Genomic DNA, 72,089 nt, shown 5'->3' on the forward strand with positions numbered 1-72,089 from the left:
AGGATCTCGGCCGGAGCGCATTCGATGTGTATACGCTCCGGCCGGTATCTTATAGAACAATAGGCATCATTCACCTGTACAAAGTACGGCCGTTGTTGCCGATGGCAACAACTGCCGTACATTTACGTAGTGTGAACATAGCCTAAATGAGGGCAGCATAAACTAGTGACAGAAATGCTGAACAGATTGGTGTATAACTAACATCATTCTGTTCAGCCGTTCTCCTAATATGCAGGAGAATAGGATTCGTGCAGCACCCCTCCCCTGCCCTTCAGCTGCTAATTAACAGTTTACTGCCAATACACAGCATGGATAAATGACTGCCAATCAGCAGCTAGTAGGCGGAGTTTGCTGGAACTCATGAATATTCAGGACTATCGAGCACACCGACATCCATGTTATTCAGGAGGATATCTCTAAATCAGCTGCACAGGACAATGTAAGTGATACATAATTCTGTTCCATCTCTCTGTCACTAGTATATACTACCCTTACATAGATCAGCTAGTATATACTACCCTTACATAGATCAGCTAGTATATACTACCCTTACATAGATCAGCTAGTATATACTACACTTACATAGATCAGCTAGTATATACTACCCTTACATAGGTCAGCTAGTATATACTACCCTTAAATAGGTCAACATAAAACAACTGACAGTCTCTCTTTAAATGTACTGCTATTGGCCGCGCATCCCCTGTTCACACAGGAAGATGAGCAAGCCGATACCTATTTTTTTAAATCCAGCACAAAATATGCCATCAACCAAGGATCGGGCGGTTGACCGTTCCTCTGCTGATCACTGACACTTTTACACGGGCTGTTTATTGGCTGAAGGAGCGTTTCTAGCAACACCCCCTGACGATAATCCGTCTGTGTAAAAGGGCCTTTAGTGATGGAGCCTCAACTGTAGTTTTCCAGTAAGTGAGACACCTAGTGGCTGATGTTAGCATTGCATTTCATATAGAAAACAGACAAAAGTAAATGAAGGACAAAGACATTATATATCCCCTCCCCCGCTGATTTAACATTGTTTATTGGGAATGACAATGTCCATTTAAACTTCAGCGTTTCTGGTTTCAGTCCTATAATAAGTGACTTTTCTCTACATTACTGTGTTTGATACCAGCTTAAATCAACATAAAAAAACGACACCCGATGCGTGATGGATACAGAATGGTTTTATTGCTGGAGATGTTTAAATTCTAGAGTGTCAAAGAACAGGATTACCAAAGCGAAGCATTCTTCTGTAAAACCCAAGGTATTAATCATCTCCTACTTCTGAGACATTGCCAGCTTCATAATATCCATGGACGCAATTTAACTTTTTTTTCCATACCGCCATTTGTCAGTTGCAATAATTATAGTAATTGATTTACGACACGTTCATCCCCCCCCCCCCCCATCCCCCCCGCCCCGTTCTCTCAGATGTGTGAGTCTAAGTATTTGGAAGTCAGGAAAATCACAGCCTGGAGCTATGGAAATGGCAGATATATATCAAAGTCCTATCGGCGTGAGGAACCGAGCCTGGACGTGATGAAATGTTACATGACAGGATCTGTACAGCCTGTGTGGTATGGGAGAGATATGTATGTTATTGTGATCATACCTGAAGAACATCAAAGTACCCTTAAACAGGCGTCTTTATAGGGTAAATGTGTATTTAGAGATGTCTGTCTCACTGGTGATTACTTTACTTTTGGAATATACCAGATACGATGACATTTATTAAAAGGTATTCCTGAAGTTGCTGGTATCCCTCTAGAACAAGGAGGGGGAACCTTTGGCCCTCTAGCTGTTGTAAAACTACATTTCCCATCATGCCTGGTCTGGACAGCCTTTGCTGTCAAACTACTAAAGGAAGCATTTTCAAAATTGCTTACTTTTACATTCACTATCAGCTAACAAAAATTTTGGTGATGGGAATACCCCTTTAAGTACCATATTTTACTGTAATGAGTAGTTTACATAGTCCCTGTCATTTCATCAAACTGAATAAACCAACAGCACAAGCGATTATATATATATATATATATATATATATATATATATATATATATAATATATAATATATCATACCACTTATCAGGCTAATTTCCTCTTCCCACTTTACTTTACTCATCATTCACTTTTTCACTTAGCAATTATTTTAATTATTTATAAATTAATTATAATTATTCTTCACAGCTGCCCATATGGAGAGGGGAGGCAGATGAAGGAGAGGAGGGAGAGAAGCAAATAAAAAGGCACAAAGAAAATGCAGGAGTTGCTAGTAATTATAAGATCTTACCCCATTGCTGAACTTACATGTAACACTGCTCAGTGCTGCTCTATAATGTTCTCCATGCTGCTGCTGCTTCTTGGGGTGTGCATTACAGATATAGGGGGCAGGATCTCCTCCTCTGTGCGTATACAATATATAGGAGGCATCATAGAGGATAGTTTCAACCCATTGCCTCTGAGAGAGCTCAAAATTGGAGCCTGCAAATGGGGGAAAATGCTGAACAAGACCATTTATAAGCTACATATTGGCTACAGGTAGTGCTACTCCTCAAGCCCATACATGCTAGTTTATCCAGAAAATTCATCAGAAATGACAGCTATATTTTCGGACTGGCTTCTGAAACCTCAGTCTTAATAAATCTTCTCTCTCTGTATATGGGGGCACTTTATGCACACTTTAGGGGACATTTATGAAGTCCGGCATTTTTTACGTGGGGCTTACAAATGTCCCCGCAGCTCCGGAGCTCTGGGGATTTATGTAGAAGCGCATTGCCTCAACACAAATCCCGAGCGCACGGAGCCCATCCGTGCGCAAAATTTTGAAACCTTTTAGTATAATTTATCCGTGCGATAATTTTGAAACCAGCTTTCAGTATAATTTTTCCACTGGAAAAATTATAAATGTTGCGCACGCAGAGGCCGCGCCCGCTCTGCTTGCTCCCGCATCCCCCGTAACGCCCCCTCTCCGCCCCACCGGCGAAGGTGGGGCAGATGCGAAAAAAATATTCGCAAAAATACCATTTGCAAATATTTTTACGCAGATCTGCCCCATCTGGGCCTAAAAAGGCATTTACACTATTTCATACATCTCCCCCTATGCGTATACAGCTGCATTGTAAGGTATGAAAGGCAATAAAATTGTGGAAGGTGGGAATAATTTATGTTTTTATAATATAACGTCATGCTTCAAACCCTCATGCGCCAAAAGAATGGAACCTAATGTGCCGCCAGTACTGAAGGGTTAATGAAAGACTACTGGATTATGAGCCTTTCCCTTTGTATCAGCCTCCACCAGTGTAACCTGGGAACGTTCCGCTCCTGACTTGATTAATCACTGCAGACATATTCATTTGCAGAAGAACAGACACATTCAGGCTTCTACAGGAAATGTAGGAATCACCGCTGCACCTACATTCTCAGATGTGAAGTCATTACAAGACAAACTTCAGATTCCACTATGTATAATAGCGAGGAGCGGCACGGGAAATGGACCATAAAATATAGAGAGATAAGGGGAAGATGTGGGCACAGAATGACTGATGGAGAACACAAGTGTCACTGCCACACTGGATGAACCAGCCTCATGCACCCTCCAAACAATATCATTTAGCTATTGATCCCAGATGTATGATGATCCCGGAGATCCTCACTACATTTAGGGTAGTCTGAGATAAGTGTAATACAACCAATACAGCAAATAACACTTTGCAGAAATGATGGGTAGAACAGACTTTACCAAGGTCCAAGGTCCTGTGTGTTACTGAATTAAAAAAAAAAAATAAATACTAGAGCCACCCCTAGCACATGATCACTCATATCCGCCACAACTAGTATGCAGAAAGCAACACTCCCATGTGCAACGTATATAGGATAGCCTGTGGTCAGAAATGATGGGGGAAGATTTACTAATGTCTAATTTAATGCTATTACACGAAATGATTATCGTCCCTATTCGGACGATATCGGCCATTGCGGCCGATTATTGTCTTCTGTAACAGACGGCGACGATCAGCAGACAAGAACAATGTTGGCTGATTGTTGCTGTCGTTTGTCTTTCAACATGGTGAAAGACAAACGACTATGATAGCAACAATCTGCTGACGTCGCGATCACCTGGGCAGCCCCCCCACAGCTTTAGAGTCTAATTTGTGTGACTCTTCTAATGAGGATTGGTGTATATTTTGTTTCCATATCTTGTGACTGACTTAGTAAATTGTAGCCATAGTGAATGTATCGAAGTAAAAAGTTGCAAAAATTGCAAAATCGCAAATTATAAATTGGGCGCTAATCCCGGAACTTTTGGGTACTAAGTACTAAAAAAAGTTATCAAAACAGGCAGATAAAAAAAGTTGCATCTAAAAAATATTCACCCATGAAATACTGGTTAATAAATAGAACTTAGACCAAAAGTGGGTAAAAAAATCCATTTATTCACCTAAAAATAGGCACAAAACCCTTGATAAATTCCCCCCCGATGTATAGGATCAGTCTTAACTTTTAGCAGCCATCTTGCCAATAGAGGATAGTCACATGACCCAGGACTTCTGTTTTTTCTGATTTTGATTGTGGGCAATACATGATTTTGCAAATTGGATGCCACAGCTTTCTCTAGCACATGAAGAATAGATAGATAGATAGATAGATAGATAGATAGATAGATAGATAGATAGATAGATAGATAGGAGATAGAGATATAGAGAGATAGAGAGATAGAGAGATAGATAGGAGATAGATAGATAGATAGATAGATAGATAGATAGGAGATAGATAAATAGATAGATAGGAGATAGATAGATAGATAGATAGATAGAGAGATAGAGAGATAGATAGATAGATAGATAGATAGATAGGAGATAGAGAGATAGATAGATAGATAGGAGATAGAGAGATAGAGAGATAGATAGGAGATAGATAGATAGATAGTACAGAGAAAAGCCACACTTCCAAAAAGGAAGGAGTGGGTGCCTGCGAAGAAAGTCCCTTGGCCGGGGATCCCAAACACAGTCCAAAAAAATCCGCAGCACTCCAACATAAAGTGAGGTGGTTTTATTCCATCAACACAGGTACAAAAAAATCAGCAACGTTTCAACTCTCTCACAGAGGCTTGAGAACGACTCTGTGAGAGAGTTGAAACGTTGCTGATATTTTTGTACCTGTGTTGATGGAATAAAACCACCTCACTTTATGTTGGAGTGCTGCGGATTTTTTTGGACTAGATAGATAGATAGGAGATAGAGAGATAGATAGATAGATAGATAGATAGATAGATAGATAGATAGATGGATAGATAGATAGGAGATAGATAGATAGATAGATAGATAGATAGGAGATATATAGATAGACAGATAGATAGTAGATAGATAGATAATAGATAGATATATAGATAGATAGATAGATATATAGATAGATAGGAGATAGATAGATAGATAGATAGATAGATAGATAGATAGATAGATAGACAGACAGATAGATAGATAGGAGATAGATAGAAAGTAGATAGATAATAGATAGATAGATAGATAGATAGATAGATAGATAGATAGGAGATAGATAGATAGGAGATAGATAAATAGGAGATAGATAGGAGATAGATAGATAGATAGATAGATAGATAGGAGATAGATAGATAGATAGATAGGAGATAGATAGATAGGAGATAGATAGATAGATAGATAGATAGATAGATAGATAGGAGATAGATAGATAGATAGATAGATATGAGATAGATAGAGAGATAGATAGATAGATAGATTCTACCTTTTTGTATATACGTTTTGTTGATTCTCTTATTAATAATTAGTTATGTATCAGTTAGTATCATCTCTTTCCAGTTCTCTGCAAATATCCGCCCCAAGGGTTAAAGTGCATGTAAATATCACATTGTACAATAGCTGCCATGTACTGCACATACTCAAATGGAGGAATAACAAGGTAATGTATAATGTTTCTATAGGACTATACAATGTGAGATGTTCATATAAAACCATTACATTCTGTAGTTGCACTAGCTTAAACTCACATGCACGGCTAATAGCAATGCTGGAAGCCTTGAAAGCCTCTTCACTATATAAGAGGTAATTCAGACAGATCATATTGCTTTGTTCCCCTCAGTCTAAAAAGGTATCACATGGACACTAGTGATGAGCGAGTACTTAAATGCTTGGGTGCTCGTTACTCGAGCTGAGTATTTCCCGATACTTGAGTGCTCGTTTCGAGTAATGAACCCCATTGAAGTCAATGGGAGACTCAAGCCTTTTTGCAGGAGACTCAAGTTCGGTAGAGAGAAGGTCGTGTGAAAACCTGTCAACCTCAGAAATTGATGAAAACACAACGGAAATGGACAGGAAACAGCAGGGGCAGCATGTATGCATGCCTCTGAGGATGCCTAATGGCACCATTATGCCTAATTCTGTGCAACAGCCTGGTTAAAACAGAGGTAGGCATAGGGACCACCCAAAAACTCAGCCTGACACAGCATGGCAGTGAGAACACAGGGAACCATTAAAACAGAGGTAGCATATGATGAAACACCCCAAAATTTAGCCTGACACAGCATAGCGGTGAGGACAGAGTGAACAAGGTAGAAGCGGTAGCCAGTGAGCCGTCCAAAAATTATACCAGACACAGCATGGCAGTGAGCACACAGAGAACCATTAAAAGTGAGTGAGGAAGCAAGTGAGCCTCCCAAAAATTATACCAGACACAGCATGGCATTGAGCACACAGAGAACCATTAAAAGTGAGTGAGGAAGCAAGTGAGCCTCCCCAAAATTAGGCCAGACACTGCATGGCATTGAGCACACAGAGAACTCCTGGGAGCAGCAGTAGTCAACATGGATGCCAGTTAAGGCCCAGCAGTTGCCAACATGGAGGCAAGGGCAGGCACAGCAGTAGTCGGTGAAGTGCTATGCAGGCTGTACTACAAATCCCAGCAATACAGTGTAGTCCCTTTGAGTTTAGGGGGGGCTGTGCGGTACAATCTGGTATTGGCCGGAAGTTACTATACACACACTCTCTGACACCCCCTTACAATGAGCAGTGAAGTTCTATGCAGGATGTACTACAAATCCCAGCAATACAGTGTAGTCCCCACGAGTTTAGGGGGGCTGTACGGTACAATCTGGTACTGGCTGGACCTAGATACACGCTGTGATACCCCCTTACAATAAGCAGTGAAGTTCTATGCAGGTGTACTACAAATCCCAGCAATACAATGTAGTACAGCAGGACCAACCAACAAAAAGGAGTACACTGAGCACTTCTTAGGGGTCTGTATGCAACACCTAATGCCCCCTTTCTGCCAGCAGCCGATCACCACAGTGTGCTGGTGAGATCGTGGTAGCAGCACTAGAAGTCCCAGCCAGCAGTCTGTAGTAATACTATTAATAAAAGCTTTTAATCCCTTGTTTGTATTGCTAGTATTTACCCTGTCTACTGGAACGCTAAATCCTACACTGACGCTCTACCTGACCAGCAGCAGCTCTGTCCCTGATCTCTCACAGCATGCGTCTGAAGCGAGCACTGCCGGCGCGGAGTTTTATATGGCAGGGTCATCTGATCTGGCCAACCAATCGCTGCTATCGACATGTATGGGTCCCACGTCATCGCAGGATGTACCAAAGAGTCTCATGCATGTTTATTGGCTGCGAAATAGCGCCCAAACTTACAGGAAACGGATGATGAGATTTTCTCGAGTATTGCGAGATGCTCGTCCGAGTAACGAGTACGATGGAGTACCCTAATACTCGATCGAGTACCAAGCTCGGACGAGCATGCTTGCTCATTACTAATGGACACTTTATATACTGTAGCAAGAATATCAGAGTGTACTGTGAGTATACAGAACCTATTCAGTGCAGATATTTCAATGATGCTAGTGTCTATAGACCATTGATGGCATTATGAAAGGCGAAAGCAAATAGAATTAACCCCTAGACGACCCAGGACGTACAGTTACGTCATGGAAGTCTGTCACCAGACAACCCTGGACGTAACTGTACGTCCTTGGTGTTTCTCCCGGTATGAGCAGGTGGGGGCTAACTGCAATCAGCAGCCGGCACCTCACCGTTCATGACACGCTGCAGCACGATTGCGGCGTTTAAGTGTAAGTGACAGGGGGAGTTGAAACGGACCACCGGAGGTCTCTCACCTGCCTCCGTGCGGTCCAATCGGCGCTCTGGTCACTAAGCCTTCACAGGCAGGCTCAATGAGCAGATCGCCGATAACACTGATCAATGCTATGCCTATGGCATAGAAATGATCAGTATATGAAATCACACTAGTGTATGTATGAATGTCCCCCAAAGGGACTTCAAATGTGTAAAAAAAAAAGTTAAAAACACTATTACACTACCCCAAAGTCCCGCCCCCAATAAAAGCTTAAATCACCCCCCCATCCCATTATACAAATAAAACATATAAAACTAAATAAACATATAATATGCCGTAGCATGCGTAATTGTCCGATCTATTAAAATATAACAAGCGTCATTGTGATCGGAGAATGGCGTACACGAAAAGAGGGAAAAAAGTGCGCGGATTACCGATTTTATGTTACATTATATATTAACAAAAAATTTATAAAAAGTGATCAAAACATCCAATCTTCACAAATATGGTATTATTAAAAACTAGAGATCATGGCGGAAAAAATAACACCCCATACAGCCCCGTAGGTGAAAAAATAAAACCGTTATAAGTGTCACAATAGGCCCATTTTAGTAATAATTAATTGCCAAAAAAAAAGGATTTCATTAAAAAAATATATATAACATTAGAGAATCTGTGTAACCTGCATATGGTTGTGTTCGGACTGACCTATAGAATAATAGTATCATGTCACTTTTACCATATTGTGCATTACGTAGACACAGGAAGCCCCCAAACGTTACCATATTGCATTCTTTTTTACGATTTCACCAATTTATATCTTCATAAATAATATATTTGGGATTCCATCATACATGTTATGGTAAAATGAAAGACTCCATTACAAAGTACAACTATACCTGTAAGGGTATGTGCACACTGTGGAAAAGGCGAGGAATTAGGTGAGGAATTGAAGAGGAATTTCAGCTTGAAATTCCTCCCGTAAAATATGTACAGAGCAAAGTCCCATTGTGTTCAATGGGGTTTCTGCTCTGTTGTTCACACTGCAGACTTTCCGAGCAGAATTTTCTGCTGTAGATCTGCTAGAGGAATCCTTTAGAAGTCCATGGGGGGGGCTTAAATTCTGCTTGAATTCTGCTTGAAAACTTTCTGCTTCAATTCCTCGAGAATTGCTCAGTGTGCATATACCCTACAAGCACTTACATGGCCTGTAGATAGAAAACTGAGAGTGCTAGAGCTCTTAGAAGGGGAGGAGGGAAAAACGAAAGCGCAAAGATCAAAATTTGCGTGGTCCACTGGGTCATTTTGGGCCTGGTCCTCAAAGGGTTAAAGTAGGTTAAAGGGTTAAAACAAATTTTTTTTTGCAGAAATCAATAGTCCAGGCGATTTTAAGAAACTTTGTAATTGGGTTTATTAGCAGAAAAATGCATTTTTATCATGATAAAGCAGTTTGAAGCTCTCCCCCCTGTCTTCATGGTTTTCTGTGGAGAGGGGAGGCACCAAAACATGAGAAGTCAGCACTGACCTCTCTGACTTCTGAATACAGGCTTTCATACAGGTCCCACTGTGTAACCCTTTGTGTTCTGCTCTCTGCTGGTGACTAATCTTCCTCCTTCCCCCTCCCCTTTCCATAGATTACACAGGGCTCGACTGATGTAAACTAGTCTAGATTTCCTGATAATGAGCAGAGAATGAGAGGGGGGGGGGGGGGGGGGGGCTGGGGAAAGTCTTTTTGAATGCAGATAATGGCATATTTACCTAATGAACCCATTTACGATCAAAAAGTCGTATATGCGCAATCAAGGTACCGATAGAAAGAACACATCATGGCGCAAAAAATGACACCTCACACAGCCCCATAGACCAAAGGATAAAAGCGCTATAAGCCTGGGAATGGAGCGATTTTAAGGAACGTATATTTGTTAACATTGGTTTGAATTTTTTACAGGCCATCAGATACAATAAAAGTTATACATGTTATATATTGTTTTAATCGTAACGACTTGAGGAACATGCATAACAAGTCAGTTTTACCCCAGGGCGAATGGCGTAAAAACACAAACCCCCCAAATAAAAGAAATGCGTTTTTTTTTTTTCAATTTCACCACACTTTGAATTTTTTTCTGGTTTCGCAGTGTACTTTATGCAAAAATTCAGCCTGTCATTGCAAAGTACAATTAGTGGCGCAAAAAATAAGGGCTCATGTGGGTTTCTAGGTGGAAAAATGCAAGTGCTATGGCCTTTTAAACACAGGGAGGAAAAAAGGAAAATGCAAAAATTAAAATTGGCCGGGTCCTCTAAGGTTTAAAGTTTTTTTTAAAAAAAAGAAGATGTTTTTATGCTGAAGAGAAAACCAAAACTTTCTGTTTTTATCTCTAGTGATGACAGGACCTGTACATACAGAACTGATTATGAATAGTGATGAGCGGACATCCCGATGTTTGGTTTGGATCCTGAACACGAACAGAAAAAAAATTATAATCGTGATCGGTTTGTATTCGCTGAACATTTACAAACAAATAACAAACGTACAGCAGAAAAGTATGTTTCGGTCTAGAGTTACGGACATGCATACAGAATATTAGGTGCAAACATAAAATACATAATAGTGGAGCAATTACGAGGTGTGTATCTTTTATTCGCCCATGCGTATATACTGGCAATCACTGGCACATAGCAGAGCCAGACAGAAAGATAAATGAAAAAACTATATATATATATATATAAATTATCCCTAAAAAGGACTGTTGGGTTCTTAAGTTTTTTTTCACAGAGGATGCCTGGTCACTACAGGGTTAAGAAATGAATCCTCATTGGTCATCCTCTTGGTGCTTTTGCCATTGGTAGTGAGATCCTTGGCCTCATTCTCCTTCAGTTGCTCATGTTATAGCATGTTTACATCATGCCTGGGGAAAAAGTGAACCATAACTGGGGAGAGGTGCGAATTGCCCCCCCCCCCCCCCCCCCCCCCCCGCGCCGCGGCCACCGCCATCAAAAACCCCCCATCTTTGCAACCCCGCCCCTAGCCAGTACAATTACTTACAATAAAAAATACAAATTATTGTTAACATAAACTTTAATTTACAACACAGTCTCTCAGCAGCACAAAAACAAAAATAACAGTGCGTGCATCACCAGGTTGGCTGTATAATACAGGGAGTCTGTGTATACTGTGTTATACAGTATACAGGGAATCAACACGGCTTATATATAGAGAAGGGCAAAACAACATCTCTCATATATACAGAGGGGCAACAACATGACTATTATATATGAGAACTATGTTGTTTCCCTGTATACTGTATACAGGGAAACAACATGGTTCATATATAATATAATAGTCATGTTGTTGCCCCTCTGTCTATATGAGACATGTTGTTTTGCCCTTCTCTATATATAAGCCATGTTGTTTCCCTGTATATTGTATTATACAGTATACATACAGGGAAACAACATAGTTCTCATATATAATAGTCATGTTGTTGCCCCTCTGTATATATGAGACATGTTGTTTTGCCCTTCTCTCTCTATATATAAGCCATGTTGTTTCCCTGTATATTGTATTATACAGTATACAGGGAGACAACAGGGCTTATATGCAGAGGGACAGCAACATGTCTAATATATTGTATATGGGGCATGTAATATATTCACCACGTTTCCCTGGTCACTGCCCAGTACTCCGGCGGCCATCCTCATGGGCTGAGACCTGACGTCTAATACGTGAAGGAGGAGGAGTCTCAGCTGCTGCGTACAGCGTTCACAGACTCCTCTCCCTTCTGCTGGCCTGAGCCTGAGGACCCCGTACGGTGGGGGGGGGGAGGAGGGGGGGGGGGCGGGGTGCAGCTGACGACAGCACATGCATAATACCTACAAGGGAGCTTGCCTGAGGACCTGGGACAGGGAATATGTCACAGGGGCCCCCTAGGACGCAGCCGCCTACCATGCCCAATGGGTAAGACGGCCCTAACTGGGGTCCTTGTCTTTTAGAGCTCCTTAATCACTTCCCTTCTGGTACACCCTTAATTGAACATGTATTTGGACTAAATTAATTGTGTTCAGTCCTAATGCCAGCCAAACCCAACGATTTCAGGAATGGTCAAACAACCAATGAACACGGAGGCTTCCTATCTTACCCAACTGCAAATGTTGAGGGAGAAGGACTGGGTACTTAGATGTCCACATGCCACATAAAGAGGATAAACACAATATATACATTTAGGCAGGGCCGCTTTAACCAGAGGGCACATGGTGCACGTGTATCGGGCCCACTGGTTAAAGGGGCCCCCCCAAGCAGGCCGGCCGTTGCTATGTGCGACCAGTGCGGTCGCACAGGGCTCCGGCCATCAGCCTGTCAGGGGGGAGCGCCATGGATGGGTAATCTACTTACCCCTCCATGGCGACCCCTGCAGGGCCCCCCCGTCCGCCGCTGCCGCCCGCCCGCCATTGGCTCCCTCCCTGTCAGTCACTCTTGTGGCCGCACTTCCTGCGGTCACAAGAGGCTGCACTCTCCCTCTAGCGCCCGACGTCACTGGAGCGTCGGCGCGAGGGTAAGGGGAGTGCAGCCCCTTGTGACCACAGGAAGTGCGGCCACAAGAGGGAAGAGAAGAGGAACACGTGGAGCGCATATACTATGGGGGAGCACAGGGGGCTATATACTATGGGGGAGCACAGGGGAGCTGTATACTATGGGGGAGCACAGGGGAGCTATATACTATGGGGGAGCACAGGGCGCTATATACTACGGGGGAGCACAGAGGGACTATATACTATGGAGGAGCACAGGGAAGCTATATACTATGGGGGAGCACAGGGGGCTATATACTATGGGGGAGCACAGGGGGCTATATACTATGGTGGAGCACAGGGGGCTATATACTATGGGGGAGCACAGGGGAGCTATATACTATTGGGGAGCACAGGGGGCTTTATACTATTGGGGAGCACAGGGGGCTATATACTATAGGGGAGCACAGGGGGCTATATACTATGGGGGAGCACAGGGGGCTATATACTATGGGGGAGCACAGGGGAGCTATATACTACTGGGGAGCACAGGGGGCTATATACTATTGGGGAGCACAGGGGGCTATATACTATGGGGGAGCACAGGGGAGCTATATACTACTGGGGAGCACAGGGGCTATATACTATTGGGGAGCACAGGGGAGCTATATACTATTGGGGAGCACAGGGGAGCTATATACTATTGGGAAACACAGGGGAGCTATATACTAGGGGGGAGCACAGGGGAGCTATATACTATTGGGGAGCACAGGGGTCTATATACTATTGGGGAGCACAGGAAAGCTATATACTATTGGGGAGCACAGGGGTCTATATACTATTGGGGAGCACAGGGGGCTATATACTATTGGGGAGCACAGGGGTCTATATACTATGGGGGAGAGCACAGGGGGGCTATATACTATTGGGGAGAGCACAGGGGGGCTATATACTATTGGGGGGAGAGCACAGGGGGGCTATATACTATTGGGGGGAGAGCACAGGGGGGCTATATACTATTGTGGGAGAGCACAGGGGGGCTATATACTATCGTGGGAGAGCATAGGGGGGCTATATACTATTGGAGAGCACAGGGGGGCTATATACTATTGGGGGAGAGCACAGGGGGGCTATATACTACTGGGGAGAGTGCACAGGGGGGCTATATACTACTGGGGAGAATGCACAGGGGGGCTATATACTAATGGGGGAGCGCACAGGAGGGCTGTATATAACTGGAGGAGCACATGAGGGCAGGGGCGTAGCTAAAGGCTGATGGGCCCTGGTGCAAAATGTTAGCTTGGGGCCCCCCATCTCACCCGATCAGGCAAAGTCATATCTAACGTTATATTCAATTACTCTAATGTGCCACCATGTTCTAATGCACTGCCACTGCCTCCACCTTATGTACTGCACTACTGCCCCCTATAATTAATGGACTGTACTGTGTCATTGTCTAATCATTGTATTCCAATCTTTGACTCTCCAGCTGAAAAACTACAACTCTCATCATAAACTGCCAGTTGGAAACGATGGGGGTTGTAGTGCTGCAACCTGAAGAGCCACATGCTGCAAAACTACAACTCCCATAATAAACTGTCAGCAGGGCACGATGAAGTTTGAACTTCTGCAACCTGGAGAAGTCACCTGATATCACCTGCAGTCCTATGTAACACTACAGATAACAGTGATATCCCTCTGATTACAGATAATGTAGTAGTCACCTGCAGTCCTATGTAACACCACATAACACAGTGGTATCTCTGAGTACAGATAATGTAGTAGATTTCTCCTGCAGTCCTATGTAACAGCACAGATAACACAGTGATATCTCTGAGTACAGATCATGTAGTAGATGTCACCTGCAGTCCTATGTAACAGCACAGATAACACAGTGATATCTCTGAGTACAGATAATGTAGATGTCATCTGCAGTCCTATGTAACAGCACAGATAACACAGTGATATCCCTCTGAGTACAGATAATGTAGTAGTCACCTGCAGTCCTATGTAACAGCACAGATAACAGTGATATCTCTGAGTACAGATAATGTAGTAGTCACCTGCAGTCCTATGTAACACCACAGATAACACAGTGATATCTCTGAGTACAGTAGCAACTTCCTTCCCTTTCTCCCTCCTGTAGGCTCCCATAGTAACTGCACTGTTTGGTGTAATGTGCAGTAAAGCGAGTAGGAATGTGGGATGCCCCCAGTATGTAGGATCCCCTGCTGTGCCCCCATGAGCTAATAATGCCCCCAGAGATGCCCCCATGAGTTAATAATGCCCCCAGAGGTGCCCCCATGAGCTAATAATGCCCCCAGAGATGCCCCCATGAGCTAATAATGCCCCCAGAGGTGCCCCCATGAACTAATAATGCCCCCAGAGGTGCCCCCATATACTAATAATGCCCCCAGAGGTGCCCCCATGAACTAATAATGCCCCCAGAGGTGCCCCCATATACTAAAAATGCCCCCAGAGGTTCCCCCATGAGCTAATAATTCCCCCAGAGGTGCCCCCATATACTAAAAATGCCCCCAGAGGTTCCCCCATGAGCTAATAATTCCCCCAGAGGTGCCCCCATATACTAAAAATGCCCCCAGAGGTGCCCCCATAAACTAATAATGCCCCCAGAGGTGCCCCCATATACTAATTATGCCCCCAGAGGTGCCCCCATATACTAATTATACCCCAGAGGTTCCCCCATGAACTAATAATGCCCCCAGAGGTGCCCCCATATACTAATTATGCCCCCAGAGGTGCCCCCATATACTAATTATGCCCCCAGAGGTGCCCCCCATGAACTAATAATGCCCCCAGAGGTGCCCCCATATACTAATAATGCCCCCAGAGGTGCCCCCATATACTAATAATGCCCCCAGAGGTGCCCCCATATACTAATAATGCCCCCAGAGGTGCCCCCATATACTAATAATGCCCCCAGAGGTGCCCCCATATACTAATAATGCCCCGAGAGGTGCCCCTAAAAAACAAACACCATACTCACCTAATCCGCGCTGTGGCTGCAGGCAGCAGCTCTTCCTCCTCTTCGGGCTCCAACTTGCGAGCCACAGGGACGGGACTTCCGGCAGGCGTGATGACGTCACATGATCACGCCTGCCGGAGAGGTCACGTCCCGGCCTCCCATAGGCTGCTGGCATGAAGTGCCTTCAGCCTATGGGAGGGAATACAGGAGGAGGACGCTGACAGGTCCTGCTCCTGTATTCTGATCGCTTTAATGTTCCGCCCGCTCACAGTGCGGGCGGAACATCAAAGCGATCTGTGCATCTCGGGATGCTCAGAGACAAGTGGCAAGGGGGGCCGTGCGGGCCCCCCTAGCATAGGGGCCTGGTCCACTGCGACCCCTATAGCTACGCCACTGCATGAGGGTCTATATACTACAGGGACACCTTAAAACTATGGAGGCACAGGGGGGTGTAACTATGTAGGGGTACAGAGGGGTGTAACTACTGTATAGGGGTACAAGGGACCTAACTACTGTATGTGTTGGAGCCTAAAATTTTTGTCTGGCAGATTCTGGAGAGGATTCACAGCCGGGGAAGACTTCAAGGTGGCCCAGGCTGGATGGAGAGAAAAAGAAAAGGTGACAGACTCTGATCGGAGAAGACACCCCGGTGAGTCACTGGATGTAACTGCACTCTGTTATAGGGTTGTAGTGTTAGGGGTCATGATGTGGCGGTATTATGTAATGGTATCATTGGTGATATCTTTCTGTTTTGTTTAGTGCAGTTTTTATGTAATATGTAATCACTGTATGGTGGAAATAGTGTTATAAGGTAACTACTGTATGTATTGGGGCTCTTGATACAGTGTGGGGGCAAATTCAGTACATTATACAATGTGCCGAAAGGGAAGGGGGGGGCCCACTCTTGAGGGCTGTGCACTGGGCCCACCAATGTATTAAAACGGCCCTGCATTTAGGGTATGTTCACACTGAGCAACTTTGGCAGAATTCCGTGACGGAGCTATCCACCGCGGAATCCCGCCAGCCTCAGTGTCGACCAGTGTGTCTATGGGAGGGCTTGTGTCAATTGTTTGTGTGAAGAGCCGCGGAGAGTGCAGCCATGCGAGCCATCCCATAGACACATTTGGCAGGGGGTCTCAACTGCGGAATTCCGCCAAATTTGCTCAGTGTGAACTGGCCCTAAGAATAACGGAATGGTAGATCAAGAGAGAGATGGGAAATCACTGATGGCTCAATAATGAACCCCAATGTTTACTCTGGGTCTGATTGATCGAATACAGAGCTTAGAGAGACAACAAGTCCATTACTCGGGGTTTGATTAATCCTTCATGTATTTTTCATCTAGCTTTGTGTAATTTGGTATCATAAAATGCGCGACACGCTCCATGACTCATTAAGCTTTCACTGAATGTTTTGCATCACTTGAATCATGTATTCAATTTCAGATCTAAACACAGGATATGCCCAATTTATTTGGCTAATCGATATGTTTTGCTCATTTCTATCCGTTTATCTGTGTGCACACTGCCCAGTATATTTAATATGTATTTTGAGGGATTTAAAACTGATTCAATAATCAATAATAGAACAATACAGTTACTTTATATCATTTATTTCAAAAATTTTATGTAATTAAGTGCATATAATATCAATGAGTAGAAAAAATTTTCATTTTAATATTTACAGGATCTGAAAAACGTAGCTTAGTTTTTTTCAGAAACAGCGTCACTTGTGTCCTTGTGCTAGTATTATAGCTCAGTTCCATTAAAGTCAATGGAGCAAGGATGTAATACCACATACAACCTATGGGAAGAGGTGTCTATTTTGGGAAAAAGAAAACATGTTTTTCTAACCCTGGATGACCCCAAAAGACTGATATATTGATGGCCACTACTTAGAATAAAGCATCAATATAACTCATTGGTATCCCCATTAATAAGCTGGAGTGGCTCAATGGTGTACTAAATTACCTTCATTGTTTATTTAGGCATAGTGTTTGTGGCTGTGCCTAACACTGAAATTTAAAACAAAGCAGCCACATTTTGGCAGTGACTAATGACTAGTGTCATCATTACATGGGTGTGCTCATTACTCAAGTCAAGTATTTTTCAATGCTCAACTGCTCTACTCGAGTCACAAACCCTGCTGAAATCAGTTGCAGACTGTCTGTAGCAGACTTGTAAGGTTACCCAGTTGTCCTGTACTGTGCAGTAGGATACGTAGACCTATTCCAGTAGCTTTGTCCTACTAGGGTAAGCTTCTCTCGTATCAGGAGTCTGCCCTTCACATTTTTGAGAGGTTCCTGGCGTGGACTCGGGTGATCTTAGGTGGCTTCTCTTCCCTACTTGGAACTTAGCACTGCAAAACTGCAATGACTGCTTCCATAAAAAATAAAGTCTTTAGCTGCATCTGTCTTTGGTCCCTGTCAGGGGTCCTGGCCGGGGCCAGACCCTGGCTTAACTTCTGCAGGAACTGTCTCGTTGTGTGTCCTCTCTCACTGAAAACTAAGTCTCCACTGACTCACTTCCTCCACTAGTTTAACACCTCCTACAGGGGTTATTCTAAACCCTCCTGTGAGTGGTAGGGCTAAGTGCGTGTCAGAGAAAAAGAAGAGGATAGGATAGAGAGAAAGAGCACCTGTAACTGGCCTGCATACTTCACATGATATAAACAGTTAACCCATGACTCCTCAGCTGTGTACACAAAACACAAAACAGTAGAGACATCTAGTGGGGAAAACAAGGCACTTCATCTCCCACTTTAACCTGAGTGAACAACTTACTGGGATGCATACACAACACCCATGGTGGGACACCACACAAGCACTATGCATGCTTGCTCAGCCTAGCCGGCATAGGTGATATGTATTGTCCATCCACCCATGTACCAGACACCTGATCAGATGTCCTGCCTTGGCAGGCCCACCATGGCCCACAAGCGCAGAGATTCCAGCAGCTGCGGCCCATCCAACGCATTGCCCGCCCCACATACCGCACTCGTCTATTAGATATGTGACCCATGACTCGCCTCAGCGGTGCCACGCTCCGGCCCTGCCTCGGGATGCGCACACCAGTGACGTCACCTGGTGGTCATACATTGGCGATCGCGGCATTGGGCATCCTGTTGACCTGGAGGACCACTGGGGGCCAGGTGGGTTGTGCGTGGGGATGGGGGGGGGGGGGGGTCAGCCAGGATGCATATTGGGTGGGGATGGGGGGAGTCGCACGTACACCAATCAAATATAGACCAAGATGTGAGCAGGCCCTTAGACACAACTGATTTGTCTGTTTTTGAGGATATTAGTAATCCATATAATAATATGTTGGTTCATTATAATGACTTCCAACTGACTATTTTTGTTGCTAATGAAACATGACTGCAGGAACAATTTTGTTGCCATAGGGTTGGATGTCGGATATCCAGTTATGAGTCATAATCCGAAAATTGCTGTACTGTACAATGGAAGTTTTTAACCTCTTTGTCCTTTTTGATTGCAAATAATATTGGAAATGGTATTTTCTATGTTACTCCCGGTACTTTTTTAATAACTGGATCAATGGGAGATCAGTCGCCAATATTTAGAGAATAACTAAGATTTCAATTTCCCTAAATGCCAAGTAAGCAATTTTTTTCTATTTCTTTCAAGCAGCAAGTATGCTGCAAATTTAAAGGTTTTTTTTTTCATGACGGCAATGTCTATTTATATGTCTTATTAATATGTAAAGATGATCATTCCAGGGATGGGGAACCTTCGGTCCTCCAGCTGTTGCAAAACTACAATTCCCATCATGCCTGGACAGCTCTAGAGCAGGGATCCCAATTACCAGCAGTGCAGGTGCCGTCTCCTTTACAATATGTTAACAAGCATGTTACCAGAGGCTTGCTGGACTGCCCCACCTTGGCACTAAACTCAGAGTCCCTAATATTCTCTTAGGATTTACCCTTGTAACTGCTACTCAGGCACTTGTTGTTTTCAGTCTTTTTAATAGTGGACATGCCTCCCCATCCTAACACTTAGGGCCTTATTACACGCACAGATATCTGACAGATTTTTGAAGCCAAAGCCAGGAATAACAAACCGATAGAAAAACAACTGAACCTCAGAATTATCGCAATATGGAAAATCTTTATTAGTTAAAAACACCGCGCGCCTCACGTGATTCATGGACGTGGCGTACTGACGTTGGACCCGGAAGCTTGGCAGCATGGTTGCCTTTGTGGTGTCCTCACCTCTTGGTAATTAGTAATTTCATCTGTTTAGGGATAATGGGATTGGTCACTACATTTAGAGCATGGGTATTTATACTGGGGCCTTTCAATGATATAAATAAATAAAATTCTCACAACTAGCCTTGGTCTCCTTTCTCTCAGGCCATAGATTCTTAGGAATCACATATGGCTCCACTGCAAACTTTCCTTTCTGGTGCCAAAACACTGCACTAAATACTCTTCCTCTAGCCCCCTCCTACCTGCATTGTAGCATGGTGGGTGCTTCAGTGCCACAGTAACCAAATCAGCATCAGGCTCTTCTTTGGCCTACTCTGGTGTTGACATCTACTCTTCCAGGTGGGGATATTATCATCTCTGCTACCTTGTGACTTTGCCAGGACATGGTGGCACTTTAGCATACCATGGTCCATCATCTTACTGTTATACCCAATTTCTTTTTCAATTAGACATTAAAAACGGCTAGAGGTCCAATAAGAATTTAAAAACAAGTCATACTCACCTTCCTCCTTTCCTGCAGCTGCAACTCCACTGTCTTTCAACCTCTTGTTGTCACAATTTTTTTTCCTGGTTCATGGTTCGTCAACCCCACAGGAACTCAGCTCAGCAAATTAGTGACTAAGATGGTAGAATGCTTCTGCCAGTGACTGTCTGAACAGGGCAGTATTAGTACCTGTGTGGCTGTTGTGTCACAGGAACCAGGAAGAAGCAGGAGCCAGGACACAGTGGAGAGGCAACTGCAGGGAATTGAGGGAGGTGAGTATGACTTTTTTTTACTGTACCCCTAGCCATATATATGTGTGTGTGTGTGTGTGTGTGTGTTTAATTATTCCCAATCAAAGCCCCCCCCCCCTTTATGTCATTCCCTGTGGCTATGCCAGGAATGTTTGTCATTGGAGAACTCCTTTAATCAAAATCCCATACTCTATCATTAAAAGAACTGTTTGTCTTCTGATTTCTATAAATAAAGTTTACTGCACTGTAACATGACCTATAAAAAAAAATAAGTCATATAATGTATGACCTGGATTCCTTCTGTGAAGTTTTTACTTACATAAAAAAAAAAACCTTAACTATCCTGCTGACATTTACTTCTTTCCTCTATATGACATTGCACCAGACATGTATATAATCAGCCGGATCGATACAGTGACAAATGGGGTCCTATGCCGATGTTCATAGCGTTTGCTTTGATAGAGAGATGAAGAAGAGACAACAGCCGGTCATTCAAATTATAACACAAAAAATGAAGTGTAAGAAAGCAAATAGACTAAAAATGCAATCCACACCCACTGACTCATACATTGCAGCAGTGTTGTGTAATGTTCTGGACAGTGGCACAGCTCCGGCTTGTGAGAGTGAATCAGAAAATTTCGTTTTTAGCTTGTCATTATCTTTTTTTTTTTATTATATCCTTCATTTAGTTCTTGGTTTATTTTTACATTTTTGCCTAGAGACTTATATGCTGTTATTATGGAACACACTTCCCTCAACATCTGCCCCAAATCAGTCATTCTGTAGGATGCTGAGTAATTTTTTTTTATACTTAATATAACTCATTAACCAGTTATCGTAGGTGGATGTAAAGAATGGTCAGGAGCGGGAGATCGGGGGTAATGAACGGCCATGCTTCTGCTTAAACTCTGGGGATAGGAGAAAACATCAGTCTTAGATATTTATTGCTGAAGAAGTCCTGATTGCATATTGCCCATAGCATGACATTTGTACTTGTACTATCTTTTTCTCGAGCTGCCACTAACAGCATCCCAGGACTTAAAGGGGTTATCCAGCGCTACAAAAACATGGCCACTTTTCCCCCTCTCTTGTCTCCAGATTGGGTGGGGTTTGGAACTTACAGCAGTTCCATTGAAGTAAATGGAGCTTAATTGCAAACCGCACCTGAACTGGAGACAAGAGAGGAGGGGAAAGTGGCCATGTTTTTGTAGCACTGGATAACCACGGCCCAACCAAATCCTATATATCTCCAAGAAGACTACATTTTGTCTTTGTAGAGTTTGCTATTGTTTTCTTCTCTTCGCATCTACCCTGTGCAATTCCTGCAATGGCAGCTAGCTGTAGTAGGTCATTAACCCCTAAATGCACCCTATACCCTAAAGCCTTTTACATGGCAGAGCACCACCTCAGGACAAGAAACTACATAGCTTCCCGTGAGGTGTCAGCAATCTGAAGCAAGGGCGGCTAGTAAAATCCATAGTGCCATCAGAGGAGCACAGCCTCCCTCACAGGAACAGTGGCCTATACATTTCACATGACAGTTCCTGACATGGACAGAGGTGGCAGCAGAGAGCACTGTGTCAGACTGGAAAGAATACACCTGCAGGACATACAGCAGCTGATAAGTATTGGATGGCTTTAAAGGGGTTATCCAGCCCTACAAAAACATGGCCACTTTTCCCCCTATTCTTGTCTCCAGTTCAGGTGCAGTTTGCAATTTAGCTCCATTTACTTCAATGGAACTGAGTTTCAAAACCCCACCCAAACTGGAGACAACAGTAGGGGGGAAAGTGGCCATGTTTTTGTAGCGCTGGATAACCCCTTTAACTAGTTTTAGTCATTTTCAAATGTGTATAACTTTCTGGTTTCAGGAATACCCCATTAACTGAAGCCATATGATTGACGCCACAGAGGATGAAGCTTGTTTCACATCCAATAACTTTCTCATCTCTTTCGCAGGGTTCCCATTCCGCCTCTAGATCCCCAGCCACCGATTATCTAAATTCTCCAAATTCATTTCAATCAGTCCTTTTCAATATTGAATATTTGTCCTGATAGGACTTTGTTAAGCCCCGGACCAATCCTTTAGGCACAGGTCATACACTGACGTCCATGTTATTGCAGGAAATGTCACATCTCCACAGGTTACACTATTAGAAATTACAATGTAAGCAACTAATGAATTCACTTTGATCCGTCTGCTCTTTACCTACTAAATGTTGCATGCACTTCATTGGTAGTAAAGTTGCAATCTACCCCGATATGACAACATGCTCTTTATTTACCGCCAAGGCTTATATTTAGAGTCTCTTGGGTATAAAGTACAACCTCCGCCCACAACGCCATGGATTTTGCTATGAGATGTTTGATGTAAGCATTAAGGAGAGTTGTTGTCGTCAGTGTTTTTTTCAGCCCAGTGCTTATTGATGTAGTGAAAAAAAAGGTTAAAAAAAATATTAAAATTCATAAATTGACATTTAGCATTACAGAGCTGAGTTTGCTGTGTAGCAGAGCTCCTCATTCCTCACAGCTTATTACTAATTTAAAGGGGAACTCCGTGGAAAATATATATTTTTTTCAAGATCCGCCAGTACCAGAAAGTTATATATATATATATATATATATATATATATATATATATATATATATATATATATATAAAGTATTCCAGTACTTATCAGCTGCTGTGTGTCCTGCAAGAAGTGGTGGTTTATTCTTTGCAGTCTGACACAGTGCTCTCTGCTGCCACCTCTGTCCATGTCAGGAACTGTCCAGAGCTGGAGAGGTTTTCTATGGAGATTTGCTGCTGCTCTTGACAGTTCCTGACATGGACAGAGGTGGCAGCGGAGAGCAGACAAGTGACCTCTAGGAGCCCAGTCCTGGTTCAGCTGCACAGGGGCCCAGAGAGGATCTGGCTCTGTAATGTTCAGCTCGTTCACTGTATTGTAGAGAAGAACCTGAGAGAGGAGGGGGGGGGGGTGAAGGTATGGATCACATTACCCGCAGGTCCTCAGTTTTAGGGCCAGTTCACACTAACACGGCGTAATTCACAGTGTATACCAATCACAGCTCTGATTACTATTCACCTAGCCTCTCACACCAATGTATATAGCTTTATCTCCTTCACTATTATCCCCCTCATGTGGGCACCTCAGTACCTGTCTCCCTGCAGCACAGGACCATCTTCTTTCTGCAGGCTCTTCTAGCCCATAGGCAGGAGTGGCGTCCCTGCCAGGCCCTGTACCTGGGAGGAAAGAGCGGCATCTAGTGGCTGGAGGCAGAATATACAGCCTCCAGCCAATACTGACAGCTTTACTTCTTAGGCTACATGCACACGTAGCAAAAGTGGCAGAATTCCGCCAGCCTCCATGTCATAATGACAGTTTATGGGAGGCTTGTGCGCCTCCTCTCCCCGCGCTGAAGAATGAGGAGCCGCTCAAGTGATTGTGCATAGTTTGTGAATGATGAGTATGCATAATTTGTAGATGATGAAAATTTGAATAATGTGTGGATGATGGGTGTGCATAGTGTGTGGATGATGGGTGTGTGCAAAGTGTGTGGATAATGGGTGTGTGCATAGTGTGTGGATAATGGGTGTGTGCATAGTGTGTGGATAATGGGTGTGTGCATAGTGTGTGGATGATGGGTGTGTGCATAGTGTGTGGATGATGGGTGTGTGCATAGTGTGTGGATGATGGGTGTGTGCATAGTGTGTGGATGATAGGTGTGTGCATAGTATGTGGATGATGGGTGTGTGCATAGTGTGTGGATGATGGGTGTGTGCATAGTATGTGGATGATGGGTGTGTGCATAGTGTGTGGATGATGGGTGTGTGCATAGTGTGTGGATAATGGGTGTGTGCATAGTGTGTGGATGATGGGTGTGTGCATAGTGTGTGGATGATGGGTGTGTGCATAGTATGTGGATGATGGGTGTGTGCATAGTGTGTGGATTATGGGTGTGTGCATAGTATGTGGATGATGGGTGTGTGCATAGTGTGTGGATGATGGGTGTGTGCATAGTGTGTGGATGATGGGTGTGTGCATAGCGTGTGGATTATGGGTGTGTGCATAGTATGTGGATGATGGGTGTGTGCATAGTGTGTGGATAATGGGTGTGTGCATAGTATGTGGATGATGGGTGTGTGCATAGTGTGTGGATTATGGGTGTGTGCATAGTATGTGGATGATGGGTGTGTGCATAGTGTGTGGATTATGGGTGTGTGCATAGTATGTGGATGATGGGTGTGTGCATAGTATGTGGATGATGGGTGTGTGCATAGTGTGTGAATGATGGGTACCTAGTGGAAGAATAGATGAGGGGCCTGCTGATGCTCTGTCTTCCAAGGGCCCACACAAACCTGGAGCCAGCCCTGGGTGTGGGGACATTAAAAATAAAAAATAAGTGATACTCACCTGTCCAACCCCGGCTTCTGGTGTTCTGCCCAGATTCTCACTACTGACAGCTTCCTGGTGACAATTACTGGCTGAGGCAGGTTGCTACTTTATTCTAAATAGACTAGTTGAAAGCGCATCTGTTGTTTCTGGGGACTTTTCAGATTAAGCTGCCTCCTGGCCATTAAATATATATCTAATATATATTGCATTTTTTCTGCAGATTTCTGCTGTGAAAGCAAAAGCTGTGATTTTTTAGCTCTCCTTGAGCTGGTGGGCAGAGCCTAAAGGAGAAGTCCAGAATTTTTTTTTAGATCCAGCTGGGGGAAAATTGATAAGAAACAACTACTTACCTCTCCCCATGCCCGTGAATCGCTGTGCTAGAAGCCATTTTACCCCGAGTTGTGATGACGTTACTTGATGACTTGGAGGAAAATGTCTGACCCGGCTGATGGACAGCCTGCTCAGCCAATCAGTGACTGAAGTGGTGTCCCGCCTCAGTCACTGACTGGCTGAGCGGCCAGTCCATCAGCCGGGTCATGGTGTGTGCAGCCCCAGAGATTACAGAGCCTGGCGGGGGTCCCAGAGATGCAATCCAGCACTGGACAGGCATGGGGACGGGTGAGTAGCACAGATTTTTATGTCCATTTTTATGTTCAGTATAAGGGGCACATGTCCTTTTAGGCCCCAAATCTAGTTACATGCTATGAGTTTTTATATTTTTGATAAAACCCGTTGTGTATCAATGTGCAGAATCCACACCGGACGTCCTTGTAAAGCTCATTTGTTACAATTCATAACATTTAGGCAGCCATTAGTCTCAATTTCTTCTCTCGGTATCATTTGATGTTCGGCTCATGTTGCAGATGTTGTCGTTAATAACGTTTCCGAATCGTCCAAGGAATTTAATTTGCACAAAAGCGATATTGTCGTCGGTGTATTCTGTAATGTGCGCCGAGTCCTAATGATATTTCAATGAATATAATTTCCTAATAATTTAATATTGATTATTTACCGAGCTAAAATCGACATGATTTACATTAGAGATAATGCCGCGCACGGCTTACATCTGCTTCTACATTTCTTACAAAGTGATGGCTCCTAGTTTCCATCAATTATACTTTATAGACATCGAACTGGAAGCTCTCACAGGAAATTAAAGGAAAATCTCTGATACACATCTGATCTACATTTCCTCTGTGTGTTTTCCTTACTCCTAGCTATAGCTTGTGTACATTTATATAGCTACTGTCAAGGCGAGCAGTAAGGTGGTATTCCCGTCTATGACTTGAGGCTGCTGCTGCAGGTAAGGAGCTGGGCCCAGAGATCCCTATATTTATATTATATGCAAATGCCTGGCTTCTTACCTCTCTAATGTAAGGTTTCAGTCCTTTTCTTTACTACTCTCTCTTGCCTCCTTCTTACTTACTTGGCACTTGCTATTATAATTTAACATGAGTGAAGCACTTATTACAAGTCCTGCAGGTCTTGCTTTCTGCTTCCCCCAAGATGGTGCTTCATTTACCCCTCAGAGTGTTAAAATTTTCTTCTTCTTAGGGTCTACATCTCTGAAAAGGCCCACAGAGACAGCCAGCGAATGAGATATAAAAAATATATATTATGAACCAACAGTTCATACAAAACTACAATTCCCATCATGCCCTGGCAGCTTTTGACTTTGACTTTGACCCCCCCCCCCCCCCCCAAACCACTTGTACCTTCGGATAGCTGCTTTTAATCCAAGACCTGTCCTGGGGTCCGTTCGGCAGGTGATGCAGTTATTGTGCTAAAAATTTACTTTTAATCCGGCAGCACTGTTTGTAACAGCCGGGGCTTACATTTGTATATGCATTAGGCTGGCACACCCTCTCTGTCCTTCCTCCCCACTCTCTTCATCATTAGGAATGCTCCAGGCAGATTGCTTCCTATTCCCCACCTGTGTGTATAATGAACATGGGCTGGATCGTTAATACACCTGTGCAAAGCTCAAACAGCAGTAAATGTTCCTGGAGCATTCGTAATGATGAGGAGGGTGGGGAGGAAGGACGGAGAGGTGATGCCAGCCTAATGCATATACAAATGTAAGCCCCGGCCGTTAGAAACAGCGTTGCCGGATTAAAAGTTGTTTTTATGACAATAACTGCATCACCTGCCGAACGGACCCCAGGACAGATCTTGGATTAAAAGCAGCTATCCGAAGGTACAAGTGGTTTGGGGGGGTCAGATTGTGGGTACAGAGTCGCTTTAAGGCTGAGGGAATCCCGAATGGTGTGTATACACATAGTATACACTGTGGCCGGGATCCCGAGCGGCGCAGCAAGAAACTGACATGTCAGTTTTCTGCAGCCGCTATTCATTGAATAGCTGCCACAGAAAACCCTGTCAGTTTACACAACTTCGGCCGCACACTCCATTGTCTGCAGCAGGGAATTTGGATGCAAGCGCGCACAGATGCACCCGAATTTAGCGGCGGTAAAGATTGTCCAGCTGTTACTCCAATTCCGTCCGGGATGATCTTATGTGACAACGGCAATTCCGTGACCCGGCCGGGTCACGAAAAGGCCGGTGTCTCATGTTGTGTGAACATAACCTAACCCTGTAAGGTGCAAAGTCTTGAGGAAACCTTAAAAGGGTATGCCACTCAAAAATAACTTTTCATGTGTCGCTGCCCATGGTGAGACTAACAATTCATTCCATACTTTTTATTATCTTTTTTGTCTCCTTCCCCTAGTTCTGAGCTGCTGCTTTCTAATGAAGACACAAGAAACTGTGATTTAGCTTTAGCTTGTAAACATGTAATGCTGGGAGGGTTAATCTGAGGTCAAGTGGCTGATGAATTCACTGTGATTAATCCTCCCGACATTACAAAGTTTCTACAAAGTTGCAAAAAGGGACTTGTTTATATTAGCCATCTCGGGAAAGGAGGGGGATGAGAGCAGAGGCAGACTGAACAGCTCAGACACAGTTTTTTGTGTCTTAAGCAGAAACCAGCATGCCTAAAACTGGGGGAAGGAGACTTTATAGATAATAACACCAATGGAATCAATTGTTAGTTTCACCATGGGCAGCAACATATGAAAAGTTATGCTTGAGAGGAATACCCATTCAACCAGGAAATAATATGGCTCGTTTCTTATTTACTGAAGTTGCAGGAGAGGTTTAGCACAATACCTTTAAAATTTGGGGTTGTCTGGGAAGGGGGATTTTTTAGGTATGTGCCTGGTGAGGGGGTGATTAAACCCTACCAATCAGCAGCTACAGTAGTGTCCTGTCTCAGCTGCTAATTGGATGAGAGGACCTGCGATGTAACGACCCCTGAATTCAGAAGCAGCTGCATGATGGAGACGGAGCAATATGACACTGGTGCCAGTGAAGGAATCACGAGAGGTGAGTACAGGTTGTTATTTTTCATTACCCTTTCTCTGGTCATATACCTAAAAACTTCCCTGCCTGGACAATTCCTTTAAGAACTTAACAGTCTTTATATTAGCAAAGCAGCACTTTTTTAACTCACTCATTCAGCTCTGCCCGACACAGAGTGCTTTTGCTGTTCAGGCTGTCTACACCTTTCTTTATACTCTTTCTAGCAATGGTGTCACCCCTATCTCAGCCTGACTTTGCTCCACCAGGACCAGAGCTTTTCTCTGTTTGCTGCACACCAGGCCACTGTATACCCTAATCCAACTCTTCCTCTCTAACTACAACTACTTCACAAATCCATCACACCCTAGTATCAATGCCAGCGTAAAGCTGTGGCCAATCACTTGCCCTAATGGTTTTATTTCTTACTTTAAGACACCACTGAGGCCATTGGCTGCAGCATTATATAAACAGTATATCGAAAATCCCTTTAATTACACAAATAACCAACATTTTGTTTTTATGATACTTGGTGTTCCTGAAACACTGTGTTTTCCCCTCTGGCAGCCCTATGACAGACTGATGATATGGCATAGTGATAAAATGGCCTTCAGCAAGTGAATGTACCGTTGTATAATGATGACAAATAGTACAGTCAGTAAATAGACCTGGAGTCCTAATCTACAGAAGTCACATGATGCAATTGCATTGACAGGTTAAGTTCGGCGACATTTTGCAGTTTATAAACAGAGAGGGGTTACTCTTCCTTTTTTGGAGGAAAATCTGATTTGGCAGGTAATGTCATGTCTCAAGGCTCTTTATGGGGTCAGGTAATGGCTTACCTCCAATAGGGGGCACTAGAGAATATGGATAGGTCATAAATGTCCATAGAAGGACACACACTTTTTATATAGAGTTGTCCTATGTAAAACATAAAACACATCATATTCTTACCTCTATGTACTCCCCTGGTGTCCTTCTGTGGTATCTCCAGGTCCCTTGCTGACTGCAGCTGCTGCCACATTTGAGAAGAACTCGACAGTGACAGCACACTCAGCCGATGCTGTCCCATCAAGTCACTGATTGGCTGAGTGGGCTGTCATTCTGTTTCAGAAGCAGTGGAGGCATTGGTCAGCAGGGGACCTGGAGACCCCACAGGAGGACACCAGGGGAGCGAAAAGAGGTAAAAATAAAGGCCCTATTACACAAAGCAATCATTGGCTGTATTTGGCCGATAATCGTTTTGTGTAATAAAAGGCAACGATCAGTCAACATTGTGCATGTCTTTCACTGAAATTTAAAAGTCAACAATAGCAACGATCTGGTGCCGTCGCTACATACCAATAGGAGCGGTGGCAGCAGACCGCCGCCATCTCCTATAGACTACCTGGACGATCTAAAGACCACCCTCCCAACAGCTCCCCCGCACTTACCTGCTTGACTTCGGCAGTGAGCGGGGAACGGGGAGGCCATCGCTATTACAGGTCGCCGCTCGCTTGCTCCCTCTGATCGTCCCCTGTAATAAGGACTTTAGGTGTTTATTTTGTCTTACATAAGAGCAGCACTATATTAAAAGTTTATAAGTGCTGGAGTACCCCTTTAAGACCCTCCATACTTAATCACATGTGTAAGTTATCCTTCTTTCAAGTAAGATACCCACCCAACTCTTCTGAACAACAGTACGAGGACATAGCCAAAGGAGAAAGAACAGACAGACGGGGGAAAAACAAACCTTGAACATGATATTTAGGCACACACCTATGGCGGCAAAAGGTTCCCTGGATGAGCGAGAGTTTGACACTGTTACTTAATATTGAAGCTTATTGCTGATTCTTGCACTGTCGGCAAAATATATGCTTCCATGTAATCACATTGAGTAGATGAAACGCAAAACAGGATGGTGGGAAAAGTGGTCAGGCTGGGAATCGAAAAAATATCATCTAAACACGTAAAGTATAAAACATATGTTTCCTAATGCCGCCTCCGCAGCGGTGCAGCATTACACGGGGATGGAGAACATGTGAAAGGTATTCTGCTTTATTCAATGAACGTTTCCCAGGCGCCAGTGAAGGCCCATGAGTAAGTGAGCAGGCATCCCAGTAATCACAACCAGTCCCTTTAACTCCAAGGGACAAAAGTATCTGTTTATTTAGCAATCTAAATGGCAACGGGATATAGAAGGAAATTAGTAACATTTTTCATTTCTCCGACCATTGACTTTACCATAGAGTTCAGCTGCTACTTTTCAGAGGAATGTCACTTATGGATAGTTGGAAACAGACATTTCCAAATCTCCTGTCGTAAGAGAACAAGGTTCAACCTTTTTTTTTCTTTTTTTTTTCGTTATATTTTTTTGAGCTTTGTCCCAACCTTTGCCCTTCTTTCATTTTGCGAATAGCAGGAAATAAGAATGAAGGATATAACTGAAAAATAGAAAAAAAAAGTAGTTATCCAGTAGTTGTGAATGGCTGTAATAGATGCCTTATATACAACCCGATACTGCATGTTTTACTATGCCTATTTTATGTATTACTATATGATTTCTATTTCGACAATATACAGAATTGAAAATGTAGAAGCCCCCCATGTGCTGCCACATAGTGCCTTCATATTGGTACGATTTTAAAGGAATTCTCCCCTAGGAGTGTTGTGTCTCTAGATGAATATCTCTGTAAAGGTGTCCAATGAAGCGCAGAAATCGAAAGAGAAAACCTCTCTATGACTTTTATGAGATGGGAAACAGTCGGAGGCCCCTTAGCATACGTTATGAGTCCGTACATATCACACTGCTGACATATGACCATATGCACAAGCCTGATATATTGCCACCAGGCTTTCCTAGGTAATCTCTTGAATGTTTGGCTTTTTAACTGTTACTTCTCCTCACTTAAAGGGACCCTACACCAAGGACCGATGACAAGCGTAAAAAAATAAAACCATAATACAAACCCTTACCTATTTGTGAGCCTTTAGTAATCCTATTTCCTCCAATAAAGGGGTATTCTGGAGCTACAAAGATTTTACTCATTGACTTCGGGTGCTGTAAAAATAAAAATAAGCCATACTCACCTGCCCTGATTCCCCACCGTTGCTGTTCCAATGGCTCCTAATCCCTGTTGCTCAGTGTTTTCTATAAGGCTGGGTTCACACTACGTTTTTTTCTTCCTTTTTTTGCAAAAAAACAGATAACAAACGGATAGAAAAAAACGGATGCATGTGTGTGCATCCATTTTGATCCGTTTTTCCATTGACTTACATTATAAAAAAAAAAAAAAAAAAAAAGGATCAGTTTTTTTTAGTGGACACCACTAGGTCGACCATGTGTTTTGATCCGTTTTTTTTTTAATATGGAGGTCAATGGAAAAACTGATCAAAACAGATGCACACACTTGCATCCGTTTTTTTCTATCTGTTTTTTGCAAAAAATGGATTGCAAAAACCTAGCCTTAGTCTGTTTCTCCTGCTTGCTTTGTTCTGGGCTGCAGACGGTTAATCCTTCTTTACTAGTCTGTGATCTGTGCGGTCTGGATGTCAGAAAACTGGTCCAAACACGACCTGGATGGGGACTGTGAAATCACATAGGAATACTTCTGGCCCTTCAGTGCTTTCTATGAGTCTGTTTTATATTTGGCTGGCATTTACCTGCATTGCTATTGCCTGCTGTATTTGCCTACTTGGTTTTCTGACCCATTTCTGACCCATTTTGTTTGTCTTTCTTTGTCTCTGTGAGCACTTTGGTGTACATAGGCACCGTCAACCAGTTGTCACTGACCACCTCTAGTCGGATGGCGACGTAGGAAGGAACAGCTAAGGGGTCTAGCGCTAGCCCTCACTGTTGTGTCTTCCCTTGCTATTCACTCTGGTCATACATCCCTAATAGAGATGAGCGAACCGGGTTCGGGTTCGAGTCAATCCGAACCCGATCGTTCGGTATTTGATTAGCTGGGGCTGCTGAAGTTGGATAAAGCTCTAAGGTTGTCTGGAAAACATGGATACAGCCAATGACTATATCCATGTTTTCCACATAGCCTTAGGGCTTTATCCAACTTCAGCAGCCACCGCTAATCAAATGCCGAAAGTTCGGGTTCGGATCGACTCGAGCATGCTCCAGGTTGGCTCATCTCTAGACCCTAACAATATACATCACATTACAGCATTTAAACATGTACATTCAGTTAAAAAACAATAAACTAACTGTACATTATGGTTTCTGAGTCAGCAAACTTTGACCAGAATAACTCCTTAAACAGCTCAAATTAACCTCTCTGGATACATAAAATCCTATTATTAGAATCATTATTAGAGAAGTAAAAAAGGAACAAATGTGTCGAAATAACATTTTGAAAGCAACAGGGAAAGGAAAGGATATAATTTTTTAAGCGCCCGGTATTTTTATAGCCTGTAACTATTTATAATTCTAGATTTATTTTTTTTTAATGTTTGTGATGGAAAATATTTTGACGGCTCCAAGTATAATCAATGGGTTGTGGGAGAAATGAGGGTCGCCACGCCGCGTTGCATTCAATGGGGGCAGCGTTGGTGTCCTTAAAAAAACAGAGGATAATTATACACAGTAATGGCTCTCATTGATGGATCTCAAGCTGATTTGTGTACAGACGTGACTATTTTTATCGTAGTTCATATATATGCGGTAGGCTTGTTCTGAAGCCCTCTGTGTTTGCTTCTAATGGGATTTGCTTAAGATGTTTAAGATGTTAGCTGAATGAATGCAATATTTATCACTTTATGTAACTTTTCATCTCAGAGTTTTTAACATTCTCAACTTAAGAGTGAATGATGAATTCAGGTTTAAGGGGTACTCCGAAGAATTGTGGGGTTTTTTTGCCAGAAAGTTGTACAGATTTAGGCTATGTTCCCACACAGTATTTCTGCTCAGTATGTTGATCAATTATTTTTTCAACCAAAACCAGGAGTGAACTGAAAACAAAGAAAGGCTATGGGGGAGATTTATCAACCATGGTGTAAAGTGAAACTGGCTCAGTTGCCCCTAGTAACCAATCAGATTCCACCTTTCATTTTCAAAAGAGTCTGTGAGGAATGAAAAGTGGAATCTGATTGGTTGCTAGGGGCAACTGAGCCAGTTTCACTTTACACCATATTTGATAAATCTCTCCCTATGTTCACACACTGTTAAAATTTACTGGATGGTCGCCATAATTGCCATTATTTTAAAACAATGGCCGTTATTTTGAAATAACAGTCATTATTTGCTATTAAATGACGGCCATCCTATCAATGTCAACAATGTGTGAACATAGCCTTTCAGTTTTCAATCCACTTGTGGTTCTGTCTCTCTTCCATTACCTTATAGATTGTAAGCCCTCGCGGGCAGGGTCCTCTTCCCCATGTATCAGTCTGCCATTTGCCTTCATGTAATGTGTTTTGATCTTGTATTGTTCCTCTTTGTTACCCCCATCGCTTGTATAGCGCTCTAGAATTAAGGACGCTTTATAAATAAATAATAATAATAATAAAAATACTGAGCAAAAATACTGTGTGTGAACATAGCCTTGTAATTTATTTCTATTTTAAAATCTCAAGTCTTCCAGTATTTATCAGCTGCTGTACGTCCTGCAGGAAGTGGTATATTCTTTCTAGTCTGACACAGTGCTCTCTGCTGCCACCTCTGTCCATGACAGGAACTGTCCAAACATCTATCAGGGTATGCAGAGAAAACATTCCTCATACTATTATGACACCATTACCAGCCCACACAAGAAGGGTTCATTGACTTGGGCCAAACTTTTACCCTGTTAAAAAGATCTGACCAGGTCATCATAGCTTCAACAGGGATCCTTTAGCAAGTGTCCTTCATCCTTCTCTACACTCTCAGCCAATCACAGTCTTCCCATTCCCACTGTTCTCAATGTAGAGACTAAATGAAGATTTGGTATCAATAACCAAGGTCACATATGAACACCAAAGCCAAATTACAACATTAGAATATCCTGTACACAATCCCATGGACATGTTTGCTATATAAACACCACAATCCAAATTCCACTAGAAATGTAAATGTTGACAAAAATGCAAAAGGTCACATAGCCTATCTCCCCATCTGAGCAGGACCTCTAGGTTCACAAAGGCACTACAATGTCTCTGGAGCATCAATATAAAAAAGAGACCATGCCCAAAGAAGGAAAGACCCAAGGTATGAAAATCTATAGAAAACATTATAGAATAATGCAATCTAAATTTATGAGCCGCTTTTGTACATACCGAGAGGCCTATACTTCACAGTGCTCTCTGCTGCCACCTCTGTCCATGTCAGGAAGTGTCCAGCATAGGAGAAGTTTTCTATGGGGATTTGCTACTGCTCTGGACAGTTCCTGACATGGACAGAGGTGGCAGCAGAGAGCACTGTGTCAGACTGGAAAGAATACACCACTTCCTGCAGGACATACAGCAGCTGATAAGTGCAGAAATACTTCAGATTTTTAAAGAGAAGTAAATTACGAATCTGTATAACTTTCTGACACCAGTTGATTTGAAAGAAAAACCATTTCGCAGGAGTACCTCCATTAACGCCATTGCTAAATATTCTCACCCAACAAAATTAATTCTATATGAACTTCATTTACTAAGCAGGGAATTCAGTCAATCCAAGCATAAAATAAATACTACATGTCCCGTCCTTCACGCCAGAGATCTTTTCAATGAACTATTAGCAAATCCTGTCAGTAACTCTGTGACATTTCATAGCCTATGCACTGAGCAGTCATGGCTTGGCTTCTACAGGCACCTTCCTATGATGGATGAATTACGATCTGTCACAATCTGCTGTGATTCATTAGAATTCGTCATTTTTCTTTAATTGAATGAGAAATGTTTGTTATGAGATAAAATAGCAGAGATCGCTCCATTATTCTGACCATGAGAAAACAACAAACTAAAACACAATGGAAAGGTCCAATACGTTGACCTTTGAATGTCCAGCCTTGAGATTTTTTCTTTATGCTTTTTTTTTATTATTATTATTATTTATCTAAATAGGTTGTGCTGATTAATCACACCTGGCTTGTGCATAAACCTGCTTGGTTTTGATACATTAACTCTTCAGAGCGGGGACGAGAGAGCCTATGAAAGCCCACTTCGTTGCACACTACTATTTTTTATTCTCTACGTTTCACAGGGTGGGACCAGGGCTGTGCTGTTTTCGAGTAGTACTCACACAGGGACTTCTTTTCACTTACTTCTCTAGCCAATGACAGCACAGCACAACATACTCCTCTCGACTATGCTATTGGGGTGACCCCACGGGAGAGTATAGGAATCTTGAGGTCTGTATATCTTTGTTTGGGTATATCTGACAGAGGAGAACAGAAAGCACGACCTTCTCCCGTGAGGACTAGGGAGGAACCACCTTCTCTCCTGAGAGCAGAGAGGAAACTGAAACTAACCCCAGCCAAAAGCTTGATGGCTATTGGAGTTACTATGGCAGTCAGGGAAAGTCACGTGCAATGGACTGTACAGACTAGATGGCATGTGGTGGTGGTGGTGATGGGGATACTAATGCAAGGTATTATGTGAACAGATAGAAAAGAAAAAGCTGCAGCAGGGTTGCAGCAAGGAAAGGGTCATACTAAAGGCCCTATTACACGTAACAATTAATCGGCCGTATTCTGACGATATCTGCTGTTGCGGCTGATAATTGCCCTGTGTAATAGAAGCAACTATCAGCCAACATGAACGATATCGGCTGATCGTTGCTGTCGTTTGTCTTTCAACATGTTGAAAGACAAACGACTGATAGCAGCAATATGCTGCAGTCGCTCTGAGGAACAGGAGTGGCGGCAGCAGACCGCTGCTATATGATATGGGCTGCCCGGACGATCTAGTGATCACCTGGGCAGCCCCCTCCCCTGCACTTACCTGCTCGCTGCCGTCACGTGCAATAGCAGGGGCAGCAAGCAGGGAACGAGGGGCAAACAAGCGCTGACAGCGCTCGTTTGCTCCTCTATGTCACCCCATGTAATAGGGGCTTAAGCAGTGAGCTGATGCTGCTAGGGGGCTAAAGGGAGAGGGAGATTACACTGCAGAATTGCAGACATACAGCAATAGGTACACTGCTATTTACGCAAGGGACAGCTACCCTGAGTTTTATGAGAGATGAGAGGGAAGCTTTGCTTTACCTTTGAGAAACAGTGAGGATAATCTTCAGCAGGCAGAGTCTTACAGATTGCAGGCACACAGCTCAGGCTATCCGGGTCTCTCTTCCCCCTGTACAAAGCACATGGTAATACCCATCCATACTTCCTGTAATGTGTTCTGATTTGTCTGTTACCAAAGACAGACTTCACCTAGCAACAGGCAGTGGACAGCAGATTGCAGAGAAGTGACACACCCAGTGGCCAAGACTTTAGATCTTTTTAATGGGTTTCAAATAAAATATTTTACAAATGTTAGGATTTAAAATGGTTCTTCAATATAGGGAAATGATTTAAAACAGTGTCCATTTTTTCTTTTATTGCACAGTGAGACTATTAATAACTTATACATTTGCCTGAAAACCCCCTTTAATTCTAAAAGGGCAGACTAGATGGAGCTGGCGGCCTTTTTCTGCTGATAATATATGTTTTTGTGTTTAATATTAAACTGGAAGGTAATAAGCTCCTATACGCCTTCTAGTGGCCGCTGCAGGAAGTATGTTACTATTTCTGACTATGCAGCGGATTTGAAGCATCTTTAAAAAGAAAAATCTGATTCCCTTTAAGGAAATGTTAGCACACTTGTTTCTATATTTACAAGGAATATACTAACTGCAGACACGAAGAGAAGTGAAGCTGCTCGGAGCACCTGCATGCACCTGGCCTATTCCCTCCAGGCCATTTCATTTCCTTACATAGTTTATATAACAAATGGTAAATCATCCGCCGACCAGTAAATCCTGTTAGTTCACACAATATGCCTGAGAGGACATAGGATCTAGCAGCTGATAAATGATTCCTATACATTATATATACATACTTCCTTGGCCGTATATTGGTCTGTATTTTACTATCAGTATTTGTAAGCCGGAACCTGGAGTGGGTCCAAAACACAGAAGACGAGGGAATCTTTCTATGTCACCTCTTTTCTGTTTATGTTCCATTCCTGGTTGTGGCTACATATACTGATACAACATGCTGAGCTGACCCAAATACTGCCGCCTGTCAGTGGCCTCCGGGGCTATTACCCTGGTCATACAGATTTATTTAAAAAAATAAAAATTTTTGTTTTTTGTTCTTCATGGTGGCTTGGTAACCATATCGTATAATTAAATAGACTCTGTCCTTAGGGTTATGGTGTCCTGTCTGAGAAATGGAAATGCATAGCCCAGTGACTAGAGACTAGAGATGAGCACAACTCAACATGAAGAAGTTGGATTTAGCCCTAGAGAGTCCTGGAAAACATGGACACAGCCTATAACCTATGGCTGTATCCATGTTGTCTAGGAGTTCCTAGGATGGCATCCAACTTCTGCAGCCATGGGGAATCAAATCTTTAATGTTGCCCAACCTGGACAGATCCACTCAACACAAGCCCTGACCACTTTAAAAAGTTTTTGTGTGTAGGTTTCAAAAATAAATCTCTTGGGCTTTGAGAAGCATGTGGCCATGTCCGATTTATCAGGTTAAAATTACAATTGTGAAGCTATCCAGGTTTTTTCTTGTACATTGTAACAATTGGCGTACAATCTTGGCGTACAAAAATGTTTCACAAAAGCCGGGATTGTTGGGAACAGTAAATCCAGGCCACAGTGAGCAAATCTCAGCTCTATACACGAAGTAAGCTGATAACAGCTCTCTACATGGTCTTAAAGGGGTTATCTAGGATTTATTTAAAATAAAAAAAAAAAATAGCTTTCTCTACTTTCCATGGACATTTGGATCGTCTCACATAATCTCTGTACCAATGGTGTAGCACTTCTATGCTTGTAACCATGATGCATCTGTTTGATTGTAATATGTGTTTTATAAGAATCTTTAATAAAACATTTTGAATAGAGATGAGCGAACCTGGAACATGCTCGAGTCCATCCGAACCCGAGCATTCGGCATTTGATTAGCGGTGGCTGCTGAACTTGGATAAAGCCCTAAGGCTATGTGGAAAACATGGATATAGTCATTGGCTGTATCCATGTTTTCCAGACAACCTTAGAGCTTTATCCAAGTTCAGCAGCCCACGCTAATCAAATGCTGATCGTTCGGGTTCGGATGGCCTCGAACCCGAACACGATTCGCTTATCTCTAATATTGAACCATAAAAAACTGCTACTCCCCTGTCCCCAGGTAGTGTGTGGTATTACAATACCATTCCATTCCAAAATCACACCCAAACTGAGAGAGTGGTGGTGTTAAAAAAAAAAAAAAGTGGGCATATTTTTGTAAGTCTGGATAACCTCTTTAACAAATTTACTTATATTGGTGAGTGATATGTTGGTTTTTGTAAATCCCCCCCTAATCCCCCTCCCCCCCCATTTGCGGCATCTGTTGAGATCATATCCCTATGTAGATGCTGTTAGTACCCTGTACACCCAGAGGCTCAGACATTACATGGGCCCGTAGTACTTAATAACAGTGGGGATCATTTTCTCCTACCTGCTGAGACGTATATATAAGTATTCAAAGAAAGTACTTCATCATCTTTACAAATGATGGTGGAAATTCCTTGGAGATAAAATAACCTAGTTATCTTCTGGACGACTGCTGCTGCATGAATCAAGGGATTTACTAAACAGTCTGGAAACTATTACTTCTATGTGACCTCATATTTAAGACCATTCCTCTTAAACTTCATGCAAGAGAAGAAAAACATAACATTCTGGGACAAGAGGGGAGGATCAGGCCCTTGAGGTGAGTGTGAGTTCTGAGGATGAACCTTCTCTGCCACTAAATGGATAAGAAATTGTTCACTGAGGTAGGGCTTACACTGGTCGTCTCCGTGGGATGAAGACTGATGAAACAATAACTTTCAGGATCCCAAAAAATCCAGCATTCTTCACCCTGGGGTCGTGCCAGAGGACCACACCCAAAAAGACTGATTGTTGTAATGTGCATATGCTCTTCTATATTCAGCGTTAAAAGGGGTTATTCAGGCATAGAAAAACATGGCCCCTCTTTTCTCCTTGGTTGGGTATGGGTTTTGCAACTCAGTTCCATTGAAATGAATGGAACTGAACTGTAATACCGCACACACAATCTGAAGACAGGGGTTGCGCTGTTTTTGCAAGAAAGTAGCTGTGTTTTTTCTAATACTGCATAAGCCCCTAAAAGGCCAAGTGCTAAAGGCTTCGAATAGGTTCACACATATTATAGTCACTGTACGCCAGAATAAATGTGTGGCTTTTTACACCACTCTTGTGAGTTTTTAGGAAGTGGTTAGGGTTAATATAAAGGGGTGGGGTATCCATCTCTCATCACTACTATTATATTATGTGCCTGAAACCTCTTCTCAAAATAATATCTGATTCACTCTGAACAGCCATCCCATTTCCGAGTAATCACACTTGTAAATTCATCTAGAAATGGGGTTATAAGTCATCAGTGTGGTCCCTGGCCCTGATGGACAGATCTCTCCATATTAGTGTATAAGAAAAGATCCTTCAATCAGGACTGGCAACCACCCTGATAACTCAAAGGCCCATTTCCAGCTAAAGTTACAACTATAGTTACCTAAGAAAATGGATAAAATATTATTGTGATAAGGGAAGCTCTCCATACTTTTTGCTGCTAGTGACAGTTTCCCTTTAACAAAAACCTCCAGTTAGTACACTGAGTTCAGTGAGTTTAGCCTTCGGTATAATGTGAATGGGTCTATCCCAAACCAGCACAGACAGGTAATGTTAGATGAGTTGGGTGGTGATGGAAAAAATAAATGCCTGACATAATAAATAAATTCTGGAAGAGATAAGCTGCAGCCACAGCTCTTCTCCTCTCTTTGGTGGCACTCTACCCCTCCCCATATAGAGAATACAGGAACACTCAGCCACCCTCAACGTTCTTCTGTGTGGGGTGGACGGGCTGGAGTGCTGACTGACGGTCAGTTATTGATGGGGTACGGCCACCTTTAGTATTTAGCGTGAGATATTCCTTGGGGGCAGGAGTAGCAAGATAACAAAGCAGGAGGCAGATAATACATGACACAATAAAGCAAAATAGCTTCACTTCTCCTCTCTCTTGTTCCTCTCTTCACACTGACTTATATATGACTTCTCCCGTAGCCTTGTCAGGTACCTGCTGTAAAGCAACTCTCTGGGACTGCAGTTGTAGGAGCTCAGGCAAGATGCAGCGATGTAGCTACAGGGGTCGCAGGGGTTGCAGCTGCCACCGGGCCCATAAATCACTTACCCCTTTAATGTCGACTACTTGGACTCCCAATGATCATGAGAAAGATCAACTGTCCCCAAATGAAGGGAGTAAAAGCTCATATGCTTGGGCCACCACTCATTTCTCTCTCTATGGGATTGTAAGTAAGTGTCGGACTGGGGTATCTGAGGCCCACCAAAGGAAATGATCCTGGGGGCCCACCAATGAAGAACCAGTGAGAAACAACATATCAGTCAGTGTTTGTGCAGGTTCTAAAGTTGGGGGCCCACAGGAGGGCCAGTCCGCCATTGTCCAGGCATGATGGTAACTGTAGTTTTGCAACAGCTGGAGGGCTGTGAGTTTGACACCACGTATTTATACAGTATCCTTCAGATACAACGTCCACTGTGTGGATCAGTCACTTTCTCCATGCATTGCTATGAGACATTGATCATCTGATAGAAATGAATAGAAAGACTGACTTCCGATCCGTACAATAGTTGTTGTGGGATTCGGCCAGTCATAACACTGGTCACGTAGGCAGACAGCAGGGACAAGAGAGATTATAATAGAAAAGTAAAGCCACCTGTAAGAGATTTATCCGCACAGCTACTTAACCGATCAGTATTACTACCAAGGAGCAAAAATAAACAAGAAAATTCCCGGAGTGCTTCTTTAATGTCCATGAATCCCGGCCAAATCTCTGTGCACCCTAATGTGTAGAAGAAGAGCCACGACACGAATTGTTTTTGTTCATGTTTTCTGCTTTCCAGATGTGGCCCGTGATTCACCCAGCTCAGCATCACAACTACAAGTGTCGCTAATGGGGGTGTTAATAATTACAGAAATAGTACATTGAAAGACGTTTGATAGAAGACGCTGGGAACCCTTTTGGCAAAACACAGTGACAATGGTGATGCTGCGGTGTTCCAGACAACATGTTTTTCATCTTCTGTGACAAATGATCACGTCTCGAACACTCACAGAATAGACTTCATCCCGGGAATCATGAATACTGGCTGCAGGCATGTACCCTGTACTACAACAACAAATTGTGTGTCCTAGATACTAGGCTGTAGATGCCAGGAGTTGTGCATATAAGAATTCATATGGTATATAGTTACTCTAGACAGCAACGACCACCATAATTTCATTATTAGATAATGCACCTGCTGTAAATTATAAGAATATTCACAGTCACCAAAAGGATCTGTAACCAGCAGTTGTGTACATTTATACAGGCTAGCCTAATATTCTTAAAGGGGTATTCCAATATGAGAAAATGGTTTTTAAATTAAACTATATCCCCAAGATATGTAACTTACCAATATATTGTTGTCACAAATTATACTGACTTCAGCGTGTTTTTGCTTTACAGGAAGTTGGGTAATCCTTTTGTTTTCAGAGTGGTGTTGTCTCAGCAGCTCCCCAGCTCCTCTCTCTTTCCTGAGACCACACATCATCACCCTCTGCTGTCTATGACATTTTGGCTGCAGTGTAGGCCCACCCCATGAGCTGGGGTGGACCTAGGATTCATGGGGCTCCATAGTGAAAAACTGCATTCCCCCCCCCCTCCCCCCATCATACTTACCTGCCCTGGCACGTCAGTTGTGCACCAGGAAGCTGGGAGAACAAAGCAACACTGTGTCGGGCAAGATAAGTATCTGTATGAACGGGGCCCTTATGGCTGGAGCTACAAGAAAAGCCACCGTGTGTCATGTTGTGAGCCGCTACCATGAAGGCAGACCATACTCCACAGGCCCCATAGCAGTTGCATGGTCTGCCTACATGATTTCCCTGTCATATGCATGCATGCCTGTCATATATGTATCTTTATTGGGACATTTAAAGGGGTATTCCCCCCAAAAGCTATAAAAATGAAATGCTCCCAAACCTAGCTATTCTTACTCACCAAGTCCCCCTGAGTAATTTGATCCGTCTCCCATCTTTCTAGCTGCTGCCGTTCCCGAGTTACAAGTTTTTCTAAAAGATGTTCTATATTCAAGATAGGAAACTACATTTCCCATCATGCAATGCTTCTGCCTGATGATGGCAATGTAGCAGAGCTGAGAGGGCAATGTAGCAGAGCTGAGAGGGCAATGTAGCAGAGCTGAGAGGGCAATGTAGCAGAGCTGAGAGGGCAATGTAGCAGAGCTGAGAAGGCAATGTAGCAGAGCTGAGAAGGCAATGTAGCAGAGCTGAGAGGGCAATGTAGCAGAGCTGAGAGGGCAATGTAGCAGAGCTGAGAGGGCAATGTAGCAGAGCTGAGAGGGCGATGTAGCAGAGCTGAGAGGGCTGGGTAAGTTGCAAGGGGGTGCGGATGTCGGGTGGCCCGGCGCTCTACTGGGGGGGGGGACTCACCGGGCGGGTGGCGGCTGTGGGGCCGGGTGAGCTCGGGAGCCGGGTGAGCTGCCACCGGGAGATCACGCACAGGAGCACCGGGCCGCCGCCGCCGCAGGAACTCCTGGGGGTGAGCGGGGGGCGGGCGGCCACCGGCGGTGAGTGGCGGGGGCGGGCGAGCACAGCCGCCGCAGGTGCACAGGAGCGGCGGGTGCCGCCGTTGCAGGAGCTCCGGGGAGGGTGGTGAGCAGGGGGTGGGCGGCCACCGGGAGATCACACACAGGAGCCGGCCAGCGGCGGGTGGGTGGCGGGCGGTTGAGCGGCGGGGGGGGGAGGGCGGATGTCGGGCGAGCGTGCTGGGGGGGGGAACTCACCGGGCGGGTGGCGCCTGCAGGGCTGGGTGAGCTCTGAACGGGCTGCCACCGGGAGATCACGCACAGGAGCACCGGGCGGGCGCCGCCGCCGCAGGAGCTCCTGGGGGTGAGTGGCGGGGGCGGGCGAGCACAGGCGCCGCAGGTGCAGGAGCTCCGGGGTGAGCGGTGAGCAGGGGGCGGGCGGTCACCAGGAGATCACACACAGGTGCCGGCGGGCGGGTGAGCGGCAGGCGGGCGCAGCTGCAGGTGCACAGGAGCACCGGGGTGAGCGGTGGGCGAACGCCGCCACTGCCTCTACTGAGGGAGGGATAGGGGGGCACACAGTGGGGTGATCTTGGGGCTGGGTACAATCTGCTGTCAGAGAGGGTGACAGTGCTCAGCAGCAGCAGCTGTCACTGTCTCAGTGCCCTCCCTCTCTTTAGTGTGCTAGGTTAGAAGCGCTAACTCGGCCCATTGAAGAGAAGGAGGACACGTGATGCCGTCTCGGAGGGTCGGGGGAAGGATCAGGGAGCGTGTCGGAGTGGACTGAGAGCTGATGATTCTTTGCAATCCATGGGGGTGGGGCACCTAGATAACAGCAAAACTGTGCAGAATCCGTAATAAATTTATATTGGAAAGGTGGAAAGCTACAGGTGAGCAACGTATTAATGCAAAAATAATTTGGGGGGGAATACCCCTTTAAGGAAGAATAAGGTATGTTTACAGTGTGCTGCCTTGTGCTGAACAATGTCACAAACAGAGGGGCAGAAAGGTAATGAATACAGCATCTGCTAGCAAAAGTGCTGTAGAATGGGAATATAGCACGGTGGGGGGCAGGGATGAAGAGTTTAGGGAATTGTAGTGCTGAACAACTGCTCAACCAGGAATAAGTGCTTTCAGACATGATTGGTGGGAGGACTATGTACCCCCGACCAAAAAAATTTTCTGGTAGTTTCAAAACTGAGGTCAGACAGGTAAGCAATCGTATTAACCAAACCTGGACGGTCCCATAGACTTGCATTGAGAGTTTGTCCAAGTCACATAATGCAGAGTCAGGAGTTAAAGGGGTTATCCAGCGCTACAAAAACATGGCCACTTTTCCACCACTCTTGTCTCCAGTTCAGGTGCGGTTTGCAATTAAGCTCCATTTACTTTAATGGAACTAAGTTTGAAACCCCACCCAATCTGGAGACAAGAGAAGGGGAAAAAGTGGCCATGTTTTTGTAGCTCTAGATAACTCCATTAACTTCTCCTGGCTCGTTCTCCTGATCGGAGACTTGAACACTCAGACCCAGACTGATAAAACTTCTCACACGTCTCTGTGACATATCAATTTATTTAATTTATTTTTTTTAAATGACAGGGAATGGTCTTTTCATTTTTTTCCACCATTGATTAACTCATATAAAACCATCCTTCTCACAAAGAGCTTCTGCAGCAACTGTATAGTGGTGTTCTGTAAATGGGGCACAGCCCTGCATAACACTCATTGAATCTGTAAGAAACATGTGAGTGAATCAGTGGCACAGATGAAGGCCCTCCCTGTGATCTCTGACATCGGAACATGATGTTTTTACAGATATGTAATTGGAAAATTTCTATTGATGTTTGTTATAAATTAGTAATGTTTCCTAAAGAGCGGATTGATCTATTAGATTGGATGAATTTACCAATATTGTTACCATTATAGTGAAGAAGATAAATCAGCCTCTAACATTTCATTAGGTAGAGACGCTCTCACCTGAAGTATACCTGTCATTTCAGGTAACTTTACGGATAATCCGTCGCATATACACGGGAAGTAGTGCACATGCCACCATCAGCATGCAGGCGGCTGGGATTTGTAGTGCCAATCATTGATTGGTCACGTTATCTAGAGTTAAAGGGGTAGTTCACCACAAAAAAAAATATGTTTTAAATCAACTGGTGGCAGAAAGTTCCAGAGATTTGTAATGTACTTCTATTAAAAAATGTCAAGTCATTTAGTTCTTATCAGCTGCTGTATGTTCTGCAGGAAGTTATGCATTCTTTTCAGTCGGTAAAGTAGGAAAGGTTTTCTATGGCCATTTTCTACTGCTCTGGACAGTTCCTGACATGGACAGAGGTGGCAGCAGAGAGCACTGTGTCAGACTAGAAAGAATACACCACTTCCTGCAAGACATACAGCAGCTGATAAGTACCGGACTTGACATGTGAGATTTTTAACAAAGTAATTTACAAATCTGTATAACTTTCTGTTATACAGAATACTGAGAATACAGTTGATACTTTGGGGCACCCTTGGTGGTAAGCTGGTGCAGGTGAAGAGTCACTAGGAGAAGGAAGACCATGACTAGAGAACAGTTCAACAGGTAACTTTTCTTTCAGTATTGCATCATCCTCATACAAGAAACAGCTACTTGGTACCTAATGCACTGGAGAAACTAAATGCATCTTGTAACTCTAGCATGGGGAGTGGGAATATCATGTTTATCCATACATATAAGAAATGATATTGAATTATTGAATATATAGTATACAATATTTTTAAGTTTCTCTACCATTTTGATACACTGATTACACTGTATACCATATATATATATATATATATATATATATATATATATATATATATATCTACATGCACTTCTTATTAAATTGCATGGATTTATGTAACCTGAAATCAATGTTTGACACTTTGGGCCACATGTATCATCCGGCGAATGGATGATTTTCGGCGGAAAGTGCCGATTTGCGTCTTTTTTTAAGCAAAAATGGCGGATTTGCGAATAAAATATTCGCAAATCGGCACTTTCCGCCGAGTACGCCAGGGGGCGGAAAGGGGGCGGAAAAAGGGCGGAGAGTGGGCGGAACGGAGGGCGCGGACTCAGAGTCCGTGCGATTTATCATCCTTACAGCCAAAATGTACGCCGAAAACCTACTCCAGTTCTTAGCTGGCGTAGGTTTTCGGCGGTGCGCAACGGCGCGCACGGGATTTATGTAGAGGCAGTCCGCCTCTACATAAATCTCCGTAGCGCCGGAGCTGCGGGGGCATTTTTACGTCCGGCGTCAAAAACGCCGGACTTAATAAATGCCTCCCTTTGTTTTGATATTGTATAACCAATCATATGGAGTTATGTTAATTCAACACCTGTATATAAGAAATGCATCTCACTATCTATCTATCTATCTATCCGTCATGCTGCCGCAATCTTATGTAAAGCTAGCATTAACACACAGTCCTGCAAAACAGCAAGGCGGCCATGTTTAGTTGTGGCAGCATCACCATGACAACCACAGAGGCTGTGTGTAGTGCAGTCACTGACAGTTACAGAGCGATCATAGGACGTGTGCAGGTTGTGTTAGTGCAGTGTAGTGACTGTATGTGTCCCTGTGTTTGTCTAAAAAGTTATGAGGTATATGCTGGTTACAGGGCCGGTCTGGGGTATATATCACATCTACAACTACCTGTACATGTCATCTCTAAGCTCTGATTATTTAGTGTTCTTAGTGTCCTAACCATAAGCTGCTTGGTCACCAGTGTGTTTAATGACCTCTGCAGTAAAGAGCATCGCCAGTCATTAAAGGGTTAATATTTCAGATCACTATGGGCACCTGTAGTCACCATGGCAACCATGACCTGTGGGGACAATCGCTGATGTCATAGAGAAGGTTCCATAAAAGATAGGCAGGCTGCCTGATCAGTGCCATCTTGGATGCGCCAGAGGACCTTGATTGAGCTTGACTACTTTACTCTCTCCTCACCCTGATGCAATTTGGAGGTTCCAGCAGGGGATAGGGGGTGTCTGCTAGAGACTACCCCTTCAACTGAGTCTCCGTCTTCTTGAGAAGTGGACCTAGATCTGTAAGGGAGAAAATGGTACTTCCATCCAGTCATTAATAAGGTGACAGTTATGGCAGCCAGATCTCTGTAGTATATTTATAGTCTATTTTTGTTGTTATTGTCTGTAAATTAGATTAAATATACAAATACTGTTATATTGGTATTACCCTGTAAGCCCAAGGGAGGGGCAACTCTCCAGCCATGGCTCCCTCGAGGTTTCCTCCACAGGGGGTTTTTTCTTGCCTGAGTGCTGGAGAGTGACTCTTTGTGAGTCAGGGCCTGCCATTTTTAATTTAGTGTCATGTGATTTTAAATAAAATTGTAACCATTTGACACCTCATTACAACGTGTTGTGTCTTTATTTTGCGGTCTTTGGTTTAATTGATTTTGCTTGGGAGTTGGGGGACCATCACATAAAGTTATAAAGCTAAGCATCTGACCACCAGAGAAATACCTCCTTCACTCCATCTTCAGCAGGAGACTGGCTGATATCTCTATGGGCTCACCATCAAATCTGGAAATTCAGAGAAAGGATGGGAGAATAGAGCCCATTCACTCTATCCTTACAGATTCAATGAGTGTTATGCAGGGCTGTGCCCCATTTACAGAACACCACTATACAGTTGCTGCAGAACCTCTTTGTGAGAAGGATGGTTTTATATGAGTTAATCAATGGTGGAAAAAAATGAAAAGACCATTCCCTGTCATTTAAAAAAAAATAAATTAAATAAATTGATATGTCACAGACATGTCAGAAGTTTTTATCAGTCTGGGTCTGAGTGTTCAAGCCTCCGATCTAAATTTTTATTGCAGTGATTACACGTTTCGAGGCTTCGCCTCTTCATCAGATCAGTATTGATCTGATGAAGAGGTGGAGCCTCGAAACGCGTAATCACTGCAATAAAAATATAGATTTCGCCTACGACTCTCATCGATCCAAGTAGTGTATCTTCACTGATGCCGTACAGCGCCTAAAAAGTCTTGGACCTCTGCAATACTGTGCCTCCAGTTTGCATCTTCTGCTTCGGATACTACACTGGGTTCCCCCGGCTCCATGGACTGGCTGCAAGTGGCGTTTTTATTGATCAAGCGATTGGCGGTGTCGCGCTTGTAGCACGACCACCCCAGGTGAGCGGCTTCTTAGCTACAACTTTCATGTTTATGTCTAGCTTGTGGTAATGCACAATGTGCGCCCTTGGTGTTTTCTCTTTACTCTAGTTTTATTCAATTGGAAGTATATAAAAGGAATGGTATTACGGAATAAAATCCAAACAATAGTTAAAACCTGCTATTGCATAATAGATTGAGACGAACTCTATGAATAGGAAATAAAGAAATGAAAAAGAAAAAGGGAAAAATATGGAATTGGAAAAAATATTATTATTATTATTATTATTATTATTATTATTATTATTATTTCATTTTAATTTTTTCCATTCCATTGTTTCCCTTTTTTAATTCTCATTTCATTATTTTCTATTTATAGAGTTTGTCTCAATCTATTATGCTATAGCAGGTTTAAACTATTGTTTGGATTTTATTCTGTAATACCATTCCTTTTATATACTTCCAATTGAATAAATACAGTTGTATCTTTTGCATACCTACTTCCCCATCTTTCTGGAGGACCTGGCTATATACTTCATATATACTTCTTCTCACTACTGGAAGGGCTGGCTACTATGAGGGACACCATTGGAAGGGCTGGCTACTATATAAAGCACTATTGAGAGAGTTGGCTACTATATGGTGCACTTTTTGGAGGGCTGGCTACTATATGGGGCATTATTGGGAGAGTTGGCTAGTATATTGGGCACTATTAGGAGGGCTGAACACTATGTGGGACTCTATTGAGGTAGCTAGCTATTATGTGGGACACTATTGTCACTATTGGGGGCTTAAAAGAGAAGTCTGGCCAGAAAGTATAATACCTTTACGGGCATGGGGTTGAGGGAAATAAAAAACAACTTATAGTTACCTGTCGCGGTTCTCACCCAGAGCCACATCCCACTCCTGGACGCGACCGGCTGTCTTTTGAGCTCCCAGTCCGCTACGTCTTGACCTGGCTGATGCCCCGCTCAGCCAGTCAGTGGCTGGGGTGGAACATCGCTGCAGTCACTGATTGGCTGAGCGGGGTAAATCCCGCTCTTCAGTGATGTGGATCCCCCCAATTTCCCCCCACCTCCTGCCCCCAGTGGTTTAGCCACACACTCCCCCCCCCCCCCCCCCCCCCCCCCCCCGACAGGCTTCTTCTTTAACCCCTTCACGTCAGCCATCTGTATATATACGTTCCTATTGCACATGCCCCGTGCAGTAGGAATGTACATATACGTTCCGGCTTTGACGGGGCTTTGTGATGAGAACGGGATCGCTGCAGGGACAGCGATCCCACTCTCATCTGTGTACAGCACCGGAGATAATGAGGATCAGCTGCGATTCCGCAGCTGACCCCCATTAACCCCTTAGTGACCGCCGAAACGGCGGTCACTAATGGGCCGGTGCCGCCGCTGTATTTCATCTCCCCCCACCATGAATCCACGGTGGGGGGAGATGAAATAAGTAAAAATCAGACCCCAGATCAGCCCCCTAGTGCCCCAGACACTAACCCCCCCTCCCGCGGCGGCCATCGGATCCAAGATGGCCGCCGCGATCACTGTGAACAGACTAATGTCTGTTCACAGTGATCAAAAAAGAAAAATGAATGAAAGCCCCATGCTCTCCGTCACCGGAGGTAGCGGAGAGCATGGGGCAGTCATTGGGACCCCCCCTGTGGGGTCCCGGTACAAGTGATCAGCGGTATATACTATATACCGCTGATCGCTTGTGCCATGTGCTCCAGGCACTTTTTATCCCCTGTCACCATGAATGATTGGTGACAGGGGATAAAAAGTGATGTCCCCCCACCCCCAAAAGTCGCCCCCCACCCCCCCTGTCACCCCCGTCCCCCAGTCACCCCCCCTTCCCCATATACTCACCGGATCCACGGAGCTCCTTCCTCTTCGGTGTCCTGGCTGGTTATGAAGTGCGCATGCGCTCCACAACCAGCCAAGCTCTGAAAATTTAAAGTGACAGAGACCAATTTGGTCTCTGTCACTGAACTATGATTACTGTGATAGAAAATATCACAGTAATCATAGTAATACAGTGAAAATGAATGTATAAAGTACAAAAAGTGACAAACATACAAAAAAATAAAACACACACTTTTTATTATAGTAATAATTACAGTTTACTCCCAAATTACCCCTACCCCCCCCCCCCAGATTACCCGTAACCACCGCAGGTTGCCCGTAACCACCGCACGTTGCCCGTAACCACCCCAGGTTGTCCGTAATCACGTCAGATTGCACGTAACCCCCCAGATTACCCGTAACCACCGCACGTTGCCCATAACCACCGCACGTTGCCCGTAACCACCACACGTTGCCAGTGACCCCCTCCAGATTGTCCGTAATCACCCCAGATTGCCTGTAACCACCCCAAATTACATGTAACCACCCCAGATTAGCTATAAGCACTTCACTCTATCCGTAACAATTCTAGATTGTCTGTAACCCCTCCAGGTTGCCCCTAACCACCGCAGGTTGGGCATAACCACCGCAGGTTGGGCATAACCACCCCAGATTGCCCGTAATCATGCCAGATTACATGTAACCCCCCAGATTGCACGCAACCACCGCAGGTTGCCTCTGACCACCGCACGTCGCCTCTGACCACCGCACGTCGCCTCTGACCACCACACGTCGCCTATGACCACCGCACGTCGCCTATGACCACCGCACGTCGCCTATGACCACCGCACCTTGCCTCTGACCACCGCACGTCGCCTATGACCACCGCACATCGCCTATGACCACCGCACCTTGCATCTGACCACCGCACCTTGCCTCTGAACACTGCACCTTGCCTCTAACCACCCCAAATTGCCAGTGACCCCCTCCAGATTGCCCGTAACCATGCCAGATTACAGGTACCCACCTCAGATTACCTATTAGCACTTCAGTTTATCCGTAACCACAGCAGGTTGCCTGTAACCACCCCAGATTGTCCGCAACCACCCCAGATTGTCCGTAACCACAGCAGGTTGCCTGTAACCATACCAGATTGTCTGTAACCACAGCAGGTTGTCCGTATTCACCCCACGTTGCCCATAACCACCCCAGGTTGCCTCTAACCACCCCAGGTTGCCTCTAACCACACCAGGTTGCCTCTAACCACACCAGGTTGCCTGTAACCACACCAGGTTGCCTGTGACTACCCCATGTTGACCGTATCCACCCCAGATTATCCGTAACCACCCCAGATTACCCGTAACCACCCCAGACTGCCTGTAACCACCCCAGACTGCCAGTAACCACCCCAGACTGCCCGTAACCACCTCAGACTGCCCGTAACCACCTCAGACTGCCCGTAACCACCTCAGACTGCCCGTAACCACCTCAGACTGCCCGTAACCACCTCTAGATTACCCGTAACCACCCCAGATTGTCCGTAACCACCTCAGACTGCCCGTAACCACCTCAGACTGCCCGTAACCACCTCAGACTGCCCGTAACCACCTCTAGATTACCCGTAACCACCCCAGATTGTCCGTAACCACCCCAGACTGTCCGTAACCACCCCACATTAGCTGTAATCTAATTTTTTTTATTGTATTTTAGTAACTGCGCTATTCTAATAACTGTTACTAGCTGCGGTTTTGCTCCAGCAAATTGGCGCTCCTTCCCTTCTGAGCCCTGCTGTGTGCCCATACAGTGGTTTATGCCCACATATGGGGTACCGTTGTACTCAGGAGAACCTGCGTTACAGATTTTGGGGTACATTTTTTATCCTGTTCCTTGTGAAATTTAGAAATTTCAAACTAAACCAACATATTATTGGAAAAATTCAAGTTTTTCATTTTTACTGGCCAATTTTGAATACTTTCCTCTAATACCTGTGGGGCCAAAATGCTCATCCTACCCCAAGATGAATTCTTTGAGGGGTGTACTTTCCGAAATGGGGTGACTTTTGGGGGGATTCTATTCTGTAGACACTACAGGGGCACTACAAATGCACCTGGTGCTCAGAAACTTCTTCAGAAAAATCTGCAGAGAAAATGCTAATTGGCGCTCCTTCCCTTCTGAGCCCCGCTGTGTGCCCATACAGTGGTTTATGCCCACATATAGGGTACCGTTCTACTCAGGAGACCCTGCGTTACAGATTTTGGGGTGCTTTTTCTCTCCTGTTCCTCGTGAAATTGAGAAATTTCCAACTAAAGGAACATATTATTGGAAAAATTCGAGTTTTTCATTTTTACTGTCTACTTTTGAATACTTTCCTCTAATACCTGTGGGGTCAAAATGCTCACCACACACCAAGATGAATTCTTTGAGGGGTGCACTTTCCAAAATGGGGTGACTTATGGTGAGATTTTACTCCGCTGGCACTACAGGGGCACTGCAAACCCACCTGGCGCTCAGAAACTTCTTCAGCAAAATCTGCATTGAAAAAGTTAATTGGCGCTCCTTCCCTTCTGAGCCCTGATGTGTGCCCATACAGTGGTTTATACCGACATATGAGGTACCTTTTTACTCAGGAGAACCTGCGTTACAATTTTTGGGGTACTTTTTTTCTCTTGTTCCTCGTGAAATTGAGAAATTTCAAACTAAACGAACATATTATTGGGAAAATTTGAGTTTTTCATTTTTACTGTCTACTTTTGAATACTTTCCTCTAATACCTGTGGGGTCAAAATGCTCACCACACCCCAAAATGAATTCTTTGAGGGGTGGACTTTCCAAAATGGGGTGACTTATGGCGAGATTTTACTCCGCTGGCACTACAGGGGCTCTGCAAACACACCTGGCGCTCAGAAACTTCTTCAGCAAAATCTGCATTGAAAAAGCTAATTGGCGCTCCTTCCCTTCTGAGCCCCGCTGTGTGCCCATGCAGTGGTTTATGCTCACATATGAGGTACCGTTGTACTCATGAGAACCTGCCTTACAAATTTTGGGGTACTTTTTTTCTCTTGTTCCTCGTGAAATTGAAAAATTTCAAACTAAAGGAACATATTATTGGAAAAAATCTGAGTTTTTCATTTTTACTGTCTAATTTTGAATACTTTCCTCTAACACCTGTGGGGTCAAATTGCTCATCCTACCCCAAGATGAATTCTTTGAGGGGTGTACTTTCCAAAATGGGGTGACTTATGGGGTTTTTTCTCTCTGCTGACACTACAGGGGCACTGCAAATGCACCTGGCGCTCGGAAACTTCTTCAGCAAAATCTGCAATGGAAAAGCTAATTGGCGCTCCTTCCCTTCTGAGCCCCGCTGTGTGCCCATGCAGTGGTTTACGCCCACATATGGGGTACCGTAGTACTCAAGAGAACATGTGTTACAAATTTTGGGGTGCTTTTTCTCTCATGTTCCTTTTGAAAATGAGAAACTTTAATCTAAATGTATATATTATTGGAAAATTTTAATTTTTCATTTTTTTACAGCCTAATGGTGAATACTTTCCTCCAGCCCCTGTAGGGTTAAAATGCTCATTATACCCCTAGATTAATTCTTTAAGGTGTCTAGTTTCCAAAATGGGGTCACTTATGGGGGTTTCCAGTATACAAACCTCCTAAATCAACTTAAAATAAGAACTGGTCCCTAAAAAAATCAGTTTTGGAAACTTTCACGAAAATGTGGTAATTTGCTGATACATTTCTAACCCCCGTAACACCCTAAAAAAGTAAAATATGTTTATGAAATGAAGCCAGAATAAAGAGGACATATTGGTAATGTGACTTAGTAACTAATTTATGTAATACAACTTTCTTTTTTTAGAAGCAGAGAATTTCAAAGTTCATAAAATGCTAATTTTTTAAATTTTTCATGATATTTTGATGTTTTTCACAAAAAACACACAAAGTAGTGACCAAATTTTGCCACTAATATAAAGTGTCATATGTGACGAAAAAACTATCTCAGAATCGCTAGCATACGTTAAAGCATCACTGAGCTATAAGCACATAAAGTGAGACAGGTCAGATTTTGAAAAATGAGCCTGGTCTTTTAGGTGCAAATAGGCTTGGTCTTGAAGGGGTTAATTGTCTCTCTTAAGCTTCATCTACCTTCCTATACTTCCTATACACTTCATAGCAATTTATCAGTGACACACGCCACTCAGAGTCAGGAATACCGCATGCCGTTTTTACAGTGCTAGGAACACTGCACGCACCCATCAATAAGTATTGTAGTTGGTCCGCGACTTTGTCCAAGCAAACACCAGAGACATCAAAATTGTCATTGGAAGTTTCTTATTGAATGGTGTTTTCCAGCATGTTGTTGTTCCTGTCCATAAGGTCTGTGGCTCTCAGCTACATCCCTAGAGATGGCAATAAGACACAACTCATCCATGAATGAGACTTTGTTTTTGGCTTTTCAACTGATTTTCTCAATCAGAACAATATTACAAAAGTTCTGTTTTATGTCTTTGAGCTAAAGTAAGGGCTCGTTCCCACTGAGCAAAAGCAGCTGAATTTCTGCTCTGAATCAGCGCTGAAATTTCAGCCGTTAAAATAGGTGCAGAGCTAATTTCCATTGTGTTGAATGGAAATTCTGCTCTGCAGTTCACACAGTGGAATTTCCGCACTGAACTAATCCGCTTTCCGCCAGAAAAATGAACATGTTCATTCTTCCGCTAGCGGAAGCCTATACAAATCAATGGGGCTCTGATTTTCTGTTTCAGCGCGGAATACGCGCGTATTCAGCGCGGAATACAAGCGTAATACAAGCGGAAATTACTCGCTGAATCAAGCCGGAAATGGGGAAAAAAGGGGGGAGGAGGATTCTAGTATATATTCTGGTATAGTCTAGTTTACTCGCCAAATACTCGCTGAATTTCAGCGCTGAATGCATGCGGATTCAGCGCGGATTCCTCGAGTATTCCGCGCTGAATTTGTCAAGAGCTGATTATGAGCTGAACACTTTCCTAGCAGAATACGCAGGGATTCTGCTTACATTCTGCTTATATTCTGCTCGGAATTCAGCGTCAGTTCATTTCAGGCTGAAATATTTCCTTGCGTAATCCGCTACTTTTGCTCTGTGTGAACGTAGCCTAAAGCTGCCTCGCCTGAACCTATCCATCAAATTGTAATACGTGAAAGATGAAGTTTCTCATATATAAAAACTGACCACTTTATAGTAAAATTGCTCTGTGTACAGTATAAGTAAGTGTACTCACTGTATATACTGACAGCAGCTCCCAGTGTACCTCATACAGCTAAAATCAGACTCTCCTCCCTCAGGTTGGGCTGTCCTGCTCTGTGGTGAGTCTGTCCATAAAATGGCCGATATGGAAGAGCATGTGACCATGCCCCACCCCCCAGTGTCCACCATAGGCATATACAGGCTCAGTGTTGGACACTTGGGGGCAGGGTATGGTCACATGATCCTCCATGTCAGCCATCCTTTGGACAGGCTCACCACAGAGCAGGGCAGCCCAGTCTGGAGGAGGGGAGTCTGATATTAGCTCTATGAGGTACACAAGGAGCTGCTGTCAGTATATAAATTGAGTACACTTACTAATACTATACACTGAGTAATTTTACTATAAATGGCCAACCTCTTTAACTGGTACCAGTTAGTCCAATGTGTTTGGTGTTGGAACTTATCACCCGTGCTTGACAAGTGCTGTCAGCATTGGTATTCCTTAGTGTCTGGACTGTGTGGTGTATTGGCGCCTCAATAAACAGCCATACCCACATCACATTACATAGCAATGTTTGGCCCAGTATTTTGTGCACAATCAATTACTCCCAACAAGTCTTCATTATTTGGGACCATCAGCGCTACAGAATCTATTGGCGCTATACAAATAAATATTATCATCAGCGTTGCATCTTCCCATCCACCGATCTTTGATGGTCCTCTTCCATAAGTCCTGTTAGCGCATGTGGACATCAAAGATGGCCTTTTCTGCTCAGGACTTCCCTGCCAAAAGAAAGAAAGGAGAGCTGCTCACAGCTGTGTCTCTTACCTTGTGAATCAGAGGGTATGAATGTATTTATTTGAATGGTTGCATGTAATACTGCAGTTTCCCTCTAGTGGCCACTGCAGGATAAACAAAATGCCAACTATAACCGCCCCTGCCTGTTTTTTGTTGGTGTCAGGATGATCAGCTCATTGTCAATGAGGTTCTGGCAAAGGGTTATGGAGTATTGCATGGAGCCACCTGGTGTTTAAAATGTGTATAATAATCTGCATGTCCACCTACGAAACGTTGGTGGACACACCTGCTCAGTAACTCTCCCTCAGCCAGGTCTCTACTGCAGAGCAGCCAACATTGTTAGCTTTCTGTTTTACTGGAACGGACTTAAGCTTCTGCAGTAACAAGGCAGAATAGCCGAGATGACTTATGAAAAATGTAAAGCTGGAATGGAAATTAAGATTATATTGTATAGCCAGCTGCCAGAGGGGGAAGGAGCTCAACCCAGACTAGCAAAAAAGCAAAAGATGATAAAAAGCAAGTATTAAAGTTTATCTGCTAGAATCAATTCACCTTCCTTTAAAACATCTACTTTCAGGATTTTTGCTATGAAAATAATGCATGGATAACCCCTTTATGCATATTCAATAAACACATTTTAAATAGGCAGAAATTTCATTACCGGAGCTAAAGGGATTATCATTAGTAATGGGTGTTGTTCCTGATCTCAGACAGAACTTTTTCCTAAACTTCATGTCTGTACACATTACCGCTGAGCCCTAGGTTTGTCATATATATCAAGCATATTCGTAGGAGTCCATCACCCGACAAGGCTAATAGAGTAGGCAGGGGCAGATTAACTTTACCATAGGCCTTGGGCTTTTCACCAAGCTTGGGCCCCCCCAACCCACTGTAACTATGGTGGCACTAGCTTTAGCCTTTTTCCTCCATAATGCAGCCTGTAAAGGACCTGTGGTGACATCATTGTCACATGATAAGGTCCTTCAGTAAGTTTTCTATTGTTACTGCATTGTCTCTTGGCTGCAGCTTTGCCCTGATTTGTGCAAAATTGCGGTAAAAAGCAATTTTTATGCAAATCATGGCAGAACTGTAGCCTGGAGATAATACAGCACTGAAAGTATAAGTCTGTTTGGGTGGCCATGGGTCTTCCAGGAGCTCAGGACCCTGGGCTTCCGCCCGAAACGGACCTATTATAATCCGCTACTGAGAGTAGAGCTGGTATACATAGGTATACATAAAATAAAAAATAAATGAAAAGTCCAGTATCTTTGTATTTCTTGCCCTATGGTAAAACAATGTCTTGCCCATAATGAACAGACTCGGCGGCACTTTTTTGTTTTCTTTCCATATGCTATTAAATGGAAATAGATATCTCCCTGTACTGGATCTGACATTTAAGTTGCTGAAAGACATTGTTTGCTAGGGATGAAGTGTTTCGGAGGCAGAATACAAACAGCAGTAGGTTACAAATGTGCACGGAGATAATAATACTTCTGGAGGTGCCTTGAAAAAAATGGCTTTTCATGCATTAATGTATCTTTTATAATGAGAAGAGGTGGATTTCTTGTGTTGAAGTACATTTGGTTTGACTCTTTTTCTTGCGATTTCACATTTAAGATTAGGCAGGTAGTTTGTATTCCGATGCCGTGTATTGCTGAGTATACAAAAGAACGAAAGCATTATCTTTTTTAGTCCAAAAGCTGAATATCTAGCCCTTAAAGGGGTATTCTGTTCAAACATAACTTTTAATATGTTGCAACCCATGCTGAAAAAAAATTACCAAGCAGCTTGTTTTTACCGTTCCGCACTTCCCTGATATCTTTTTAAGGCATGTTTGGTTCCCTCTGCCACTCCCACCTCCACTTGAGTGGACTTGTCTCGGGTGACAGCCTGCTCAGCCAGTAATTGGTTGAGCTGGCTGTTACCTCAAGACGAGTCCGTCTCGGAAGTGGAGATGGGATCATCTCGGCCAGGACCTAAACATGTAGGGGGACACCGGGGGCAGCAACATATTAAAACTTGAGTGGAATACCCCTTTAAGGTGTTACTATGACTTAAAAGAAAAAACTTTAGAAATATCACACAGACACATCAGAAGTTTGGTATCAATACCGCGCTGGTCTCTAGATATAGTGTGGCGAATTATGTGGCTATGCCCTTCACTCTGCCCTTCTAAGGCTTTAAGGCTATGTTTACTCAGCAATTGTTTTCTGGCCGTTTTAAACGGCCTTTGATTTTAATGCCGAAATACATCTGTCTTTTGATATTGATAGCCGGAAACAGTGATCATTATTTGCAGCCGTCTTATGGCATTAAAATGATGGCTGTCCAAAAAGACAGTTGCAAAATGACATTGTGTGAAGATAGCCTAAAGACTATATTATACATCCTGATAATCTGAGAGAAGCGAGCACCGATCTGTCAGCTCAGCACTCACTTTTCACTCGCTATTACATGCACAGACAGTGAGTGGGGAGGAGCAGGAGGGGCTGTCTGAACGACCATTAGATCGTTTGGGCTGCCCATTGAAGTCAGCAGCACAGTGCTCGGCAGACCGCAGCTGACAGAATCATGATCTTTCAGCATGTTGAAAGACCACGATCAGCCGACATCATACATCATTGGCTTTTAACCTCTTAAGGACGCATGACGTACCCGTACGTCATGCGCCCGCAAGAGGTGTTCAGAGCGGGGCCGCACGGCGACCCCGCTCTGAACCGCCGCGGTCCCGTGTGCCGCATGTAGCCTGGGACCGCGGGTATTAGCGGGCATGGTCCGATCGTCGTGCCCGCTAATACAGTAATCAGATGCAGCTGTCAAAGATGACAGCTGCATCCGATTACCGGATGCAGCACTTCCCTGGTGTCTAGTGGGGTGAATCACTCCACCGGTCCACACATCCTGCTCCGGCCGGGGTCTCCGCCAAAATGGTTCTGATCCTGGCTCGGCACTCGGATGCTTTCGGCTGCTGCATACACTACATAAAACTATACAGCAAAGATCTCAATGAGAGATCAGTATACTTATACTAGAAGTCCCCCAGGGGGACAAGTGTTGTTATTAGTAAAAAGCCCCCTCCCCTAATAAAAGTCTGAATCACCCCCCTTTTCCCAGGTTTTAAATAAAAGTAAATAAATAAACATGTTTGCTATCGCCGCGTGCGTAATCGCCCGAACTATTAATTAATCACATTCCTGATCTCGTACGGTAAACAGCGTAAGCGCAAAAAAAAACCAAAGTGCAAAATTGCGCATTTTTGGTCGCATCAAATCCAGAAAAAATGTAATAAAAAGCGATCAAAAAGTCGTATATGCGCAATCAAGATACCGATAGAAAGAAAACATCATGGCGCAAAAAATGACACCTCACACAGCCCCATAGACCAAAGGATAAAAGCGCTATAAGCCTGGGAATGGAGCGATTTTAAGGAACATATATTTGTTAACAATGGTTTGAATTTTTTACAAGCCATCAGATAATATAAAAGTTATACAAGTTATATATCGTTTTAATCGTAACGACTTGAGGAACATATATAACAAGTCAGTTTTACCCCAGGGTGAATGGCGTAAAAACAAGAAAACCCTAAATAAAAAAAATGTGTTTCTTTGTTCAATTTCACCACACATTGAATTTTTTTCTGGTTTTGCAGTGTACTTTATGCCAAAATTCAGCCTGTCATTGCAAAGTACAATTAGTGACGCAAAAAATAAGGGCTCATGTGGGTCTCTAGGTGGAAAAATGCAAACCCTGTTCTAAAATAGAAGCTGGTGGGACGATCAGCCACCAACCAACACGTTACAAATCATGCAATAATAGAGTGTTTTGAGTCCTCCAGAGCAAGACCTGCACATTGTGAGGATCCTCAGCTAATAGGCCATATGGACAGGGGTTTGTTTTTTAAGACAAACACTTAAAACTTATTATGACCTGGGGTTTTTTGGGCCTCGATTCCCAAAGGAAAATTCAAAGGGAGCCTGGTTTTGGGACACTAAATCACCACCATGGATGAGCATCCGGGGTTTAGTGTCCTAAAACTACCTATAAGAAGCCCACCTGGTCTGGCTTGGTCTTGGAGATAAGAGTCGCGGCCTGGAATCCCACTACTTCTGGTGCAAGTGCTGAGTACACCTTATTCATTATACATCCATAATCATTGGAGACCTAAGGGTCCATTTGCATCAGCAGATAACAATCCCATACAAGTGCTCATCGAGTCAATGGACACTCCATGAAAGGATCCACTTAAAGGGGTCATCCAGGATTAAAAAAACATGGGCACTTCCTTCCAGAAACCTCTTTAGCCTTCAGTTTGGATGTGGTTTTGCACCTAAGCTCCATTTACTTCAACGTAACTGGGTTTAAACACCACATCCAACCTAGAGACAAGGGTTTCTGTAAGAAAGCAGCCATGTGTTCTAATCCTGGATAACCCCTTTAACTGGCCTGTTTCGCTCATAATTTTTCCATCTAAAAGTTTGACAGAACCATGTCAGGTCCATACATTGCAGCTGTAATATGGACACTAAAGTGCATCTGTATTGTTGCTGTCTGAAAACAGCCATAACCTCAATTTTCCAGATAAGAACTTGATCCACTATTATTAGATTTCAGATCCAGACAAGCCTGAGCTGAGCCTCAAAAGCGCATTTTTATCATTAGGAATAAAGACAAAAGGTCAGAATCTGAAAAAAGCAAGAAGCAACAAATAAAAGACACCTGTAGCTCTGGTACTATAATACTAAAAAGTGCCAGGTTAACTAGACATGCAAGAAGGCATAATCCACTGGTGCAGTCCAATGCACCCAAGTAAGTCATTATCTTAGGCTAACAAGTTGGAGATGTAGTACTTTGTTTTCCCTACTAGGTGTCACCACTGTTTTTGTGTCTCCTATGCATGGCTGAAGAAGCTAATGGGAATTTTATACCATGTGTTATATGGTGACCAGTCACAGGTGCTCTTTCCTCTAAACCTATCCTTTTTTTCCCTCTCTCTCACCCACACTCAGCCCCACCACTTACAGCAGGGTTAAGATTTACCCCTATAGGAGAAGTTTAACTAAAGGCCCTATTCCACGGAACGATTATCGTCCATATTCGTCCATATTCGATAATCGTCCCGTGGAATAGAGTGCAACGATCAGCCGACATCGTTCATGTCGGCTGATCGTTGCAGTCGCTTGTTTTTCAACATGTTGAAAAACAAGCGACTGATATAGCAGCGATCTGACTGACTGACTCACTTCCTCCACTAAAGGGCCTATTACACTGGTCGTTAAGGGGAGCAAACGAGCGCTCTCAGCGCTCGTTTGCTCCTTGTTCCTCGCTCGCTGCCGCCGCTATTCAACGGAGCAACGGCAGCGAGCGGGGAACAAGGAGCAAACGAGCGCTGAGAGCGCTCGTTTGCTCCCCTTAACGACCAGTGTAATAGGCCCTTTAGTGGAGGAAGTAAGTCAGTCTCTAACTAGTTTTTAGAGTGAGAGGACACACAAGAATCCAGTTCCTGCAGAAGTTAAGCCAGGGCCTGGCTTTGGCCAAAACCCCTGACAGGGACCAAAGATTTCAGACTAAAGACTTGATTCTGATGCAAGCAACTATTCAGTGCTAATTTCACCTTAGGGGATAAAAGCCACCTAGAATAACCCTTGCCCATGCCAGGAACCTTTCTAAAACCTACATGGTTCCTGATATAAGAGGAACTGACCCCAGTAGGACAAAGCTACCAGGGAAAAGGTCTACATGTCCTACTGCACAGCACAGGACGACTGGGTTGTCTCGGCAACCTGCTACAATCAGATAACCGATGACTGTCTCTCGTATTGCTCACCTAGGATGGTTTCTACGCAACTAGGGGGCATAGGCGGGTAAGAGCCACAACTGGCATATGTGAGTACGAGTATCACTTATCTCTTCTTTCTACACACCTGTTCCGGCAAAGCAATACTTGGGCAGGGCTCCTCTGGCAACTCCTCTCCTCTTCCTTCTCTCTACAAAGCACCTTCTTCTATAAGGCACCTACCTCTACTAGCACTGGTTTTACCTTACTGTCAGAAATAACGTTTTTCATGTGTCAAGATTTGCTCTACTGTTAAACTCAAACCTTATTCAGTAAAGAGTTTTATTTTTATTCAATGCACAGGACTTTGCCAAATCTGTCAGCACCTGCACCCATGCACAGCACCGAACACTTGGGTTATTTTTTACCTTTCTGTTTCCGTATAGTTACGCCCTAGGTCGTCTGGGGACAGACTTCCATGACGTAACTATACGCCCTGGGTCGTCTAAGGGTTAATGACTCAAAGATATTCAGTTAGTGACTATTTTGGGATCATTTCCCGCATGTATATGAGAACTTTTTTTCAAACTGAACATGATCACTTGTTGACTACATTTGGGCCAAGTAAGTCAGTGGAGACTGTGACTGTTGGCTCCTCACTTTGACAGTGTACCATTGTATACACATTACGCATGGCACAATCATGATGTGAACCTTCCTGACTTCAATAAAGTATATTTCTATTCTCTACATTGGTAGAGAACTTTAAGATGTCACCTGTTTCCAAGAAAAGCTGAGATAACGAGAACTGACAGCAGGAGCCGCTTCCTTGGCTGTAAGAAAATGGTTGTTTATTGCAGAAAGTGCACAAAGCTGTCATTGAGTTTCCATTAGTTGAGGTAAAACATTCATAGCTAGACTTTTACCTGCAGCAAAGTTTAGTTTGCTGCCCTAACCCTACATCTTGAAAGTCCGTATTACATGGCTAGATCAATATAGTAAACAATTTGCAAGATCGGTGCTCGTTTACTGAGCCTATTACACGGCTTGATAATCGTGCAGCAAGGACTGTATGTACATATAAATAACAAGTTAAGTAAAAGCTCAGGGCACTCACTGGAAAGTTGCAGTATATCTTTATTTCAACAAAAAGTTACAGGCTTCAGTGGTGCATTCCGCTATTCGGAAGACGCCAGACCACTTCACATAAACAAACTAGACATGACGGACATTTCGCGCGCATGCACGGTTCATCAGATCTTGTGGAGTGCACATGCGCGCGAAATAGCCGTCATGTCTATATATATATATATATACTGTATATGTATATATATATATATATATATATATGTATCGTTAGTGATGTCCGGGCAGCCCATGCTTTAAAGTGTAGTTCATATATTACCTCTCCACGCCACCCATTGTTTTTTTCGCTCCTGCCTGCTGTCTGCTACCTCCGATGCACCTTCACAGCTGGTTTCTGAAATGACAGGATGCTCAGCCAGTCACTGGCCATGGTGGTCCCATCCTCCCAGCCAGTGATTGGTTGAGCAGCTCTGAAGTTGTACCTGAGGTTGCACACAGCGAGCAGGAGTGAAGAGAACACCAGGGAGCGTGAAGAGGTAATATATATACTTTATTATTTTCTTTACACAGTCATCAGCCGATGAGCGCCCGATAGCCGGTGATTTTAGGTCAGGACCTAAAGACCTGATCAGCGGTTGTCATCGGCTGATTGTTGTCTCTATTACACAAAGCGATGATCTGCTGAACTGGCCTCATTCTGCAGATTATCACTACCCCTCTGGCAACCTGAAGACACATACCCTAATAGCCCCTCCTAGCTACATCCCTGGGTAGAATATACAATAATAATCTCATATACAATAGTAACCTTAGTATTTAGCAGATCTTTTTTAAGGGCTGCTCACATCATGTTCACCAATTTTCACAAATATTAATTATAACTATTGCTCAGCTCGCCTCATAGAGAATGAAGAGCTAGGTCCTCACACTTAATGACAGGCAGCAGCCATTTCGTTGCCATCTGCCATTAACCTCTTAAATGCTAAGTGTCAGTGACAGAAGCTGCTCAGACAGGGAAACGATCGGGACCTCTGCAGTCAAAGTGTGGGGGTCATAATTGTTTTCCCTGTTTGACGGAGGTCTCAAATTTACCTCTATGCAGTCAGCTTGGCAATCTTCTCATAGAGTCTGCCTCTATGACACACTCTATGAGAAGATAACCGATAATAACAAGTAATGCTATGTTATGACTGCAATCTAATGACTGCATGTAGTGTAAAAATAAATTTAAACTTTTTAAATATGACATAGCCCCTTCCCAAATAAAAGTTTAAATACCCCCTTTCCCAATGTATAAATAAAACATGTAAAAATAAATGAATAAATAAACATTACATATCATAGCGTGCGTAATTGTCCGATCTATTAAGCTATAGTGATACTATTCCCGTATGATTTATAGCATAAATGAGGAGGAAGAAACAACCACAGACCCAGAAGTCACCGCAGAGCGGGGGTGGAGTGCCATAAGACCCACACATAAGTAGCACTGCTGAGTCTCAGATGAGCTGGATCCAGTCTCATAGTTCATAGTAAATAAAGTGGATTTATTCTGTGTCTCTTGTTTACCTGCCTTGTCATATCTTCACACAGAATTCCTATATCACATTATTATTGGCATTACTTCACCGTGCAGGTTGATTTGTTTGCAACACTCAAGGAAGAAGTGGCATCTGGAAGCTGACACAGTATGAACACACATCTCCCAGAATACAAGGCACGGTGACATTAATCTGCACTGACTTACAAAGTACCTGACTGCTAGGTGGTGGCAGCTTCATTCCCAATGTGTTGATCTTTACAGTTTTTATTTTCTAAGTGATCAAATACTAAAGGTTCGGAATAAACATCGAATGAGCATGAAATCACCCAGGAAAGTGAACGCACAATGAAAAACAGCTATGTAGGAGGATGTCAGGAGTCTCTATTTAAAAGAACAACAATTTGGCTTTCTGAACTAAAACTTTTTGCTTTACTTGTTACTTGTTCTTACATATTTTTTGTGATTTTTTTTCCATTGCAGAATAGATTGGGGCATTAAAGTACTGTAGATTTTGGTATACACATCTATAAAAAAACAAAAAAAAAGCTTAACAGGGCTTTATGGGATGGTCTATTCTTATCCTTAAGATATTGGTATATGATTCTGGGGTCCAAATCATTGGTATGGACACCGAACATCACAATTCCTTTGTTTATCAACGTTACAGAGACTTACAATGGGGTGTGGTGGTGCACAGTACTGCAGTTTGGCCCTGTTCATTTGAATGGGCTAAGCGGTGGCCCAACCACACTCATATGTGTGTGTCCTTTGGCCTGGATAAAGAGGTGAAGTCTCTAATTTCTCACAGGCATTTAAAGATTTATGGGACTGTTGTACTCCACTGGGAATTCTGGGAAGAAGTATATGCAAAGTAGCTCTTTGGCGCCAAAAGGTGTCACCAGAGAGCTAATTTTCATGTTGTTTTAGCCTGGACAATCCATTCTTGGTAATCACGGGCTGGGGCCCAGAATCATGCATTTCTCAGACTTCACTGATTGTTCGGCCGTCAGCTATATCTTTAGTCTGCAGCAGTAACCTATTGCATTTTTCCGTTCTAATATTTCGTCCCTTGAAGGGATGTGTTAACGAAATATACAAAAATTAGAATGAAAAAATGCAATAGGTTATTTGAAGGTGAACCAGGCACCCAACACTCTGCTGAGGGGAAAGGGAACCAATCAGTCCAAAAATTGATATAGCGATAAGTAAACGTGCCGTTACATCACCGAGTACTTATAAATGCTGTATACCATATATATGCACTGTGCCCCTGCTCGCTATAAACAGAAAACTTACTTTGGAAAAGTCCTGCGCTGTATGTAAAGGTGAACCAGCTAGTCATCTGGGTGTTGTGGCTGGGGTAAGTATTTACGGTTCCCTGGATGTGCCAGCGCTGTAATAACGTCCCTCTAGGAGTGATTCACGGTGCTGTATTAGCCATATGTCGCAGGAGGCGGTCTTTCAACTTGTTGGTGTTCCGATCTCATCGTCATAATCAAACAGTGGGGATACGATTGATTTTTAAATGTTCGAGTCTCCCTTTGATTTTAATGGGGTTCGTTACTTGCTCGCTCAACACTATCGGGCAGCACATCGGGCCTTGACAGAAAGCTTATGTACAGCCCGATGCTGGGCAAAAAATGAGATTTGAATGCAGTCCTATTTGTATATGATGGATAGTTTTCTCATGTTCCCCCAACTCCCTGCCCAAACTGAAATTTTTTTGCCTCGCCGGACTTCCCCTTTATGGGCTTAATTATAGGGCAAAGTTGTTGGTTTTGTCATTGGTATACGGTGCCTAGTAGAGATGAGCATATAGTGAAATATTCGATCATTCGAAATTCGTTTCGAATAGCTCTCGATATTTGTATATTCGAACGAATATGGAATCCTATTATAGTCTATAGGAGAAAAATACTTGGGACCTGGAAATCAATATTCGACCACTAGGAGGTCACCAAGTCCACAATGAGACCTCAGGAAATTATGCCAACAGCTCTGGAATGCATATGGGACAGCAGGGGAAGCATGCCTGGCTGCATCTAACACTAGTGATGAGCCAACATCCCAATGTTCGCTTCCGATCCCAAACATGAACAAAAAAAAATTTTTTTTGACCGGTTTGTGTTCGCCAAACATTCACATACAAATTACAAACATAAAGTAGAAGCGTATGTTTCGGTCTAGCAGTACGCACTTGTGTACGTATCAGTAGTAGCAAGATAACAGGTATTATCCCGCAATCACAGTATACAGCCATATACCGGATACATAATTGTTTTTTACAATAATAAAATGAAAGAGCTGTTCAACTCCTTTACAGGACGCAGACTGTGCAAATCAGTAGTAGCAAGATAACAGCTATTATCCCCCACTCAGAGTATACAGCCGTATACATTATCAGTAGATGTCTGAACACACTACCTGCCTCACAACAGCTTCTAAATCTCAGTTTTTTATACTTTTAGCTCTAACTAGGGCTTTTGGGGGTCCCTTTATACCTAACTTCACCTAAAAACTTTCTCTCCCTGGTGAACAGCCTGTCCCTTTCTAGCTCCAAACAGCAAGTGACACAAATCTGAAATCTCCTATTTGTATAATCAGTAGGTGACGTAGTTTAGCCAGGCAATCACAGTTAGATGGTTTTTTTTAAAGTCCTGCCTATTTCTAGTGCCTGTCCCTCACCCCCCTGCATGTTTATTGGCTGGAAAAAGCGCCAGGGGATGTGGGAGGGTGAATCGAAATTTTTACAGAGTTATTGTTCAAATATTCGAACGCAATCGAATACCGTGAATAGCGTACTATTCGATCGAATAGCTATTTGATCGAATAGTATTCGCTCATCACTAGGGCCTAGCCATTATAGTTGGTAATGTGAGGGGCTCACTGTTACCATCTCCTATGAGGCCCAGTAGTTGTCTCTGTTATAGAGTTCTGTTGTCGCTCGGATATTGAGGTGAAATGGCTACTTCACTTATGGTCGTCATTGTGCCATCTAAGAAAAGGACATAACAGATATACTTCAGACCCTACTGGGACACCTAGAACTATATAATGAAGATGGCTGCACCCGATCAATCTAAACTTCCTGTAATCAAGGAGAATTAATACGGATCAACTCATCAGCGGAAGACAACTTCATTTCCATTGCCGTATTTGTAAGAAAAACATAAGTCCATTGGCTTCTATCCTTTTAATACTTATGCAGAACCCACCTTATTTATTCTAATAATCGGCTCATATTCTACATTATGATTTCTATAGTTTAATCTTATTAGTAGAAAAAAAAGACCTTCTGGTTTTCCGTCCCCATTACCTTAAAGGTATTTCAGAGATTGGTTAATAAGCAGTATAATTGTGAGCTGGGATATAGTGGCATTTACGCCCACACAGTTATAATCAAGGATACCAAGCCAGCAAAGAAATACAAATACCTTGCTGAAACCCATGTTGGCATAGATACAGCACACATCCAGCAGTATTCTCATACAAGCTTTACTTACAGCATAGCTCCGAGCAACTTCACATTATTATACAAAATGTTTACTTAGCAAGCTTCTACTAAAGTTTCCTTTCACCTCTCCGGTTTCCGAGCAGATATTTTTACCATGATCCCAACTGTGGAAGATTTCGACAAGGTTTAAAGGAACAACAAATATTATTATAAAATGTATTTCCCGTTCCTGTTGGAGTAAAATAGAAAGTTTGTGGATAAGAGCTGCAAATGACGTCCGTCAAATGTCTTTTCATTAGGGAGGTTTCACACAGAATATTTATTTTTTTTGCCAATCCAGGAATGGGTTCACCAGGAAGAAGAAGCAGTAGTCCTTCTGTAGTGTCCCAGCACAGGTGTGCCATTAAGTCTTTATATACCAGGGTAAAGTAACTCTTTCAGGTTCACACAAAAGGGGATGAAGGAGATTGTATTGTGTGTTTTTCCCCACTAGGTGTCACTGTATTTATTATATGTACTGTGCTATGCACAGCTGAAGGTCTCATGGGTTAACTACTGTTTGTCACATGATGTGAGCACAGTTACTGCTACAGTGAAGCCAAGGCCTGACTTAGGCTTGGACCCTTGTCAGGGACCTAGAGACTTATTCTTTTATGCAACTTACTTCCGCTAGCATGCAGTGCTAGAAACCTAAGGAACAAACGTAAAAACAAGAAGTGGCTTGAAACAGCCGTACCCGAGTGATAACCAGCGCTGCCCAACACAGTATTCAGGAGTAGAGTGCAAATAAAAATGTAAAAGTTTATTGCATGCTGCACATATTACGCGTTTCAAGAGTACTAGGCTCTCTTCATCAGATTAAGTGCACTTAAGTGCACTTAATCTGATGAAGAGAGCCTAGTACTCTTGAAACGCGTAATATGTGCAGCATGCAATAAACTTTTACATTTTTATTTGCACTCTACTCCTGAATACTGTGTTGGGCAGCGCTGGTTATCACTCGGGTACGGCTGTTTCAAGCCACTTCTTGTTTTTACGTTTGTTTCTTGTATCATACGGGCCCCCTTTTTTCTGGGAGTATCCCGTTCATGTACCCTCAACTAGCTCTTGCAGCCTAACATCACATCAGAAGGACTTCCGCCTGGACCCACGTCAGGATCAACCTTCCATCCACCTACCCTATCTCAGGGTGATATGCATAAAGCCCAAGGGGCAACAAGGTGAGCCTTGCTACCTTCCCTTTCTCATTACCAACAACTTTTGCGGTATCACACGAGGCGCCGTCCTCTGCCTGTTTTTTCTACCCTTTGTTCTAGAAACCTAAGGAGGGAATGGCGTCCTCTGAAGAAAGCCTTGTCCACACCAGGGATACCTTCTGCAAGGCAGTCACCTGAAGTTAGGTACTGGCCCCAGTAGGACAAAGAGCGTGTATGCTGACGTAACCGATTGCAACCCAGCGCAGGACGTGTAACCCGACACTATAGGGCAAAAGGTGGTCAGATTAGATAATGTATACATAAGTACGAGCATCTTCTTCTGTTACTTCTATTCTCTACTACGTTATCCCAGCAGAGTGCATTGCTACATTGGTCAGAGCCCTCAAGACGCTCCTCTACTTTACCCTGTTCTTACAACTCTAAGGCCTCGTTCACACAGCGCGGGGAGAGGGCCCATTGTTCAGCGCAGGGAGAGGAACCGCGGACGCTTCCCATAGAGTGTCATTATGACACGGAGGCTGGTGGCATTCAGCAGCAGACAATTCCGCCGTTCTTGCTCTGTGTGAACAGGGCCTTGCTACTACTACCTCCTGCCTGCACCTGCAGTTACCTTAAGTGTATTTATCTTGTATTGCACTGAAGTACTTACCAGTAAACCAAGTCATTGGACTCTGGTCAATTATTTCTTGCACCTGCACCGACACACCTGTTCGCAATTGGGTTATCCAAATCTGAAGAGCAGTGCCCGTTTGTCCGGAAGTGAATTCCAACACCACTCCTGGCCAACGTGACAAGTGCCCAAGTGACCCTCCTCCCACACAGCAGCCACAACACCGCATAGCTACCCCAGCTCACAGCATTTCCATTACACACTGTTGCAGGGAGGGTTCCCCATCCCTGCACTATTGCAACACCAAGAAGAAAAAAAAACTTTAACTGTGATTGGCTGACTAAACTATGTCACCTCCTGAATATGAGAATAGGGGATTTCAGATTCGTGTCACTTGCTGGTTGGAGCTAGAGAGGGACAGACTGTATACCAGGGAGAGAAAGCTTTTAGGTGAATTTAGGTTGGAAGGAACCCCCAAAAGCCCTTGTTAGGGCTAAAAGTATAAAATCTAGAGATTTAGAAGGTGTTGTGAGCAGGGGCGTAGCTAGGATTCATGGGGCTCCATAGCAAAAAACTGTATGGATCCCCCCTCCCCTACACACACACACACACACATATATATATATATATATATATACTGTATATATATATATATATATATATATATATATACACATACTCGGTGATGTGGCCAAAAAAAAAATTCTCTTAGGGCCAAAGGCAGAATCCTATGGTTATATACATACATAGGTGCAGGAGCAGACTACCTTTTGCTTAACCCTTTATTTACTGCAGTGTGTAAGTGACCCAGTGTTCTCTTACATGCTGCAACACAAAGGGTTAATACAGAAGAAAATTAGCTCTCTCCTTTGCTACTCCTGCACTGATAACCCCTGACCTTTGCAGGAACTCAGAGAACAGAGGTCAGAGGTTACTAGAGTAGTCAGGCAGAGAGCTAATTGTCTTCTGTATTAACCCTTTTTTTTGTTTTGCAGCATGTTAGAGAACACTGGGTCACTTACACACTGCAGTAAATAAGGGGTTAAGCAAAAGGACATAGGAGGCTCTTATCTTCCCTGGGCCCCCTCCCTCCACGGGCCCCATAGCAACCGCCTTCCCTGCCTCTATGGTAGCTACGCCACTGGTTGTGAGATAGTGTGTTCAGACAGACAGGCAGTGCACTGTGAGCAATAGGCTGTAGTGTATCTACTGTAGAGATATGGTATACAGCTGTATATTGTGAGTGTGCCATAAAAACTATTATCTGGGTACTGCTGATTTGCGCACTGTGCATCCTAGAAAGTAATTTTTGCAGAGCTCAACACATAACACACACACACATACACAATGACAGTTAGCGGTGGGTGCTGTTTAATTTCCCCCTTGTCTATGCCATCTGTGGTTGTCATGGGCAACTTGATTTAAAGGGGTGCATGATAAAGTTTGTTTTGCTTAATATTTGGCTTTCTGTCCATGCTAATATAGAGGAAAGAAGTTTTCCAAGTATTTTTTCCATTATATATTGCGGTTATATTGTGTTTGGAGTGTATTGTCGACTGGCTGCGATAGTGGCGTAATACTTCAACGTGGGTGTGTTAGATATAATTATGTTATGACAATAGCATTATTAGAAGAAACATTTAGAATTATATGTGCGCTCAGCTGATTGGCTGTTCGGCTAAGCGCACATATAATGAGCCGGTCTGCAGTACAGTGACTTCATTGTGCTGCGGACCAGCGAAGAGGACACATCGGGGTGAGTATACAGCTCTCCCCACCCCCTCCCCTGCACTGCATCCCTCCCAGCAAGGAAGGGGGGGTCACTTAACCCCTTCCTTGCTGGGATGGGTGCAGTCTGGCATCAGTCTGGCCCCCAAGGGGTTAAGGGGGATGCAATACATCCTCCCTTAACCCCTTGGGGACCAGACTGTAAGCAGCGATCTGTAAAGATGCTGCATACTGTAAGGAGCACAACACCGCTCACAATGATGGGTGTTGTGCTCCTGTTTGTGTTTTTTGTGTGTGTTTCTCCCTTTTTGTTTTTCAGATATCGGTATCCTGTGGATTACGTCGGATTCTGTGGACTACGTCGATGACCAGCGGTTGTTGTTTTAATTTTTTTAATAAAATGGTCAATGAGGGGTGTGGGGGTGTTTTTATTTGAATAAAAAAAAATTTAAACTTGTGTCTTGTCTTTATTTCTTTACTTTATAGACTTAGTAGTGGAAGCCGTCTAATAGACGGAATCCATTACTAAGTTGGGGCCTAGTGTTA

At 43.6% G+C, this 72,089-nt stretch overlaps 1 long non-coding RNA gene across 1 annotated transcript; it reads left to right on the forward strand.

Annotated features, from left to right (window-relative positions):
• Positions 1 to 34,434: 34,434 nt before the first annotated feature.
• On the forward strand, positions 34,435 to 41,981 carry LOC138784350 (uncharacterized). The gene is made up of 2 exons (XR_011361823.1): positions 34,435 to 34,497; positions 41,407 to 41,981. It is a non-coding gene; the product is annotated as an uncharacterized lncRNA (long non-coding RNA).
• The last annotated feature ends 30,108 nt before the right edge of the window (positions 41,982 to 72,089 follow it).

Source organism: Dendropsophus ebraccatus, chromosome 2, assembly GCF_027789765.1.
Source record: "Dendropsophus ebraccatus isolate aDenEbr1 chromosome 2, aDenEbr1.pat, whole genome shotgun sequence".
Classification (NCBI taxonomy): Eukaryota; Metazoa; Chordata; class Amphibia; order Anura; family Hylidae; genus Dendropsophus; species Dendropsophus ebraccatus.